The sequence below is a fragment of the Heterodontus francisci genome, chromosome 1 (assembly GCF_036365525.1).
Source record: "Heterodontus francisci isolate sHetFra1 chromosome 1, sHetFra1.hap1, whole genome shotgun sequence".
Taxonomy (NCBI): domain Eukaryota; kingdom Metazoa; phylum Chordata; class Chondrichthyes; order Heterodontiformes; family Heterodontidae; genus Heterodontus; species Heterodontus francisci.
The window spans coordinates 19,477,582-19,549,670 of record NC_090371.1 but is presented as its reverse complement, the minus strand read 5'-3'; positions in this window follow the sequence as shown (position 1 = coordinate 19,549,670).

Below are 72,089 nucleotides of genomic sequence, written 5' to 3'. Positions count from 1 at the left end.
ACCTCCGTCTTTCTAATGAAAATAATCCTAATCTACTCAACCTCTCTTCATAGCTAGCGCCCGCCATACCAGGCAACATCCTGGTGAACCTCCTCTGCACCCTCTCCAAAGCATCCACATCCTTTTGGTAATGTGGCAACCAGAACTGCACGCAGTATTCCAAATGTGTCCAAACCAAAGTCTTATACAACTGTAACATGACCTGCCAACCCTTGTACTCAATACCCCGTCCGATGAAGGAAAGCATGCCGTATGCCTTCTTGACCACTCTATTTACCTGCGTTGCCACCTTTAGGGAACAATGGACCTGAACACCCAAATCTCTCTGGACATCAATTTTCCCCAGGACTTTTCCATTTACTGTATAGTTCACTCTTGAATTGGATCTTCCAAAATGCATCACCTCGCATTTTCCCTGATTGAACTCCATCTGCCATTTCTCTGCCGAACTCTCCAGTCTATCTATATTCTGCTGTATTCTCTGACAGTCCCCTTCACTATCTGCTACTCCTCCAATCTTAGTGTCGTCTGCAAACTTGCTAATCAGTCCACCTATACTTTCCTCCAAATCATTAATGTATATCACAAACAACAGTGGTCCCAGCACGGATCCCTGTGGAACACCACTGGTCACACGTCTCCATTTTGAGAAACTCCCTTCTACTGCTACTCTCTGTCTCCTGTTGCCCAGCCAGTTCTTTATCCATCTAGCTAGTATACCTTGGACCCCATGCGCCTTCATTTTCTCCAGCAGCCTGCCATGGGGAACCTTATCAAACGCCTTACTGAAGTCCATGTATATGACATCTACAGCCCTTCCCTCATCAATCAACTTTGTCACTTCCTCAAAGAATTCTATTAAGTTGGTAAGACATGACCTTCCCTGCACAAAACCATGTTGCCTATCACGGATAAGCCCATTTTCTTCCAAATGGGAATAGATCCTATCCCTCAGTATCTTCTCCAGCAGCTTCCCTACCACTGACGTCAGGCTCACCGGTCTATAATTACCTGGATTATCCCTGCTACCCTTCTTAAACAACATTAGCAATTTTCCAGTCCTCCGGGACCTCACCCGTGTTTAAGGATGCTGCAAAGATATCTGTTAAGGCCCCAGCTATTTCCTCTCTCGCTTCCCACAGTAACCTGGGATAGATCCCATCCGGACCTGGGGACTTGTCCAACTTAATGCCCTTTAGAATACCCAACACTTCCTCCCTCCTTATGCCGACTTGACCTAGAGTAATCAAACATCTGTTCCTAACCTCAACATCCGTCATGTCCCTCTCCTCGGTGAATACCGATGCAAAGTACTCGTTTAGAATCTCACCCATTTTCTCTGACTCCAAGCATAACATTCCTCCTTTGTCCTTTAGTGGGCCAATCCTTTCTCTAGTTACCCTCTTTCTCCTTATATATGAATAAAAGGCTTTGGGATTTTCTTTAACCCTGTTTGCTAACGATATTTCATGACCCCTTTTAGCCCTCTTAATTCCTCGTTTCAGATTGGTCCTACATTCCCGATATTCTTTCAAAGCTTCGTCTTTCTTCAGCCGCCTAGACCTTATGTATGCTTCCTTTTTCCTCTTAGCTCGTCTCACAATTTCACCTGTCATCCATGGTTCCCTAATCTTGCCATTTCGATCCCTCATTTTCACAGGAACATGTCTCTCCTGCACGCTAATCAACCTCTCTTTAAAAGCCTCCCACATATCACATGTGGATTTACCTTCAAACAGCTGCTCCCAATCTACATTCCCCAGCTCCTGCCGAATTTTGGTATAGTTGGCCTTCCCCCAATTTAGCACTCTTCCTTTAGGACCACTCTCGTCTTTGTCCATGAGTATTTTAAAGCTTACGGAATTGTGATCACTATTCCCAAAGTAGTCCCCTACTGAAACTTCAACCACCTGGCCGGGCTCATTCCCCAACACCAGGTCCAGTATGGCCCCTTCCCGAGTTGGACTATTTACATACTGCTCTAGAAAACCCTCCTGGATGCTCCTTACAAATTCTGCTCCATCTAGACCTCTAACACTAAGTGAATCCCAGTCAATGTTGGGAAAATTAAAATCTCCTATCACCACCACCCTGTTGCTCCTACATCTTTCCATAATCTGTTTACATATTTGTACCTCTATCTCACGCTCGCTGTTGGGAGGCCTGTAGTACAGCCCCAACATTGTTACCGCACCCTTCCTATTTCTGAGTTCTGTCCATATTGCCTCACTGCTCGAGTCCTCCATAGTGCCCTCCTTCAGCACAGCTGTGATATCCTCTTTGACCAGTAATGCAACTCCTCCACCCCTTTTACCTCCCTCTCTATCCCGCCTGAAGCATCGATATCCTGGGATATTTAGTTGCCAATCATGCCCTTCCCTCAACCAAGTCTCAGTAATAGCAATAACATCATACTCCCAGGTACTAATCCAAGCCCTAAGTTCATCTGCCTTACCTACTACACTTCTTGCATTAAAACAAATGCACCTCAGACCACCAGTCCCTTTACATTCATCATCTGCTCCCTGCCTGCTCTTCCCCTTAGTCACACTGATTTCATTATCTAGTTCCTTACAGGCTTTTGTTACTACCTCCTTACTGTCAACTGACCTCCTCAATTGGTTCCCATCCCCCTGCCACATTAGTTTAAACCCTCCCCAACAGCGTTAGCAAAAGCACCCCCAAGTCCGTCCCTGGTGTAGACCGTCCAATTTGTAATAGTCCTACCTCCCCCAGAACCGGTCCCAATGTCCCAAAACTCTGAACCCCTCCTTCCTGCACCATCTCTCAAGCCATGCATTCATCCTGACTATTCTTTCATTTTTACTCTGACTATCACGTGGCACTGGTAGCAATCCTGAGATTACTACCTCTGAGGTCCTACTTTTTCACTTGGCTCCTAACTCCCTAAATTCTGCTTGTAGGACCTCATCCCGTTTTTTACCTATATCATTGGTGTCTATGTGCACAACGACAACTGGCTGTTCACCCTCCCCCTTTAGAATGTTCTGCAGCAGATCTGAGACATCCCTGACCCGTGCACCTGGGAGGCAACATACCATTCGGGAGCCTCGTTTTCGACCACAGAACCGCCTATCTACTCCCCTTACAATCGAATCCCCTACGACTATAGCCCTTCCACTCTTTTTCCCGCCCTTCTGAACAGCAGAGCCAGCCACGGTGCCATGAACCTGGCTGCTGCTGCCTTCCCCTGGTGAGCCATCTCCCTCAACAGTATCCAAAACGGTATACTTGTTTTGGAGGGAGATGACCACAGGGGACTCCTGCGCTGCCTTCCTGCTCTTTCTCTGCCTTTTGGTCACCCATTCCCTTTCTCCCTCAGCAATCCTAATATGCGGTGTGACCAATTCACTAAACGTGCTATCCACGACCTCCTCAGCATCGCGCATGCTCCAAAGTGAGTCCATCCGCAGCTCGAGAGCCGTCATGCGGTCTAACAAGAGCTGCAGTTGGACACACTTCCTGCACGTGAAGGAGTCAGGGACATCAGGGTGGTTTTGCTATGGCCAGGCTTATGGACTCTGAATATTGTAAATGGCAAACGACTATTGACTTTTGATTTAGGATAAATTCAACAGGTATTCCTAGGTCTGTAGGCTGTAAGGAAGAAAGAAAAGCATGAAGAAACCAGGAGAAGCTGCACAGCCTCAGATGAGAGAGAGAAAACAATTGCTCTGAGGGCACCTGATACAGCAAAAAGCTGCTAAGATTTGAACCTGGGTTGAAGGTTTGAGGTTTGCAGAGGAGAAAAGACCAAAGTCACCAGAGATTACCTTATTAACAGACCGGTCAAGTATGCTCGGAAGAAGTGATCGAAGAGGACATTGGGTTTGTTAAGCACACTGGGAGATCCAACCTCTTGCAAGTGGGAGGAGTTTGTAACTTTTAACTGCAAGGATACCTTTTTACTGAGAACACTGTGTAATGCATAAATGTGGTGTGGGGTTTTCGAGTGTGTTAATAAATTAATGGGAAATACCTTTCTCTGTAATTAAGTGTATTAGCTCCCTACTAAGTACTGTTTAGTTAATGTTGATTTTTAGTTGTAAAAGTCTTAAAACGTGAAATCTTGTCATGTAATTCTTTAATTGGTCTGGGGAGTTCATATCTCTTGTTTTAAAATTAACGGTCTCAACAGAAGTTGTAACAATACCCTTTCATAATCACGAAGACCTCTCTCAGATCACCCCCCACACCCCCCAGACTTTTCAAGAGAAAGTGTCCAACATGTTCAATCTTTCCTGATGGATATAACTTCCCTGTTCTGGTATCTTTTTAGTAAAACTTCTTTGTACTTTCTCTAGTGCCTCTATATTCCTTTCATAATAAGGAGACCAGAACTCTACACAGTACACTAATTGTGACCTGCTAAGGGTCATAAAGTCATAGAGTCATTAATGGCATGGTAGGTGACCATTCGGCACATTGAGTCCATGCCAGCTCTTTGTAGAACAATACAATCAATCCCATTCTCCTGTTCTATCCCCGTAGCCTTATAAGTTTATTTTCCTCAAGTGCCCATCCAATTTCTTTTTGAAATCATTCATCGACTCTGCTTTCACCACCCTCATAGGAAGCGAGTTCCTTATCACTCACTGCTTAAAAAAATTCTTCCTCATATTCCCTCTGGATCCCTTAACCAAAACCTTAAATCTGCATCCTCTAGCTAATAGGAACAGCTTTTCTTTGTCTACCTTACATCAGCCTGTCATAATCTTGCCCTCAATCTCCTTTGCTCCAAGGAGAACAACCCCAGCTTCTCAAAACTAATCTTGTAACTAAAATCGCCCATCTCTGGAACAATTCTGGTAAATCACCTCTGCACCCTCTCAAGGACCCTCACATCCTTCATAAAGTGTGGTGACCAGAACTAGATGCAATATTCTGGTTGTGGCCTAACCAGAACTTTATAAAGGTTCAGCATAACTTCCCTGTTTTTGTACTGAATGCCTCTATTTATGAAGCTCAAGATCCCATATGCTTTGCCAACTACTCTCACAGTATGTCCCACAACCTACAAAGATCTATGCACATGAACCCCCAGCTCCTCTGTCCCTGTCCACACTTTAGAACTGTGCCATTAAGTCTATATTGCTTCTCCATATCCCTTCTGCCAAAATGTATCATCTCACACTTCTCTGTATTAAATTCCATCTGCCACTTATCTGCCCATTCTGCTATCTATGTCCTGTTGTAGTCGATTGGTATCATCCTCACTGACTGTCACACCTTCAAGTTTGTACCATCGGCAAATTTTGAAATTTTACTCTGTATTCCAAGATCCAAGTCATTTATATATATCAAAGAAGCAGTGGTCCTAGATCTGACTCTTGGGGAACACCACTGTCTACCATTCTCCAGTCCGAAACACATCCATTTAGCACGACTCACTGTTTTCTGTCCTTGAGCCAATTTTTTATCCATGCTGACACTGACCCTCCTTTTCCATGAGCCTCAATTTTGTTAACCAGTCTTTTATATGATACTTTGTCAAATGCTTTCTTGAAATCCATATAGACAACATCCATGACTTTCCCTTTACCAACCTACTTTGTTACTTCATCAAGAAACTCAATTCTATTAGTCAAGCATGATCTGCCTTTTACAAATCGCGCTGCCTCTCCTTAATTAACTCAAAGTTCTCCAAGTGCCTGTTGAGTTTTTCCTGATTATTGTTTCTAAAACTTTACCCACTACTGATGTTAAACTGACCAGCCTGTAGTTACTAGGAATGTCCTAACACCCTTTCTTAAATAAGGGTGTCACACTTGTCACTCTGCAGTACACTGGCACCTCCCCCATATCAAGGGAAGATTGGAAGATTATGGCAAGCCCTTCCACTATCTCCACTCACACTTCCTGTAGCAACCTGGGATGCAAACCGTTCGGACAAGGCGACTTCACAGGATCACAGAATTGTTACAGCTCAGAAGGAGGCCATTCGGCCCTTCGTGTCTGCACCAGCTCTCCGAAAGAGCAATTCACTGAATTCCATTCCCCTACCTTCTCCCCATAACCCTGCACATTCATTCTTCACATATAACAGTTTAATTCCCCTTTGAATGCTTCAGTTGAACCTGCCTCCACCACACTCTCAGGCAGCACATTCCACACCTTACTCACTCACTGCGTGAAAAATATTTTCCTCATGTCGCTTTTGCTACTCTTGCCCATTACTTTAAATCTGTGTCCATTCGTTCTCAACCCTTTCATGAGTGGGAACAGTTTTTCTCTATCTACTCTGTCCAGACCCCTCATGATTTTGAATACCTCTATCAAATAACCTCTTAGCTTGTTCTTCTCCAAAGAAAACAGTCTTAACTTCTCCTATCTATCTTCATAACTGAAGTTCCTCATACCTGGAACCATTCTTGTGAATCTTTTCTTTACTCTTTCCAATGCCCTCACATTTTTCCTCAAGTGCGGGGCCCAGAACTGGACGCAATACTCCAGCTGAGGCCGAACTAGTGTCTTATACAATTTCAACATAACTTCCTTGCTCTTGTACTCTATGCCTCGATTAATAAAGCCCAGGATACTGTATGCTTTATTAACCACGCACATATACACCCAGGTCCCTCTGCTCCTGCACCTCCTTTAGAATTGTGCCCTTTATTTTAAAATTTCTTTCCATGTTCTTCCTACCAAAATAAATTACTTCACATTTCCCTGCATTGAATTTCATTTGCCACCTCTCCGCCGATTCCACCAACTTGTCTATGTCCTTTTGCAGTTCTATACTATCCTCCTCACAGTTCACAATGCTTCCAAGTTTTATACCATCAACAAACTTTGATATTGTGCCCTGTACACCAAGGTTTAGGTCATTAATATATACCAGGAAAAGCAAGTGTCCCAACACTGACCCCTGGGGAACTCCACTACAAACCTTCCTCCAGCCCGAAAAACATCCATTAACCACTACTCTTTGTTTTCCATCACTCAGCCAATTTCGTATCCATGTTGCTACCATCCCTTTTATTCCATGAGCTATAACTTTGCTCACAAGTCTGTTGTGTGGCACTGTATCAAACATCTTTTAAAAGTCCAATTATCCACTCAAAACATAGCCAGCCTTTCCAGTACATCCTTCCTATCAATTTTCACTTTATCCATCATCTCAGCCTTCTTCGCTTTTACTGATATTTTATTAGCATCCTCTTCTTTAGTAAACATCGATACAAAAGTACACATTAAGTATTCTAGCCTTGCCCTGCACCTCGAAGCACATATCACCCTCTTTGTCCCTAATAGGTTTCACCACACTTATTAATACACGCTTGCTATTTACATGCCAGTAGAAGATTTTCCCTTTTATGTTAACTGCCATTCTATTGTCATATTCTCTCTTTTCCAGTCTTATGTGCTCTTCACTTTGTCAACTTATTGTAATTGGCCCGGTTCTCGTTTGAAGAATTCACCTGACATGCATCAACACCTTTTTTTGTTTCATCATAAGAATATACGAACATAAGAAATAGGAGCAGGAGTAGGCTATTCGGCCCATCTGCCCCAGACCTCAACACCTCTTTTGTCCCAGCTCCTTATAGACCTCAACTTCCCGATATTTCAAAAATCTAACTACCTCCTCTTTAAGTACTTTCAGTTATCTAGCCTCCACAACTCTCTGAGTTAGAGAATTCCAGACATTCACGACTCTCTGACAGAAGAAATTCCTTCGCATCTCAGTTTTAAATGAGTGCCCCCTTATTCTGTAACTATGTCCCCTAGTTTGAGATTCCCACACTAGTGGAAACATCTTCTCAACATCTACCCTGTCAAGCCCACTCAGAATCTTGTACGTTTCAATAAGATCACCACTCATTCTTCTAAACTCTAATGAATAAAGACCTAACCTGTTTAGCCGTTCTTGATAAGTCAACCCCTTCATCCCAAAATCAGCCTAGTGAACCTCTTTTGAACTGCCTCCAATGCCAGTATATCCTTTCTTAAAAAGGGAACCAAAATTGTACACAGTACTCCAGGTGCAGCCTCACCAACACCCTGTACAGTTGTAACAAGACTTCCCTATTTTTAACCTCCAAGCCCCTAGCAATAAAGGCCAAAATTCCATTTGCTTTCTTAATTATTTCCTGCATCTGCATGCTAACTTTTTTGTGTTTCGTGCACAAGGACACCCAGATCCCTCTGTACTGCACTTTTTTGGAGTCTCTCTCCATTTAAATAATAGTCTGCCTTTTGATTCTTCCTACCAAAATGCCTGACCTCACACTTTCCTACATTAAACTCCATCTGCCAAGTTTTTGCCCACTTACTCAACCTATCTATATCCCCTTGCAGATTCCTTATGTCCTCATCACAACATGCCCTCCCAACTATTTTTGTATCATCAGCAAATTTGGATATATTACACTCTGCACCCTCCTTCAAGTCATTAATGTAGATAGTAAATATTTGAGGCCCGAGGATTGATCCTTGTGGCAGTCCACGAGTTGGGTCTTTCCAACCTGAAAAAGACCCATTTTTCCCGACTCTCTGTCTTCTGTGAGTTAACCAATCGTCAATCTGTGCTAATACATTACCCCCAATATTTCCCTTGTCTTCTAAGGAGCCCTAACTTTGGCTCGCGTAACTTCCAGTCTTGTTAGAATATACCTAGCCTGTACCTGAAGCATGCTCTCCTTAAAGATCACCCATTGTCCTGTTACAGTTTTTCCTGTCAATCTTCAGTTCCATTTTACCTTGGCTAGATCCCCTCTCATCCCATTGAAGTTAGCCCTCTTCCAGTTTAGAAGTCTACTTTAGATTGTTCATTGCTCTTCTCCATAACTGATCTAAACCTTATGATACAATGATCACTGTTACTCAAGTATTCCCCTACAGATTGGCCCACCTCATTCTCCAACACCAGATCCAGGAATGGCTCCTTCCTAGTTAGGCTGAGAACATACTTGTCAAGGAAGTTCTCCTGCAGACATTTTATAAATTCCTCCCCCTCCTTACCCTTTACTCTAAAATTATACCAACCCGATGATGTAGAGGGGGTGAACGTTCCATCCCCAGCAATGGCATCCTGTGCCATGTTAATGAGCACCGCACAAAATATTGCAGTGGCTCCGCGATGCACATCTCACGCGTGTGCTGCCGTGTTCTTGAATCAGCCCGAAGTCTTGCTTGAAAACAAACTTTACTGGAAATCATCTGCCTTAGGCTCAATAAACAAGAGAAATCTTGGTGACCTGGGGTAGGTGTGTACACAGACGTGGCATGTCAAGATTTATGAGGGTCAGGAGGTTCTGACTTGCTGCTTGGTTTCATTCTGAGATTTATTTTGGCCCAGTTGCGGTGTGGACTCTGTTTGAATAGCAGTTGAAGATCAACTTGTCAAAGAAGAAACCCCAGCTCATCTTTCCTGCACCTCTCGAAGAGAGACCCTGAGAGGTCAAGTGTGTCAAGTAGAAATTGCTGATGATTGCGAGCTTGTTTACAAGCCCAAACCCGTTGTCCGTCACCCCCACAAATGGGACAGCTGGGAATGCCCCGGGATCTCTTCCTCAGGCCAGAAAGAAAGATGCTGAGGTTGAAAGTGAAGTCCGAATGCCTAAATGTTACCTTTGCCACAAGGTGGGACACCTTTGTGCAGAATGCTGGTAATTGTGGGGAAAACCCATGGGACTTATTGGGGTACACAAGTTCAATGCAGAGAAAGGGGCCATGACCGAGAGTATGACAGATCAGGCTTTAGCTCTGACTGCAGCTGTAAGCCCAAGTACAAAAACCACTGTGAGTGAGGGGTAGGTGAACAAGATACCTGAGAGTTATAGGGAATTCTTGTCAAAAGGAAAAGTAACCCCTTATCCCTCAATTGAGGCAGGTAAACCTATAGTTACACTTAGGGATGCAGGAGCCACCCAAACTCTTTTGCTGGGGAAAGGCATAACTTTTCCAACAGAGAGCGCACTGAATGCCAAGATTTAAGTGAATGGTATCGGCGGGTAGTATGTACCCATACTTTTGTGACCTAATGTCTGGATGTAGATGGATTTGCAAAGGTAGTAGCTTCTCCAGTAGTCATGGAAAAACCAAGTGAAATGAAAGAAACAGAACAGTTGCAGGAAAAGGTTCCAAGAATTTTTCCTACATGTGTAGTAACCCAAGCAATGAGTAAACAAGCTTTATTGTTGGAGGTAAAATTGGCACCACAGGCAGATAGCTGAATATTTGAAACTTTCATTGGGGAATTGGATAATCTGAAGGAAATGTTCAATAAATCTTCTTTGATCAAGGCTCAGCAAGCTGATCCAGAGTTAAATAAAGTGGCACAATCAGCTCTAAGTGAAGCTGAGGCAAAGGGAGTTCCAGAAGGATACTATATTAAAAATGGGTTTCTGATGAGGAAGTGGAGACCTCCTCACAGACCTGCAGATGAAGAATGGACAGTTGTTCACCAGATAGTGGTACCGCCCAAGTATCACAAGGAAATATTATGGATATGAAATTCCTATAGCAGGACATATGGGGATCCGGAAGACCCAATCAGTATAGGTCATTTTTACTGGCCAGATCTTTCTAAGAATGTGGTGCAGTTTTGTAAAAGATGCCATACATGCCAAATTGTAGGAAAAGCACAACCTGACATAAAACCAGCACCACTAATTCCCATACCAATTTTTGGTGAACCATTTAGTAGGGTGTTGGTAGGCTGTGTAGGACCTTTACCAAAAACAAAAGCGGGAGACCAGTATATACTCACTATATACCCGTGAGGCTCGGGGCCTTCACTTACCTTCAGGAGCGGAGAGCAGTTGGACCTGTGTGGAAACAACCAGAACTGGAAGCAGATATCCAGCGCGAGGCTCGGGGCCTTCATTTACCTTCAGGAGCGGAGAGCAGTCGGACCAGTGTGGAAACAACCAGAACCGGGAGCAGATACATTCAGCACGAGGCTCGGGGCCTTCACTTACCTTCAGGAGCGGAGAGCAGTCGGACCAGTGTGGAAACAACCAGAACTGGGAGCAGATAAATCCAACGCGAGGCTTGGGGCCTTCATTTACCTTCAGGAGCGGAGAGCAGTCGGACCTCTTCCAGCGCGCCGGAGTTTTGAAAAAAGAAGAAAAAAAAAGCCAACAGTGATGTCACAGGAAAGCTGATTGCTTGGTAAGTCACTGTTGTTAGGGAATAGCTCTAAATAGTTGGGTAAATATATAAGGTAAGAAAGGTTTACAGTTTTTATTCATATATGGTAAGTAGTGTTTTTTTTAGGGAGTTCTGTAGCAACGCAGACCGGGGAAGAAGGGCCCTAGAGTAAATGTAACCCCACTATTTAAAAAGGGAAGTAGAGAGAAAGCAGGGAATTATAGACCAGTCAGCCTGACGTTGGTAGTGGGGAAAATTCTAGAGTCCATTATCAAAGATTATATAGCAGAGCACTCAAAGAACAGTGCTAGAATCGGGCAGAGTCAGCATGGATTTACGAAAGGGAAATCGTGCTTGACAAATCTACTAGAATTCTTTGAGGATGTAACTAGTAGAGTTGATGAGGGGGAGCCAGTGGATGCGGTGTATTTGGATTTTCAGCGTGTAAAATTAAAGCGCATGGGATTGGGGGTAGTGTATTGTGATGGATAGAAAATTGGTTAGCAGACAGGAAACAAAGAGTAGGGATCAATAGGCCTTTTTCCGAATGGCAGGCAGTGACTAGTGGGGTACCGCAGGTGCTAGGACCCCAGCTATTCACAATATATATTAATGATTTAGATGAGGGAACTAAATGTAATATCTCCAAATTTGCAGATGACACAAAACTAGGTGGGAGGGTGAGTTGTGAGGAGGATGCAGAGAGGCTTCAGGGTGATTTGGACAAGTTGAGTGAATGGGATAATGCATGGCAGATGCAGTATAATGTGGATAAATGTGAGGTTATCCACTTTGGTACCAAAAACAGGAAGGCAGATTATTATCTGAACGGCTATAAACTGAGAGAGGGGAATATGCAGCGAGACCTGAGTGTTGTTGTGCACCAGTTGCTGAAAGAAAGCATGCAGGCGCAACAGGTGGTAAAACAGGCAAATGGTATGTTGGCCTTCATAGTGAGAGGATTCGAGTACAGGAGCAGGGATGTCTTGTTGCAATTATACAGGTTACACCTGGAATATTGTGTGCAGTATTGGTCTCCTTATCTGAGGAAGGATGTGCTTGTTATCGAGGGAGTGCAGCGAATGTTTACCAGACGGATTCCTGGGATGGTGGGACCGACGTATGAGAAGAGATTGAGTCGGTTAGGATTATATTCGCTGGAGTTCAGAAGAGTGAGGGGGATCTCATAGAAACCTATAAAATTCTAACAGGACTTGACAGGGTAGATGCAGGAAGGATGTTCCCAATGGTGGGGGAGTCCGGAACCAGGGGTCATAGTCTAAGGATATGGGGTAAACCTTTCAGGACTGAGATGAGGAGAAATGTCTTCACCCAGAGACTGGTAACCCTGTGGAATTCGCTACCACAAAAAGCAGTTGAGGCCAAAACATTGTATGCTTTCAAGAAGGAGTTAGATATAGCTCTTGTGTCTAAAGGGATCAAAAGGTATGGGGCAAAAGTGGGAACAGAGTTGGATGATCAGCCATGATCATAATGAATGGCGAAGCAGGCTCGAAGGGCTGAATGGTCTACTCCTGCTCCTATTTTCTATGTTTCTATCATGGATATGATTACTCAGTTTCCAGAAGCCATTCCCTTGAGAACAATTTCTGTTAAGGTAGTGGTCGAGAAGTTAACCCAGTTCTTCACTAGATATGAATTACTGATTGAGATTCAGTCAGATTGAGGTTCCAATTTTATTTCTAAAATTTTTCAGGAAGTTTGGGGTGGCACAGTGGTGCCGTGGTTAGCACTGCAGCCTCACAGCTCCAGCGGCCTGGGTTTAGTTCTGGGTACTGCCTGTGCGGAGTTTGCAAGTTCTCCCTGTGACCGCGTGGGTTTCTGCCGGGTGCTCTGGTTTCCTCCCGCAGCCAAAGACTTGCAGGTTGATAGGTAAATTGGCCATTGTAAATTGCCCCTAGTGTAGGTAGGTGGTAGGAGAATGGTGGGGATGTGGTAGGGAATATGGGATTAATGTAGGATTAATATAAATGGGTGGTTGTTGGTCGGCACAAACTTGGTGAGCTGAAGGGCCTGTTTCAGTGCTGTACATCTAAATAAATAAAAAATAAAGTTATGAATAATTTGGGTAGAACGCATTTAAAGTCTTCAGCATATCACCCATAGCCACAAGAGGTTTTAGAAAGGTACCATTAGGTCCTCAAAAGGCTTGATCGGGGTATACTGTCATGAACATTCCCATTTTTGGCATAAAGGACTAGAATTTCTTTTGTTCTGATGAAAGGTCACTGACCTGAAACGTTAGCTCTGCTTCTCTCTCCACAAATACCACCTGACCTACTGAGTATTTCCAGCACTTTCTGTTTTTATTTGGCAAAGTGAATTATTTGATTGACACTCCAGACTGCCGGATAAAAAATCGGCTGTTTCATATCAATATGTTGAAACAATATCATTGCTGGGAGGAGGATAAGCAAGCACAGGTATGTCAGGTAGTGGGGACAGTGAAGGATGAAAGGCATAGTGAGGATGAGGCAGAAAGAGGCCTAGACAATTCTCAAATTGAACCTCCGACTATCCGGTTAGCTAACACTGAAGTGTTAGGAAGATTGGACACTATACTTTCCTATTTAGATGCAGAACAACGTGAAGACCAAACAGGCTACTCACAGCATTTAAAAGAGTCTGTAGGGATAAGCCAAGATGTACAACCTTAGCCACACATGATGTGGATGTAGGGGAATCCTTTCCTATAAAACAGCATCCTTATCACTTAAGTCCAGAGAAACAGGCCCAGGTAAAGGCAGAAATCCAATTCATGCTGGAAAACCACCTAGTTGAACCCAGTCAAAGCAGCTCGAGTTCCCCAGTGGTATTAGCGCCTAAACCTGATGGTTCAACTAGATTCTGCATAGACTACAGAAAGGTTAATGCAGGAAAAAGGCAGACTGCTGCCCAATTCCTCACGTGGAAAACTATATTGACAGAATGGGCAGTGCCATGTTTCTTACAAAAATATATTTGTTATAGGAATATTGGTGGGTTCCTTTAACACTCCGAGCTAAAGAAATATCAGCCTTTGTCACACCAGACAGTCTTTTCCAATGCTGAGTGATGCCGTTTGGGCTAAAAAATGTCACTGCAACCTTTCAGAGACTAATGGACCAAGTTGTCGCCAGTGTTTCGAACTGTGTGGTTGACCTTGATGATGTGCTGGTCTACAGTGACACTTGGAAAGACCACTTGGAACAACTAGAAGCTCTGTTTAGAAAATTACCATCAGTTAGTTTGGTAATAAACCTTGCCAAAAGTGAATTTGCAAAAGCAAGGGTAACCTACCTTGGGCATTTAGTCGGGCAAGGACAAGTGTTGCCAAGAGCAATGAAAGTACAAGCATTGGTGGAGTTCCCTACCCCTAAGACTAAACGAGGTTTTGGGGGATATGTGGTTTCTATTGCAAGTTTGTACCAAATTTTAGTACTATAGATGTTCCACTGATAGATTTGCTTCAAAAAAAGAAAACCAAGGTAGTGTGGTCAGGGGAGTGTCAAGCATCCTTTGAGAGGTTGAAAGCCATTTTGAGTAATGAACCAGTGTTGGCTGCTTCAAATTTCACTAAGCCCTTCAGGTAGCAATTGATGCTAGTAACCTGGGGGTCAGTGTAGTCCTGTCACAAAATGATGAATTAGGCATAGAAAAGCCAGTGGGATACTTTTCCAAAAATCTAAATTTACACCAAAAATATATTCAACCATGGAAAAAGAAACCCTGGGCTTATTACTAGCTCATGCAGACCCCCACCTGCCAAGAATGAGGCATATTAATTTTATCATATGAACATTGATTTTAAACTGTTGCTGGAGTGAGGAAATGACTTGTTAAACAGATCAGCCGTGGCTGGAAAAAAAATTACATACTAAAAGACAGTGCTTGTGGAGACAAAGGACCATTCCCTGACACATTCAACCCACAATGGATTTTGATCACCAGACATTGAAGGTGAGGAAGCTCACATTCCAGGATGACTGCTAAGATGGCCAAATCCACAAACAGACGTGGTCAAACCAGCTGGTCACATGACTAATCTGCTGGGCAACCTGTGTTTTTTTGAATTGTACAGACAGTTTGAGAAGAGAGAGACTGTTTACTCCTGGACTGTAAAGACCTCTCCTGGCTGGCTCGCCACAGCCTCTCCTGTCTGCTCCCATCTCTTTCTCATGGAACTCCAAATCCATTGAAGACGTGAACCTCAAGAGAGAAAAGTATCCTACATCGAACAAGGTTTAAGAAGAATACTGGGCCCCAAAGAAAAACAAAACCTACCTACAATCAAGGACTCAACAGCAAGCTTGAAGAACAATAACCAAAACTATCTTCAGATATTGCCTCAAACTTTTCCACTTTATTTCTTCTGCTCTTTCTGTCTCTATCTGCATGTGCGTTTATCACGTGTGCATGCTAGCATGGGCACATCATGTATTCATAGGCATTAACCGAATTACAGTTTAAGTTTAATAAAGTTCAACCTTTCCTCTTTAAACCTAAGAAAATTTGTTTGGCTTGTTTCTTTGCCTTATAATTGGAAAGTAGTGGACAAGGATTCACGAAGGGGGAGCTTAAAAAGCTGGGTGTTTTAAATAAAACCCTGTCACAATAAGACCTGGTAAAGGCTGAGAGGGAACCCTAGACCCCTTTCTCACCTAGTTGTAACAGTATTTTGAGGTCTAAGTCTGCCATGACTACAGAGGGACACTGGTATATACTGATCATATAGCCTTTGTGGAAAAATTCAAAAACAAGAATTCCAGACTATTCCAATAGAGTTGCAACCTAATGAATTAAAGATTCTCCACATTGCATGAAAAAAATGTAATTGCACATGCTTTGTCTAGGATTTAACTTTGCTTTGAGTTATCAGAGTGAAAAGATGTTACAAAGTAGAACTGTATTAGCTACAGGTAAAGAATGAATGAAAATGAGTGTGTAAATGCATTTAAATATTTTTTCATCTTTTTTTTTCACGCTTTGTAATGAAATGCATTTAAAAATGGCATTTCATTCCTCCAAGGATGGAAGTGTTATGAAGGTGCTTCTATATTTTTTGAGGACTCATATTTAAATTGTGGAGATGGATTCATTGGAGAACTGAAGTAATTCCACAGATGTTGGACTTTGTTTTTTAAAAGAGGTCACCGAAAGGACACTTGAGGTCTTGTTTGAAAACAATCTTTACTGAAAATCACCTGCCTTAGGCTCAATAAACAACAGAACCCTTGGTGACCTGGGGAAGATATTTACAGAGAAGTGGCATGTCAAACTTTATGAGGGACAGGAGGATCTGACTTGCTGTTTGTGGTTTCGCTTCTGAGATATTGGGCTGAATTTTACCGGCCCCTCAACGCCACGGGCCATGGCGCAGGGGCCAGTAAAATTCTATGGGGAGAGGTCCGCCTTGACCCACGACATTGAGACGGGCCCACCGCAAATTTCTGTCAGTGGGGGGACCCCGGTACGGCCCCTCCGCCGCTCAGCAGCGACACCCCAATTACCATATGTAAAACAATACTTACCTCTGCAGATTATGCAGCCTGCTGCCTCTCCATGCATACTTCCGGATATTTCGTTGAACGGACGGCTGTCACGTGCTGTTCCGTTCAGGAACAGAAAAGCCGGCGGATCATTAGAGGCAGAAGGTTCCACTATGGAAGGTAGGTTCTGATATTCAGGGGTCTCACTCTGCATACTGGAAGGGAGGAGAGAGGGGGTAGATATTCAGGGGTCTCACTCATAGTGACAGTGGCTCCCATTTACGCCTCTGCATCATTTCAGGGATCCACTGTGTGGGGTCATACAGTCATCAGTGCAACGCTACATCAGGGAGTTCACATAGGCCCTGTTATAGAGGGCTGGTGACTATATCCACTTCACGACGGACCCTGAAAGCCAAGCCCAGAGGGCCACTGGTTTTGGCTCCATCGCAGGATTCCCACGGGTGGAAGGTGTTATAGGTTGCACCCATGTAACTATCAAGGCTCCAGCCAGGCAACCAGCTAAATACCTAAACTGTAAGGGCTTCCACTCAATCAATGTGCAGCTCGTATGTGATCACCAGAAACGATACATGCAAATCTGTGTCCACTTTCCAGGCAGCTACCTTCATTCTGCGCAAGTCCCAGCTGTTGTTGCTGTTCATTGAAATGGCTCAGATGGAGGGGTGGCTTCTTGGAGACAAGGGCTACCCCTTGCAGACATGGCTGCTGACACCAATGAGACACCCCAGCACTGCTGTAGAAGAGCGATACAAGGCCCAGCCATGGAGCTACAAGAGCTACCATTGAGCAGGCATGCTGAAAATGTGCTTCCGCTGCCTAGATAGATCGGGTGGTATGAGCCGGAAAGGGCAGCTTGCATCAATGTTGTCTGCTGTGCTCTGCACAACTATTATTGGTGTAATATTTCTAGTTGACAATGCAACGAGAATATGAACATATTTTCCTGTTTTCTTACAAAAATCATTTAATTGCAGTTACATGTCTTTTCACATAACAGTTAGCAGAGAAATGAATACAGATTCCAAATGCATATTAGCCTGTGGCTTTTCACAGTCAGATGATGAGAAGCCCATAGTATGTAGATATGCTTCAATTATGGTTTATTTCTGTTGTGTATTTGCCTTTTATGGTACATTTAAGTATCATGTCCTGGAATGTCCGAAATTAAGATTATTCACCCAGTGCGACACGCCTACAAGAAGGAATGTTACACTTGAATGGAAGAAGTGCATTGCAACTTCACAGGACACTGGGACATAGCAGGGTAAGTATGTGGCAGCAAAGCAGAAAGTGCTGGGGAAACTCAGCAGGTCTGGCAGCATCTGTGGAGGGAGAAGCAGAGTTAACTTTCAGATCTGTGAACTTGGTTAACTCTGCTTCTCTCTCCACAGATGCTGCATGACCTGCTGAGTTTCTCCAGCACTTTCTGCTTTGCTGCCAGATTGACAGCAGCCCCACTCTTCAACAGAGAGGTTAAGTATTTCTTTGACAGCTGTCAGGAAGCAGGTGCTGGGGCATTTAAAATAAGGCCCCAGCACCTGCTACACAGCTGAAAAAAGGTCCCTCACTGAGCCGTATGTCCCACCTCTCCCCATGTAATATGGGGGTGGGGGGGGAGCAGCTCGGCACAGTGATGCTAATGAATCCCCACGCGTAATATTGCGCTGAATGCCTGCATGCCACTGAGTTGAAAGGGCACCACGCAGAACCCAATGTTGGAACGCTGACCAGACTATTTCTTGACATCTCCAGAACGAGCTGCTTCTGAAAGGATCCCAGTCACCTATCACTGTATACACAGAAGCCAGACCAAAATGGACAACTGATATCCTTCCATATCTTCCCTTTTTTCTTCAAAAATTAGCAAATATTTGGCCAAAGTGGTTTTTTGACCTTTTTTTTTGTAACAGAGCTCTGCAGAGAGAATTTCTTTATATTTGTCAGTGTGTGTGAGTTTGTTTGTGGGGAATTTAAAAGGGAACTTTCATATTTCAATCTGTGTGTTAATGCTTTGCTTCATTACTGTATAAATCTTGTTTTGTAATAAATGGTTGGTGTATTTTATTCTGGGATAAAGAGTAGAGTCTATGATTGGCCACATCGGTAACTGGGTAAACATTTAAATAGATGTTGTGACCTGTGGAGAAGTGGAACTAGAAAAAACAGCGCACTTCTCCAACCTCGGTCATAACACATCACTTCCCACCTTTTGCCAATCCGAACGATTAGCTTTAACCACGATCCTCTGTTTTCTGTTTTTTTAGTCAGCTTGCTATCGATTCTGCTACTTCTCCCCAGACTCCACATGTTCTGATCACTCTTTGGTCTCCTTATCTCGAGAGACAATGGGTAAGCGCCTGGAGGTGGTCAGTGGTGTGTGGAGCAGCGCCTGGAGTGGCTATAAAGGCCAATTCTAGAGTGACAGACTCTTCCACAGGTGCTGCAGAAAAATTTGTTTGTCGGGGCTGTTACACAGTTGGCTCTCCCCTTGCGCCTCTGTCTTTTTTTCTGCCAACTGCGAAGTCTCTTCGACTCGCCACAATTTAGCCCCGCCTTTATGGCTGCCCGCCAGTTCTGGCGAACGCTGGCAACTGACTCCCACGACTTGTGATCAATGTCACAGGACTTCATGTCGCGTTTGCAGACGTCTTTAAAGTGGAGACATGGACGGCCGGTGGGTCTGATACCAGTGGCGAGCTCGCTGTACAATGTGTCTTTGGGGATCCTGCCATCTTCCATGCGGCTCACATGGCCAAGCCATCTCAAGCGCCGCTGACTCAGTAGTGTGTATAAGCTGGGGATGTTGGCCGCCTCGAGGACTTCTGTGTTGGAGATACGGTCCTGCCACCTGATGCCAAGTATTCTCCGGAGGCAACGAAGATGGAATGAATTGAGACGTTGCTCTTGGCTGACATACGTTGTCCAGGCCTTGCTGCCATAGAGCAAGGTACTGAGGACACAGGCTTGATACACTCGGACTTTTGTGTTCCGTGTCAGTGCGCCATTTTCCCACACTCTCTTGGCCAGTCTGGACATAGCAGTGGAAGCCTTATCCATGCGCTTGTTGATTTCTGCATCTCGAGACAGGTTACTGGTGATAGTTGAGCCTAGGTAGGTGAACTCTTGAACCACTTCCAGAGCGTGGTCGCCAATATTGATGGATGGAGCATTTCTGACGTCCTGCCCCATGATGTTCGTTTTCTTGAGGCTGATGGTTAGGCCAAATTCATTGCAGGCAGCCGCAAACCTGTCGATGAGACTCTGCAGGCACTCTTCAGTGTGAGATGTTAAAGCAGCATCGTCAGCAAAGAGGAGTTCCCTGATGAGGACTTTCCGTACTTTGGACTTCGCTCTTAGACGGGCAAGGTTGAACAACCTGCCCCCTGATCTTGTGTGCAGGAAAATTCCTTCTTCAGAGGACTTGAACGCATGTGAAAGCAGCAGGGAGAAGAAAATCCCAAAACGTGTGGGTGCGAGAACACAGCCCTGTTTCACGCCACTCAGGATAGGAAAGGGGTCTGATGAGGAGCCACCATGTTGAATTGTGCCTTTCATAATGTCATGGAATGAGGTGATGATACTTAGTAGCTTTGGTGGACATCCAATCTTTTCTAGTAGTCTGAAGAGACCACGTCTGCTGACGAGGTCAAAGGCTTTGGTGAGATCAATGAAAGCAATGTAGAGGGGCATCTGTTGTTCGCAGCATTTCTCCTGTATCTGACGAAGGGAGAACAGCATGTCAATGGTCGATTTCTCTGCAAGAAAGCCACACTGTGCCTCTGGGGAGACGCGCTCGGCCAGCTTCTGGAGCCTGTTTAGAGCGACTCTATATTCTGATCATAGCCGTGAATTTACTATGCAATAACTTACCAAAGACATTTTGGAAATCCAAGTTTATTCGATAAATAAAGAGGAACTGTTTCAATGACTTTAGGATCAATAATCAGAGGGCACAGATTTAAAATGATTGTCAAAAGTGCCAGAGGTGACATGAGGAAAAACTTCCTTATGCAATAAGTGGATAGGATTTGGATATAGATCCAATAGTATCCTTCAAAAGAAAATTGGATAAATAGTTGAAGGAGAAATAAATTGGAGGAACATAGGAAATAGGAGCAGGAGTAGGCCATTTGGTCCCTCGAGCCTGCTCCACCATTCAACTAATTCATGGCTGATCTTCTGCCTCAACGTCATTTTCCCGCTCTATCCCCATATCCCTTGATATCTTTAATGTCTAGAAATCTATCAATCACATTGTTGAATAAACTCAATGAGCCAGCACAGCCCTCTGGAGTAGAGAATTCCAAAGATTCACCATCCTCTGAGTGAAGAAGTTCCTCCTCAGCTCAGTCCTAAATGGCCTACCCTTATTGACCTCCCGCCCAGCCAGGGAAAATATCCTTCCTATGGGATATGGGAAAAGAGCTGGAGAGTGAGACTAACTGGATTGCCCTTTGAAAGAGCTGACACAGAGCCAATGGGCCGAATGCTCTCTTTGTGTGCTGTACTATTCTATGATTCCATTCAGTTGCTTGTGCCTGATTTGCCATTTCAGCAGATCATGGTTGTTCTATAGCTCAACTCCATTTACCTATCTGTACCCCATATGCTTCATACTCTTACCCAGCAATGAATCTTATTATCTACTTTTGTCGAGCATTTTAGTATTTTTGAATTTTAATGTAGTAATAAAACTGACAACACAAACGTTGGGCTCAATTTTACGAGCACACCACTGATCGCAGCAACGCGCTTTGAAGATGGTGGTCTGCTGCGCGGATCGCCCGTCGCTGAGCCCCCGCCATATTACATGGCGGGAGGCGGAACATTCGGTGGTGTGATGGATGTTGGCTCAGCTGTGTAGTAGCGCTGCGGCCCTATGACAGCTGCCAAATAAGTACTTAACCTCACTGTTGAAGAGTGGGGCTGCTGTCAATCTGGCAGCAAAGTAGAAAGTGCTGGAGAAACTCAGCAGGTCTGGCAGCACCTGGGTAGAGAGAAGCAGAGTTTTGTTCATATATGAGAAGGAAGAACGTGCAGGGTTACGGGGAGAAGGTGGGGGAATGGCACTAAGTGAATTGCTCCTTCGGAGAGCCGGTGTGGACACGATGGGCCAAATGGCCTCCTTCTGCACTGTAACAATTCTGTGATTCTGTGAGTTAACCTTCAGGTATGTCACCTTGGTCATACTTACCCTGCTGTGTCCCAGTGTCATGTGCAGTTGCGATCCTCTTCTTCCACTAAAGGGTAACATTCCTTTTTGTAGGCGACCCGCACCTGAGTGAATAATCTTAATTTTGCACAGAGCATAACGTGAGACTGAATGGTATCATAAAAGGCAAATATGCTATCAGAAATAAAAGCATAATTTAAGAATATCTACATACTATGGGCTTTTAATTACCTCAATGTGAAAATCCGCAGACTAATATGCATTTGGAAGCTGTATTCATTTCTCTGCTAACTGTTATGTGAAAAGACAGGTAACTGGAATTAAAAGTACTTCTTAAAGAACCAGAAAAATTTGTTTATATTCTAGCTGCATTGCAAACCAGAAATTACATCAATAATTATGATCAGCTTTTGCAGAAGCAAGGTGCACATGAACATGTGTCGATGTGTCATAGATGAAAAACCTGGACAACAGCACAAATTTCCTCACTCGTCCTGCATTAGTTTTCAAACATGTGCAAGAAAAACCTTGCAGCCAGCAGTTAGAGCAGTTACACTGTGGAGTCACCTTTGCATTTAAAGGACCAGAGCAAAAACCGAAGATGGCAGCAGGGCACTCTAGGGTGGCCCCGCAGTTCAGCAATGTCTCCCTGCTCACTCTGCTCCATGCTGTGCGGGCAAGGCGGGTGGACTTTTTGCCCAGTGGTAGTAAGAAGAGGCCCTCCTGCCTGACCAAGGCAGCCTGGCAGGAGGTGGCAGAGGAGTCATGGGGCCATCCAGCGTCAAAGGGTCCAATGCCTCAAGAGGATGAACGATCACTTCCCCAGCCAGCCGGGGCCCTCCAGGCCTCGTGTGCATAGAGTACGACTGTCAAAGTCATCCACAGCCAAAGGGCAATCTGATCAGCAGCCTTCCATCAGTCAGGCTGCTAGCGCAGAAGTGGCACCGTGAAGGAGTGCCCGCAAGCGTATCCAAAAACCACCGTGACATAAATGGATCTGCACGGGTGACACAATACTGTGAAAAGTTCAATCTCTAAATCTTCTTCACTAACATGTGCGTTCCTTTTACTGTGTGAACAAAGTGTTTCAGCATGTACTGATCGTGTCTCCTCCCATTATGTCATTGGCCTTTCAGAACTGCCAATATATGGAATAACATCATTGCCATGCCAGTATTACTGATGTGTGTCTCCATGGAAGCAGTAACATGGACAATGACTCAGTATGCTACTGCCAGTAATGGTTGAGACAAAGATGTTGCAGATGTGGACTGCTGCACAACAGGTGATCAAGGGTGCTGTGTGGCTTGCAGAGTCCATTGTGGTTCCTATGGTGTGGAGAACCGTTGATCAATAAGGCATTGCCATGCATTCCTAGCTTACTGTTCGCACTGCATGTGGTGCCTGGATGCTCTCTGTCCTCCCGTGCACCTTTCCTGCTGTAACTTCTCAGAGTCCTCATCATCTGAGGAGGAGTCCTGCTTATGTCTGTCCTCATCCTGCAAGGCCTCCCCTCTATTGAGTGCGTAGTTGTGTAGAGCACAGCAATCAGCAACGATACGAGCTACTGCAGGGCACCACCTGATCTATGCAGGCAGCGGAAGCGCATTTTCAGCATTCTGATTGCCTGTTCAATGATGGCTCCTGTAGCACCGTAGCTGGTGTTGTATCTCTCCTCTGCAGCAGTGGTGGGGTGTCTCACTGGTGTCAGGAGCCATGTCTGCAAGGGCTAGCCCTAGTCTCCAAGAAGCCACCCCTCCATCTGAGGCAGTTCAGTGTGCAGTAGCACCAGCTATGACTGGCGCAGGATGAAAGCGTCATGGCAGCTGCCTGGAAAGTGGGCACACATTTGCATAAAGCGGTTACGGTGATCACATACTAACTGTACGTCAAGTGAGTGGAGGCCCTTACAGTTTACTTATGCAGCTGGTCACCCAGCAGGAACCTTGACGGCTGCATGGTATAGATAGATTCTTGATAAGCAAGGGGGTAGAAGGTTATCGTGGGTAGGTGGAAATGTGGAGTAATCAGTTCAGCCATGAACTTACTGAACGGCAGAGCAGGCTTGAAGGTCTGATTGGCCTACTCCTGTTCCTAATTCGTATGTTCTTATGGTGCAGTCTCTGACCCTTTGCACCTGTGGGAATCCCGTGATGGAGCTGAAACCGATGGCCCTCTGGGCCTGGCTCCCAGGGTCCGTTGTGAAGCCCATGAAATGATGCAGAGGCATAAAAGTTAAGAGCCACTGTCACTATGAGGGCCACAGACATAGGATGTCCACTGAAGCCCATCGGCTACAGGTCATCGTTGAGCAGGGCGCAGATATGTGTCACTGCCTCTCTCGACATCCGCAGTCGCCTCTGACACTGGCGCTCAGACATCTGCAAGTACGTCATGAAGAACCTGTAGATGCACGGCGATTTGTAGTGGCGAGCCCTCCTTGGGGGCTGCTGCTGCTCATGACCAGGGGCCTCTACATGGGCTGCTGGTTTTGCCTGCAGCACATATGGATCCTCACTAGAAGTGGCTCAGCCAACATAGGTTGAACCATACCCATCTCCACATGACAAATAAAGTTGTATCCCTCACTTCTTCGGAGGTCTCTAACATGGCAGGCATTGCTGTTGACTGTTACATCAGGTGCTTTTGTGCATCAACTATGTGGCATGGCATGGCATTGCCCATCTTAGCTCACTCTAGGAGTGGCACAGCATGACCACATTAAGATTGTCACAGCTGCATTGATTGCCCCCACTAGCGAGGTAACCTTTACACACCTACCGTTTCTGACACCCTCCCCACTCACACAGTGACTGGAGCGCCATTGCTCCCTCACTCACACAAACAAACACCGCAGAGTGGCCTCCCTTTATGGAGTCCCTCCCTTCATGCCTGCAGAGCTGTGCCCCCAGTTATCCCATCCTCCCCTCACACCTCCCTTCAATAATGCCGAGTTGAAACCCCGGTTTAGAGACTTTCCTGCACTGTCTGCGCTTGCTCCTTCTTCTGCTGTCCCGCCGGCTTCTCTCATTCGTGAACGAGGCGGCATGTGACAGCCACCCGTTCAGCGAAAAATATGGAACTGAGGAGTGATGAGCAGCGGGATGCATAATCAGGCAAGGTAAGTAGCGCTTAGCATATTTAAATTGGGGGGCGCCGCAGCCAAGCGTCGGGGGGTGGGGGGTGGGCCGCACTGAGGTCTCACCACTGCCGGTAAAATGGGGCGGGCCTCCACCGCTAGAATATTCCGGGCCTCCCCGCCACAAACCCCGACGCCGGAGGGCTGGTAAAATTCAGCCCGTTATCTTTAATGGGAAAAGGAAATGTGAGTGTGATGTTACAGAAATAATAATCCAGAGAATGTAAATTCAAATCCACCATGGCAGTTTAAAGATTCAAATTCAGTTAATTATTGGCAAAAGTGGTCGTGAAATTATTGGAAACACTCAACTGATTCACTAATGTCCTTTTGGGAAGGAAACCTGCCACGTTTCCTTGTCTGACCTATATGTGAATCTTGTCCCACACCAACATGGTTGACTCTTAACTGATCTCTGACCTCTAGTGGGCTAGCCCTTGTGAGTGACACCAACATCCCAGGAAAGTCCACTATTTGGATAAGTGCACAGAATACTCCACGTCATCTGGACAACAGCTCATTTATCTCATTGGTGTTTGTTGGAACCTGGGCTGTGCATAAATTGACTGCTGTGTTTCCCTCCGTTAGAGCAGTGAAAACACTTTAAACTAATTCATGGCACAGTGGTGCAGTGGTTAGCACTGCAGCCTCACAGCTCCAGTGACCTGGGTTCGGTTCTGGGTACTACCTATGCAGTGTTTACAAGCTCTCCCTGTGACTGTGTGGGTTTCTGCCAGGTGCTCTGGTTTCCTCCCACAGCTAAAGGCTTGCAGGTTGATAGGTAAATTGGCCATTGTAAATTGCCCCGAGCATAGGTATGGGATTAATGTAGGACTAGTATAAATGGGTGGGTGCTGGTGGGCCGAAGGGACTGTTTCAGTGCTGTATGACGCTAATATCCTGAAATTATGAATGAAGTTACATGAAGGCAAGTTCTTTTAATGAGCTCCACTCCTCTCGCTCTTTTAGCTAAGGAACAGGAAGTTTTCTTCTTTACTGTAATAAGAACTGAGCCTTGATGTTCCATGTCAGCTTTGGCTCAGTGGGTAGCACACTTACCTCTGAATTAAAATATGGTGGTTTCAAATCTCACTCCAGAGAGATGAATATATAATCTAGGCTGACACTCCAGTGCAGTACTGAGTGCTACACTGTCAGAGATTCTGTCTTTCAACTGGGACATGAAACCATCTGTTCGGTTGATGTAAAAGGTCCCATGACAATATTTTGAATAAGAGAGGGGAGTTCTCCCCAGTGTCCTGGTCAATATTTATCATCACTGAAACAGATTATCTGGTCATTATCACATTGCTGCTTGTGGGATCTTGCTGTGTGCAAATTGGGTCCTGCGTTTCCTACATTATAGCAGTGACGACAGTTCAAAACATTTCATTGGCTCTAAAGTTCCTAGAGATCGCCTGAGGTCATCAAAGATACAAGTCCTTTCTTTCTTTATTAAAATAAAATAATTTGGAGTAGATTTTCCATTAGTTATGATAGCTTTATCAGTGCAATCTGGGTGAAATCAGCCAAACCAGAGAAAAATATCAGAGAATTTTAAATGTAAGTTACGTTAAGCATCAGCCGCACCCACAAAACTGGCCATGTCCACAGAGCGAAATAATCAGCACGCAGGTTGTTGCCAATTGTGCTTCTTTGCAGTCTATTGAGAAGGCTCGTCATGTTGAGGCTGCTTTCTCAAGCACACAAGCATTAGGAGGCACCTTTTTAAAAGTTTTTATATAAGACATCGGAGCCATTAAAGGCTATTCAGCCCCTCAAGCCTGCTCACCATTCATGATTGATCTACTTCAACTCTTCTTTCCAGCCCTAATCTCATAACCTTTGCTTCTCTTAGAGTCTAAAAGTCTATTGATCTCAGTCTTGAATATACTCAACAACTGGGCATCTGCAGCCCTCTGGGGTACAACATTCCAAAGATAAATACTATAGTTTCAAGAACATTTAATTTAATAGTGAACAGACTAGTGTACACCAATGAAACTAGTAAATGCTTCTGTACACCTCTTATGAAAGTAATTTTCAATGATTTAAAATCAGACGGGGGACTGGACACACATTAAAAATGCTTTTGTGTGAGAAGCCCATTTGCAGCTGTATTAATAAAACTGTGCCAGGTTACCACCCTTAAATACAGCAAGGAATATTTATTCAAGACAAAGCAAAAAAGAAAACCAATATGTTTAATTACGCTGCTCGATTGCGTTGATTCACAGAGGATTTTACAATTGTAGTGATGCACATGCATTTTAGCGAAACCTTGAACTTTAATCTAACTACCCAATGTCAAGCACAATTCCTGCCCAATTTTTCAATTGTGCTCATTAGCAGAAACTTAGCCCAAATAATTCAAGTCTATTTGTGAGCTAATAATAAATATGCAACTATTTTCCTAGTGTTTCTGTAACAGTGCTTTGAATTTTCAATTTTTAAAAAGAAGTTTCAATCCCTCTCCCCAGCTTAATATTTATTATATATCAACCTGAAAAGTTTGACCTCATGTGATCTACATGGTTTCGAATTTCAGCTAAACTGCATGGATCATTACACTGAGACTGCATTCCATTCAGAAGGAGCACATTTGATGGTTTCATACTCAACATCTGTAAATATTCAGTCACCTTGTTCCCAACACTGACTGATTTCCGTGTGTAGCTTTAGCTAGTGCCTCTCTTTCACATGCGAACTCTATTAACATGCATATCCACAGTGAGACCTGGCACCACCATCAGTGATTGTAACAGAGCTTCCACAAATGAACCAGAAGATCCATTTAGAATCTTAGGGCTGGACTTTATGCAGAGGCAGGCTCCCAGCATCAGGCTGAAAAGTCAGGGGAAACCCCGCCTCTGCATTTTTTCTGACCCCCGGAGCGATCCTGCAGTCTTCTGGGGTCAAAGTTTAAGGAAGTGGGATCCCCTTCAAACACTTAATAGGGATATGGATACCACCCCCAGAAGCTGCCGACCAATCACAGGGCTGGTGCCCAGCAGTATAGACACTCGGACCCAGACCCAGAGCTGGAACCCCAGAGAAAAGGTAGGTGAAGTGGGGACACCGGGGCCAGTCCTGAAGGCCCTGGTGAGGGGGGAGGGGGAGTGGGCATTCGGTCCAGTGGGAGGAGGGTCCTGGGGTACATTTGTTCCCAGTGAGGTTCATTCGTGGGCCACAAATTGCCCACGAAAGAGGGACACCACCAAGCCCGCAAGGAGGGTGCTTCATATGCCAAGACATCCATCCTGCGCAGCTGAGGCCCCCCATCCCTGCAGCTGGTAAGATCCTAGTGGCAGCAGGAAGAGGCCCTTATTTGGCCTCTGGGTGGGAAGACTGTTGTCGGCCTATCTCGTCCTTGGGAGAATTGGAACTGACAATGCCGGCGTCAGATCCATGGTGGGCGATTCTTCCCCGATTCTCTGGCGCCCCCCTCCGTCACGAAACCTGCCAACACGACGAACACAAAATCCGGCCAATAGTATGATACACCACAGAGGAGGTCACTCGGCCTGTCGTGCCGGTGTCAGCTCTTTAAAGGAGCTGAATAATTAATCCCATTCCCCTGCTCTTTCCCCGTAGCCCTGCAAATCTTTCTCCCTTGTTTCTTTACTTCAATTTATATGTCAGCCAAGAGCGACGTCTCAATTCATTCCATCTTCGCTGCCTCCGGAGAATACCTGGCATCAGGTGGCAGGACCGTATCTCCAACACAGAAGTCCTCGAGGCGGCCAACATCCCCAGCTTGTACACACTACTGAGTCAGCGGCGCTTGAGATGGCTTGGCCATGTGAGCCGCATGGAAGATGGCAGGATCCCCAAAGACACGTTGTACAGCGAGCTCGCCACTGGTATCAGACCCACCGGCCGTCCATGTCTCCGCTTTAAAGACGTCTGCAAACGCGACATGAAATCTTGTGACATTGATCACAAGTCGTGGGAGTCAGTTGCCAGCGTTCGCCAGAGCTGGCAGGCAGCCATAAAGACAGGGTTAAAATGTGGCGAGTCGAAGAGACTTAGTAGTTGGCAGGAAAAAAGACAGAGGCGCAAGGGGAGAGCCAACTGTGCAACAGCCCCGACAAACAAATTTCTCTGCAGCACCTGTGGAAGAGCCTGTCACTCTAGAATTGGCCTTTATAGCCACTCTAGGCGCTGCTTCACAAACCACTGACCACCTCCAGGCGCGTATCCATTGTCTCTTGAGATAAGGAGGCCAAAGAAGATACTCCATTTTTCCTTGAATTTTCTTTTTGACCATCTTTTCTTTACACATGCTCAATGTCGCTATTTTTTTTACTCTTTCATGGGAAGACAGGTGGAAGATGAAGTTAAATGCAGAGAAATTTGAAGTGATTGATTTTGGTAGGAAGAACATGGAGAGACAATATAAAATAAAGAGCACAATTCTAAAAGGGGGTACAGGAGCAGAGGGACCTGGGGGTATACATATAAAGGTTCATCATATCTTGCTTTTGTACTCTATGCCTCTATTTATGAAAGCCCAGGATCCTGTATGCCTTTTTAACCACTTTCTCAACCTATCCAGCCACCTTCAACGATTTGTGCACGCACCCTCCTCCCCTCCATAAGGGCATAAGTCATTGAAGGTGGCAGGACAGGTTGATAAAGCATACAATATCCTGTGCTTTACCAATAGGGGCATAGAGTACAAGAGCAAGGAAGTTATATTGAACTTATATAAGACACTAGTTCGGCCACAGCTGGAGTATTGCATTCAGTTCTGGGCGCCGCACCTCAGGAAAGACGTGGGGGCATTGGAGAGAGTACGGAAAAGATTCATGAGAATGGTTCCAGGGATGAAGAATTTCAGTTATGAAGATAGATTGGAGAAGAGAAGGCGGAGAGGTGGTTTGATAAAGGTTTTCAAAATCTTATGACGATCACAAGAATCTTAATACTTTAGAAAGCCTAGAGGAGTATAGAAAGTGCAGGGGTGAAGTAAAAATGGAAATTATAATAGGAAAGAGAGGACATGAAACTGACCAGAAACTGAACTGGAATAGCCATATAAATACCGTGGCTACAAGAGCAGGTCAGAGGCGAGGAATCCTCAGGTGAGTAACTCACCTCCTGACTCCCCAAAGCCTGTCCACCATCTACAAGGCACAAGTCAGGAATGTGATGGAATACTCTCCACTTGCCTGGATGGGTGCAGCTCCAACAACACTCAAGAAGCTCGACACCACCCAGGACAAAGTAGCCCGCTTGATTGACACCCCAACTACAAGCATTCACTCCCTGCACCACCAACGCACAGTGGCAGCAGTGTGTACCATCTACAAGATGCACTGCAGCAATGCACCAAGGCTCCTTAGACAGCACCTTCCAAACCCACTACCTCTACCAACTAGAAGGACAAGGGCAGCAAATACATGGGAACACCACCACCTGCAAGTTCCCCTCCAAGTCACACACCATCCTGACTTGGAACTATATCGCCGTTCCTTCACTGTCGCTAGGTCAAAATCCTGGAACTCCCTTCCTAACAGCACTGTGGGTGTACCTACCCCACATGGACTGCAGCGCTTCAAGAAGGCAGCTCACCACCACCTTCTCAAGGGCAATTAGGGATGGACAATAAATGCTGGCCAGGCCAGTGACACCTCCATCCCATGAATGAATAAAAAAAATGAAAAATTATTGTCAGATAAAATCAAGGAAAACCGGAAGATGTTTTATCAGTTCATTCAGAGCAAGAGGATAACTAAGGAAAGGCTAGGGCCCATCAGAGATGTACAAGGAAATTTAAGCTTGGATCCAGAAGATATGGGCAGGATTCTAAATGAGTTTTTTGTCTGCCTTTACAAAGGAGAGGGTTGATGCAGACTTTGTAGTTAAAGAGGAGGAGTGTGAAATATTAGATACGATAAGCATAATAAGAGAGGAAATACTTAAAGGGTCTGGCATCCTTGAAAGTGGATAAACCGCCAGGGCCAGATGGATTGCATCCCAGATTGTTAAAGGAAGCCAGGGAGGAAATAGCAGATGCGCTGAAGATCATCTTCAAATCCTCAATGGATAAGGGCAAGGTACCAGACTATTGGAAGTTTGCAAATGTTGTACCATTGTTTAAAAAGGGGGCGAGGGATAGGCCTAAAAATTATAGTTCACCAATCTGACCTTGGTGATGGGTAAATTATTGGAATCAATTCTGAGGGACAGGATAAACTGCCACTTAGAAAGGCACGGATTAATCAAGGATAGTCAACATGGATTTGTTAGGGGAAGGTCATTTCTTACTAACTTAATTGAATTTTTTGAGGAAGTAACAAGAAGGATTGATGAGGGTAGTTCAGTAGATGTGGTCTACATGCATTTTAGCAAGGCATTTGACAAGGTCCCGCATGGCAGTTTGGTCAGTAAAATGAAAGCCCATGGGATACAAGGGAATGTGGTTGTTTGGATCCAGAATTGGCTCAGGGACAGGAAACAAAGGGTAGTAGTTGACGGATGTTTTTGCAAATGGAAAGCTGTTTCCAGTGGCATTTCACAGGGCTCAGTGTTGGGTCCCTTGCTGTTTGTGGTATATATTAATGATTTGGGGATGTGGGAGGCATGATTGGGAAATTTGCAGATAACACGAAAATTGGCCGTGTAGTAGATAGTGAAGAGGATAGCCGTAGACTCCAGAATGATATCAATAGTTTGGTTGAGTGAGCAGAAAAGTGGCAAATGGAATTCAATTCAGAGAAGTGTGAGGTAATGCATTTAGGGAGGGCAAATAAAGCGAGGGAATACATAATAAATGGGAGGACATTGAGAGGGGTAGAAGTGAGAGACCTTGGAGTGCATGTCCACAGGTCCCAGAAGGTGGCAGGACAGGTAGACAGAGTGGTGAAGAAGGCATATGGAATGCTTTCCTTTATTGGCTGAGGTATAGAATACAAAAGCAGGGATGTAATGCTGGAACTGTCCACTTGCCTGGATGGGTGCAGCTCCAACAACACTCAAGAAGCTCAACACCACCCAGGACAAAGCATGCCACTTGAATGGCACCCCGTCAACAAACATTCACTCCTTCCACCACTGATGCACTGTGGCAGCAGTGTGTACCATCTACGAGATACACTGCAGCAACGCACCAAGACTCCTTAAACAGCACCTTCCAAACTGCGACCTCTACCAACTAGAAGGACAAGGGTAGCAAATGCATGGGAACACCACCACCTGCAAGCTCCCCTCCAAGTCACACAGCATCTTGACTTGGAACTATATCGCCGTTCCTTCACTGTCGCTGGGTCAAAATCCTGGAGCTCTCTTCCGAACACTGTGGGTGTATCTACGCCACATGGACTGCAGCGGTTTAAGAAGGCAGCTCACCATCAACTTCTCAAGGGCAATTAGGGATGGGCAACAAATGATGTCCTAGCCAGCGATACCCACATCCCATGAATGAATTTTAAAAAGCTGTATAAAAAGCTAGTTAGGCCACAGCTGGAGTATTGCACACAGTTCTGGTCACCACATTACAGAAAGGACATAAATGCTCTGGAGAAAGTACAGAGGAGATTTACAAGAATGTTGCCAGGGCTTGAAAGTTGCAGCCATGAGGAAAGATCGGATAGGCTAGGGTTGTTTTCCTTAGAACAGAGGAGGCTGAGGGGTGACTTAATTGAGGAGTACAAAATTATGAGGGGCCTGGATAGAGTAGACAGGAAGGACCTGTTTCTCCTTGTGGAGAGGTCAATTACCAGGGGGGGTGGGCACAGATTTCAGGTGATTGGAAGGAGGATTAGAGGGGACATGAGGAAAATCTTTTTCACCCAGAGGGTGGTGGGTGTCAGGAATTCACTGCCAGGAATGGCGATGGAGGCAGAAACCTCAATTCTTTTAAAAAACACCTGGACATGCAGCGGAAGTGCTGTAACCTGCAAGGCTGTGGACCATAGAGTCATAGAGTCATGGAGTTATACAGCACAGAAACAGGCCCTTCAGCCCACCATGTCTACACCGGCCATCAAGCCTATCTATTCTAATCCCATTTTCCAGCACTTGGCCTGTAACCTTGTATGCTATGGCGTTTCAAGTGCTCATCTAAATATCAGAAAGTGGGATTAGATTGGGCAGCTAGTTTTTTTTCTTCAGCTGGCACAGACATGACAGGCTGAATGGCCTCCGTCTGTTCCATAATTTTTCTATGGTTGAGGGGTCTGGACAGAGTAGATAGAGAGGAACTGTTTCCACTCATGAAAGGATCGAGAACAAGAGAGCACAGATTTAAAGTATTTGGTAAGAGAAGAAAAAGTGACGTGAGGAAACACTTTTTCACGCAGCCAGTGGTTAAGGTCTGGAATGGGCTGCCTGAGAGTGTGGAGGAGGCAGGTTCAATTGAAGTATTCAAAGGGGAAGTAGACAGTTATGTGAGAAGGAAGAATGTGCAGGGTTACAGGGAGAAGGCAGGGGAATGGAACTGAGAGAATTGCTCTTTCAGAGAGCCGGTGTAGACACAATGGGACGAATGGCCTCCTTCTGCATGGTAACGAATCTGTGATTCTGGATGTGAGCATCACTGGCAAGACCAGCATTTGTTACCCATTCCTAATTGCTCTTGAGGATTATGTTACTGGAAATGTAAGACTGTATTTATAAAGTGCTTTTCACAGCCTCAAGACATGACAAAGCAATTTACAGCCAATGAAGTACTTTCGAAGTGTAGTCACTGTTGTAATGTAGAAAATGCAGCAGCCGATTTGTCGCAGCAAGATCCCCCACACATCAATGTGATAATCTGTTTTAGTATTGGCTAGGTCTCCTGTTGTTCAAAATAATGCCATTATATCTTTTATATCCACCTAAGAGGGCAGACGGGGCCTCAATTTAATGTCTTTCTCATCGAAAAATGACACCTCCAACAGTGCTGCGCTCCCTCAGTATTGCACTGGGAGTGTCAGCCTTAGTTTTTGTGCTGAAGTCTCTGGATTGGAATGAACCCACAATGTTCTACAATAGGCAAGCGTAAGACTGACACTGAAGAAGGGGCTAGGTGAGGGGACGTTAGGTGAGGGAGATGGGATCTGATAGGAGGGGTGAAGTTCGATAAAAGTATGTGGAAGGATGTGAGAGACTTGAGAAGTGTAGTAGGAGAGAGGGAACATAAGTGATGGTAGATGAGTGTGAGGGGCTTGGGAAAGAGATAAATTTCATTTATATAATGTCCTTCACAACTCAATGATGTCTCATAGCCAATGAAGTCTAGTCATCATTGTAATGTAAGAAATGCAGGAGAGAATTTGTACACAGCAACATCTCACAAACAGCAATATGATAATAACCAGATCAGCTATTTTTTCAGTGATGTTAGTTGAGGGATAAATATTGGGGAGAACTCCCCAGCTATAGCTTTGAACAGTGCTGTAGGATCTTTTACATTTACATGAGACAGGGCTGACAAGGCATCAGTTTAACTTCGCATCTGAATGATGGTACCTCTGACAAAGCAGCACTCCCTTAGTGCTGCACTGAAGTGTCAGCCTAGATTAGGTGCTCAGGTCTCTAGACTGGGGCTTAAACTTTCTGACTCAAAGATAAGAAGCTGACCATTGAGCCATGGCAGAGAGTGCGGTGATCCAAAAGCCTGTACCATTATTTCAAAGATCAAGGGAAGAATTTAATGGGCCCCCGGAAGAGGGGCAGGGAGGCAGGGGGTCTACAGAATCATGATAGAAGGTGTGGAGGGGGGGTGGCGGAGTGCCCATTTCTTTCTTGTCACACTGCAATTAAATCGGGGGGTGGGACAGGCCAGGGATGGCCTTCCGGCCCAGAGGCCAATTGAAACCCTTAAGTAGCCAACCAATAGCCACTTAAGGGCCTCTTCATGCTGCCACTGAAATTAAACCAGTGGTGGGGGGGCGGGGGGGGGTGGCCTCTGCCATGCGGCGAGATTGCCCAGTGAAACAAGGCGGCCTCCCTGTGGGCTTGGGGTGGGAAATCTGTAGTCCATGCAGGGGCCTCAGCACCAAAGGCTGCCCTTCTGTTAACACCACCAACCTCAAAAACCATCCCCCCCCCCCCTCCCGTCGTGGGGCCTGCTGGACTGGCCACGGCAACCCCACCTCACTTGCCTGAGGTCTGGGTTTCCAGCGCTGAGCCGAGTCTCAGGCCTCCTGTAGTACTGGCAGTGGCCACTGCTCTTGGTGGCACTGCCAATATTACTGAACTACCGGCCCTTTGATTGGCCAGCAGCTCTGGGAGTTGGGATCCCTGTCCTTAAAGTGATGGGAACCCCCGCGCCAGGCAGTTAAATGCCCGAGTGCTGTTGAATTGTACTGAGGGTGGGTCTCCGAAGGGCCGAGGTGGGGCTTCCTTCACCTTTTCGGCCTTTCGTTGCGACCCCAGCCATTTCGACTAAATTCAGCCCCAAGCATGCAAATCAATAGTTTGAGAATTTTAATTCAATTTAGAGAAGTCTAAAAATAAAAAGTTGATGTCAGTAAAAGTGACCATGAAGCTGTCAAATTGCCTGGAAAACCCAAATGGTTCACTAATATCCTTTTGGGCAGGAACCTGCCGTCCTTACCCGGTCTGGGCCTTGATGTGACTCCAGTCCCCATATCAGTGTGGTTGACCCCTAATCAGCCTCTGAAGTGATCTAGCAAGCCACCACCTTCTAGGATAACTAAGGATGGACAATAAATGGTGGCCTTCCCAGTCGTGCCCAGATCACAAAATGGAATTTTTAAAAATGCTTGTCATGGCCCCTTTCTGTGCCTTTTCACCATGACCTATTATTTACAACGTTTGCTCTTTCTGAATGTCTGCTTTATCTCCTTGATAGACTGTTATATCATTTATCAAACAATATGTGGATCATTTAATTCATGAACTCTCTCTGAGTGGAGTACCCGGTGATTCTCTTTACCACTTTCTCATTAATACATTGCTGTTTGTGGGAGATTGCTGTGTGCAGATTTGGCTGCAGCGTTTCCTGCGTTACAATGGTGACTATGCTTCAAAAGTACTTAATTGGTTGTAAAATGTTTTGGGACGTCCTGAGCTCGTGAAATGTTTTATGTAAATGCAAGCCTTTCTTTCTTTCTGACTTGCATCAGCCATCTGTGGGGTTAAACATTATCATTTTGAATGCTTCGCAATGCAGGATGCCTAACATGGCAAAGCAAGAGATGTCCATTTTACTTCCATGCCCAATATTCTTACTGGAGGACTTCTCACTCTGCACATAGCGTGGATAAATTAGATGGACTGGTATTTGGTTATAGCCTGTTTTTGGCTGCATGAACAATGACATGTGGAGAGTGCATGCTCGAACTGGTAGGCCTGAAACTTGCCCTCTAAATGGTTCCCCGTATTTGGGCTTCACTATCTAGGCAGGATAGATTCTTGTCAAGATGTCTGTAGGACACCTCAGGACACTTAGAAGAGAAGAGACAAATTGAAAAGGGGCTGGAAATGCTCCGAAGGCATGAGGATTCAGTTAATGGATATAGGGCTTAGACTCAGCCTGAGTCTAACAAAAATGGCGTGGTCATTGGCCACAGGAGTGAAAGAGCTGCCCAGCTGGTGGGCAGGAGCAGGAACTCAGGTGGCAAGAGGCCATCGATGGGGAGATGTAGGAACAGTGTCTCCGCACCCGATGATGAGGAGGAATTGGGGCAGGACTGCAATCGGGGAAGGGGTGGAAACATGGGGCAAGAGAGGGCCAATGTTTCCTTGTGGTGCCCAGAGGAGCACATCTGCTCCACAAGGGAACTTTTTAAAAAAGTGATATACTTCTTTACTGGGCCTCAATCCAGTTCTGGGCAGGTTTGGCCATGAAAGGAGTGTGTAAGCCCCTCGCACAATAATTGCCCCCCGCCACCCCTCCACCCCTCCCCCGTCCTGGTTTCAATCTAATGAAAGGTCACAGGCCTGAAACGTTAATTCTGCTTCTCTCTTCACAGATGCTGCCAGACCTGCTGAGTATTTACAACATTTTCCATTTTAATTCCATCTGCTCATGTTAGGTTAAAATCATGGCCAATCTTTCACTATTTATCCACTCCAACCTTTCTATAATCTGAAACGTTAATTCTGCTTCTCTCTGCACTCTCCCTACCTCTTCACTGGAAGAGCTACAGTTAAGAGCCAGGAAGATCAACAGAACTATTATTTCACAGCTTTCCACTCAGTGTTCAACTCTAGCAGCACTGTCAGTCTAAAAGATGGCTCTTGGTGCAAAGAGTACTTTTTAACTAAAGCTAAAAAAATTGACAGATGAAAACGTCAGCTTTGTTCTCTCTGGAGATCTCTTCTCATTTACGTTCTAGCTTGGTACTCAGCCCAGGCAACAAGGAGAAGATGCTGCTCTCCTCAACGGGGTTCTGAAGAATTGAGTGAATTGAGTTCAGAATGTATTAATTCAGTTCCGAACAGAGAGCAAGCATGAGCTTTCACTAAAACCTTCAACTCTCAATGTCCAGATGAACCCGTAAAAATGGCCTTGCCTAACAATTCCAGTTGACCATTTTGACCCAAAAAGGAACAAAGATCTAAGGTCCAAGATAAAATAAATGGCTAGTTTTTGATAATTTCCCCAGACTGATAAGAAATGGGTCTTTGAAATATGATCATAGAGACATTACAGTCAGGGAGGAGGAGTGTGAAATATTAGATGACGTTACCATAGTGAGAGAGGAAGTCTTAAGGGGTTTGACATCTTTAAAAGTAGATAAATCCACAGGCCTGGATGAAAGGTATCCTAGATTATTAAGGGAAGCAAGAGAAGAAATAACAAAGGCTCTGGCCATCATGTGTTACAATCATCTGGTTCATGGCTTATGTTAATTTTCTAGAGGTAACTTTTAATTTGGAAATTGATCTTTTTTAATGCAAGACAAATGAAAACGTCTGGTTTAAGAAGCTGGCAAATAAACCTAGGGTGGTTACAAATCAAAGGGTGGCCCATGTTTACTTAGTAAGGCCATAATGAGAAGTGTAGAGACCATGAACAATGGGAACCTCTCTGAACTTCTTATTGGAGATGATGTGTTTGCAGCTGCTTCAATCAGGGGTTTAAATCATTCATATGATTTCCCAGAACAAAGAGGAGATTTGGAGTTGGAAATAATTTGTTTAAATTGCTGGGACATTCCATATATACCACTTTGCTATGGAGATAGATGTTTCCAGGGAGATGCCTTTTAGTCAGGTTTTTTTTGAATGCTTGCTAGCACAGTCAGTTGACTTTCAGACAGGGAGTTGGATAATAAAAGGCTGGCCTTTGGAAAACTGTTGGCTTTGTAGCAGCTGCACTCAGGAGCAAAGAGGCCATCGGGAACCAGGAGTATTTCTGTTTTGAGACAGGCTTGTGCTCAAGTTGGAAAGTCCAGATTCGGGAGATGATCTCATACCTCAGATGACAGCTGAGAAATTAAGGAAATCAAAGCGAATTCCCAAAAACTGTGGTACACTTTGGATTGGCCCCAGGAGAGGTGAACAAACCACCAAGATCGTGTAAAGTATAGGAGACTCTTGAGGGGGAAGTAAAAGTCAAATGGGAGTGTACAGTAAGATTTTAATTTTAATGTATAAATGTGTCAAATTGTAATGTTAAGTTAGTAGTGTTTTGCTTTGTTTAACTCTTGACAGTAAAGCTTTTGTTTAAAACGCAAAATCTTGTGGCATAGTTCTTTCAGTAACATTCATACATTTCAAGTTACATTCGCACAACATAAGTGCCAGGCATTGACAATCTCCAACAAGAGAGAATTGAACCATTTCCCCTTGATATTCAATGGCATTACCATCATTAAATCTCCCACTATCAACATTCTGGGGGTTGCCATTGATGAGAAACTGAACTGGAGCAGTCATATAAATACTGTGGCTACAAGAGCAGGTCAGAGGCTAGGAATCCTGTGGTGAGTAACTCACCTCCTGTCTCCCAAAGCCTGTCCACCATCTACAAGGCAGAAGTCAGGAGTGTGATGGAATACTGTCCACTTACCTGGATGAGTGCAGCTCCAACAACACTCAGGAAACTCAACACCATCCAGGACAAAGCATCCCAATTGATTGGCATCACATCCACCATCTTCAACATTCACACCCTCCACCACTGATGCACAGTGGCAGCAGTGTGTACCATCTACAAGATGCACTGCAGCAACTCGCCAAGCCTCCTTCAACAGCACCTTCCAAACCCACAACCTCTTCCATCTAGACGGACAAGGGCAGCAGATGCATGGGACCACCACCATGTGCAAGTTCTCCTCCAAGCCACACACATTCCTGACTTGGAACTATCTCGCTATTCCTTCACTGTCACTGGATCAAAATCCTGGAACTCCCTCCCTAACAGTACATTGGGTCCCCACACCAGACAGACTGCAGCGGTTCAAGAATGTAGCTCATCACCACCTTCTCAAGGGCAATTAGGGATGGGAACAAATGCTAGCCTTGCCAGCGACACCCACATCCCATGAAATGAATAAAAAAAAGTAATAACTGGGATTTCGACTTTCTCTTTGACAAAGTTAACTGTGCCTAACGGGATCGTAACACATTTTCCAAACCTCTCTGGCTACAGGCACAGTGCCAGAGGACTGGAGGGCAGCTAACGTTGCACCAGTGTTTAAAAAGGGAGAAAGGGAGAGACTGAGTAATTCGAGGCCAGTCAGCCTAACCTCGGTGGTGGGAAAATTACTGGAAAAATGCTGAGGGACAGGATAAATCTTCATTTAGAAAGACATGAATTAATCAAGGACAGTCAGCACAGATTTGTTAAGGGAAGGTCGCGTTTGACTAATATGATTGAATTTTTTACAGAGGTAACGAGGAGGGTTGATGATGGTAGTGCATGTTATGTTGTCTAAATAGATTTCAGCAAGGCTTTTGATAAGGTCCCACATGGCAGACTGGTCACGAAAATAAAAGTCCATGGGATTCAAGGCAAAGTGGCAAATTGGATCTAAAATTGGCTCAGAGGTGGGAAGCCAGTGGTGGGGTTCTGGAACTTGCTGCCTGAAAGGGTGTTAGAGGCAGAAAACCTCATAACATTTAAAAAGTACTGGGTATGAATTTGACATACTGTAACCTACAAGGCCACAAACCAAGAACTGGAAAGTAGGATTAGGCTGGATGGCTTCTTGTTAGCCATTGCAGATCCGATGGGCCAAATGGCCTCCTTCTGTACTGTAAATTTCTATGATTCTATGATTTATGTAAATTTTTGTGATAAAGAAATATTAGGACAGGGGAACAAAATCTTGGTCAGAGATAGGCTTCAGGGAGCACATTCTCATAACTGAGGTCCCTCCCTCACTCCTGGGTAAAATACTGGCAAACTTCCTCTGTACTCTTTCTAATGTCATTACATGGGAGAACTTGCAAACTCCACACAGGCAGTACCCAGAATTGAACCCGGGTCGCTGGAGTTGTGAGGCTGGGTTTCCTCCGGGTGCTCCGGTTTCCTCCCACATGCCAAAGACTTGCAGGTTGATAGATTAGTTGGCCATTATAAATTGCCCCTAGTATAGGTAGGTGGTAGGGACAGGTGGGGATGTGGTAGGGATATGGGATTAATATAGGATTAGTATAAGTGGGTGGTTAATGGTCGGCACAGACTCGGTGGGCCGAAGGGCCTGTTTCAGTGCTGTATAACTAAACTAAACATATTTCCTAAAGTGTGGTGCCCAGAATTGCCCACAATAAGCTAGCTGAGGCCTATAGTCCATTCCTTTACTTATACACCTAAGTGGATTGTGAAGCAGTGCCTGGAGTGGCTATAAAGGCCAATTCTAGAGTGACAGAGTCTTCCACAGGCGCTGCAGATAAAATTGGTTGTCGAGGCTGTTACACAGTTGGCTCTCCCCTTGCTCTTCTGTCTTTTTTCCTGCCAACTGCTAAGTCTCTTCGACTCGCCACACTTTAGCCCCGCCTTTATGGCTGCCCGCCAGCTCTGGCGATCGCTGGCAACTGACTCCCATGGCTTGTGATCAATGTCACAGGACTTCATGTCGCGTTTGCAGACGTCTTTAAAACAGAGAGATGGACGGCCGGTGGGTCTGATACCAGTGACAAGCTCGCTGCACAATGTGTCCTTGGGGATCCTGCCATCTTCCATGCAGCATACAATCCACTGACCACCTCCAGGTGTATACCCATTGTCTCGCGAGACAAAGAAAGAAAGATGTACCTAAGTAATCCATATACTGTGTTAGCTTATGAACTTGCCCTGCCATCTTTAAGGATTTGTGTATATGGACACCAAGGTCTCTCTGCTCATCTGCACTTTTCAAAATAGTGCCATTCTAGATGCCACCTCTCTGGCTGAGATGAGCTAACTCAGCACCGAGTGAGGATTGAACCAGAGATCTGCGATTCTCCATGGCTCATCAGCGTTATAGACAAGGAGACTAAAAGTACAGTAAAAAAGAACCGCTTGCATCCCAACATGACTCAATGAATGCACTGGAAAACACAGGATACATCTCTTCATTTATTACTACATAGAATTACATTGAATTTTGTTTTATAGATACAGCACTGAAACAGACCCTTCGGCCCACCGAGTCTGTGCCGACCAACAACCACCCATTTATACTAATCCTACATTAATCCCATATTCCCTCCCACATCCCCACCTTCCCTCAATTCTCCCACCCCCTACCTCCACGAGGGCCAATTTACAATGGCCAATTTACCTATCAACCTGCAAGCCTTTGGCTGTGGGAGGAAACTGGAGCACCCGATGGAAACCCACGCGGTCACAGGGAGAACTTGCAAATTCTGCACAGGTAGTACCCAGAATTGAACCCAGATCGCTGGAGCTGTGAGGCTGCGGTGCTAACCACTGCGCCACTGTGCACAGAAGCAGGCCATTCAGCCCATCTGGTTCATGCTGGTATTTTTGCTCCGCACAGGCCTTCATCTCACTGGATCAACATATCCTCCTCTTCTTTTCTCCCTTATGTATTTACTAGCTTCCCTTTAAATGCATCTATGCTATTTGCCTCAACCATTCCATGTTTTAGCGAGTTCCACATTCTCACTATCTGGGTAAATAAATTTATCCCGAATACTCAATTAGATTTATTAGTGAATATCTTTTATTTATGACCCCCTAATTTTGGATTCTGTCACAACCAGAAGTATTTTCTCTACATCCACCTTCTCATACCGCATCGTAATTTAAAGACCTCTATTAGGTCGCTCCTTCGGCCTTCCCTTTTCTACTTTAAAGAGCCTCAGCCTGTCCTTGTGGTGCTTACTTTCAGGATCCTGCGTGCAGTGGGGTGAGCAGGGAGACAGGGGGTTGGTAAAAGGAGGGGCTTGAATGTCAGGAGTGTTACCTGGGATCCCTCGATGGTGCTTCAACCAGGTGCTGCCTGCAACAAGCAATTAGTCAAGGAGCAGGCCACATTGTCAATCACCAGGCCTGGTAGATTAGCTCTCTAGTGTAATTAGTGGGCAAGCTGTGCCTCAGCCCAGAGGATAACCTTTTGCCAATAACAGACCCAAGAGTATCAATTACTGAAGGTCGAAGCTTCAGAAAAGGGCAGGATTTCAACAGCGAACACATATAATGATTGTTTAGATTTTTTTTCTTAAATAATACCAGCGTGACAGTCACACTGTTCCCCCAGAGCAGCTGCAAAAAGCGGGATGTGAAGTAATTAGCTTGAAAAGGAAGGCCAGCTTCAAAATGTTCTGTTACGATTTTTCGTGAAAGCACAAGCACCTTCAATAAATCGGCCTTTTCTCCTCCTGGAAAGAGCAATGTATTTCTGATAGATGAAAGGTTTGCCCATCCAATCACAGTTACTGTGAAAGGAAACTGAGAGGGTTTTTGGGGGATGCACTCACTCAGTTTGACAAAGTACTACTATTGTTATACCGGGAGGCCTTGTTACATGTAATTGACTCAAAGCACTTCACACGATTAATTAGAGACTGCTGATGTGTAGGTAGGGGTATAGCAGCATAGTGGGTACATTACTGGACTAGTAATCCAGAGATCTCAACTAATGATCCAGAGATATGAGCTCAAATCCCATGATGGCAGCTGAGGAGTTTAAATTCAGACAACGGATTAAATAAATCTGGAATAGAAAGATCGTACCAGTAATGGTAAAACTACCAAATTATCGTAAATACCCATCTGGTTCACTAATGCGTGTTAGGAAAGAAAATTTGCTGTCCCTAACCACTCTGGCCTACATGTGACTCCAGGCCCACAGTAATGTGGCCGATTCCTTAACTGCACTCTGAAATGGCGTAGCAAGCCACTCAGTTGTATCAAACCACTACAGAAAAGTCAAGTAAGAATAAAATCAGACAGACTACCCGGTATCGACCTAGGCATCAAAATGACAAAGGCACAACCTGCCCAGTTGACCCTGCAAAGTCTGCCTCGTTAAAATATGAGGACTTGTGCCAAAATTGGGAGAGCTGTCCCACAGACTAGTCAAGTAACATCCTGACATAGTCATATTGATGGGAACATACATTACAGCCAGTGTCCCAGACATCACATCACCATCCCCAGTTATGTCCTGTCCCACCTTCAGGACAGACCCACCAGAGGTGGCAGCACAATGGTATACAGTCAGGAGGGAGTTGCCCTGGGAGTCCTCAACATTGACTCCAGACCCAATAAATCTCATGGCATCAGGTCAAACATGGGCAAGGAAACCTCCTGCTGATGACTATCTGCTGTCCACCCTCAGCTGATGAATCAGTTCTTCTCCATGTTGGAGACCACTTGTAAGAATCACTGATGGTCGCAAGGACATAGAATGTACTCTGGGTGGGGTCTTCAATGTCCATCACCAAGAATGCCTCGGCAGCATCATTACTGAGACCTGAAGGACATAGCTGCCTGACTAGGTCTGCGGCAGGTGGTGAGGGAACTAACAAAGAGAGAAAAATCTACTTGATCTTGTCCTCACCAATCTGCCTGATGCAGATGCATATTTATTTATTTCGAGATACAGCACTGAAACAGGCCCTTCAGCCCACCGAGTCTGTGTCGACCATCAGCCACCCATTTATACTAATCCTACACTAATCCCAAATTCCTACCACATCCCCACCTGTCCCTATATTCCCCTACCACCTACCTATACTAGGGGCAATTTATAATGGCCAATTTACCTATCAACCTGCAAGTCTTTGGCTGTGGGAGGAAACCGGAGCACCCGGTGAAAACCCACGCAGACACAGGGAGAACTTGCAAACTCCACACAGGCAGTACCCAGAATTGAACCTGGGTCGCTGGAGCTGTGAGGCTGCGGTGCTAACCACTGCGCCACTCTGCCGCCCATGACAGTATTGGCAGGAGTGACCACCGCAGTCACAGCAAAGACGAAGTTCCGTCTTCACACTGAGGAGATGCTTCATTGTGTTGTGTAGTACTGCCTCTGTGCTAAATTGCATAGATTCAGAACAGATTTAGCAGCTCAAAACTGGGCATCGACACGGCGCTGTGGGTCATCTCCAGCAGCAGAATTGCATTCAACCACAATCTGTAACCTCATGGTCCTGCATATTCCTCAATCTATGGTCACCATCAAACCAGGGGACCAACCCCCTAGTTTAATAAGGAGCGTAGAACAGCATGCCAAGAGCAGCACCAGATACCAACCTGATGAAACTACAACACAGGACTACATGTATGCTAAACAGTGGAAGCAGCATGCTATAAGCAGAGCTTAGCGATCCCACAACCAATGGATCAGATCAAAGCTCTGCAGTCCTGGTACATCCAGACATGAATGGTGGTGGGTAATAACCAGAGGAAGAAGCTTCATGAACATTCCCATCCTCAATGATGGTGGGAGCCCAGCACATCAGTGCAAAAGACAAGGCTGTAGCATTTGCAGCTATCTTCAGCCAGAAGTGCCGAGTGGATGATCTGTTTTGGCCTCCTCCTGTAGTCCCCAGCATCACAGATGTCAGTCTTCAGCTAATTCGATTTACACACTATCAGCGAATCACAGAATTGCTGCAGCACAGAAGGAGGCCATTCAGCCGATTGCATCTGCACCGGCTCTCTGAACAAACAATTCACTTTGTGCCACTCCCCCACCTTCTCTCCATAACCCTGTACATTCTTCCTTTTCAGTAACTATCTAATTTCCTTTTGAATGTCTTGATTGAACCTGCCTCCACCTCATTCCCTGATAGTGCATTCCAAATCCTAACCACTTGCTATGTGAAAAAGTTTTCCTCAGGTCGCCATTGCTTCTTTTGCCAATTATCTTAAGTCTATGCCCTTTCATTCTTGATCCTTTCATGAGTGGGAATAGTTTTTTCCAATTGTTACGAGGGTTTCCATTTTTTTCTTAAAACTTGAGAATCTATATATTAAAACCTGAAAAGGATTCCATGGATGATAGAATCTTGAAGAAGCTGGACTTTGAGTGTTTTTCTTAAAAGAAGTTACCAGAAGGTTTGAACTGAATGTAAATATGTTTTACTGGAAAGCACCTGTTTGCAAAGAACCCAGCAGGGGATTGTGTTTTGACCTGAAGAGCTATTTACAAGGCAGATCAAGATTTATGGTCGTCACAAGGCTTGTTTTTGGAAAATGTTGGTTTCATTTTGAACTGTTAAAAACAGGCAGTTGGAGTTTGCTTATTGACCTGCGAGGGGAACAGAAGATCCAGCCAGCCCATCTTTTCTTAAAAAGCAAATCCTGTGTCAAGTGCGTATACTGTTGTCTACTGTATTTGAAGAAATCCTGCATGTTGGTAGAAACCTTGCATCTTTGAAGGAACTTTACATCAAATGAGTAAGGATTGAAACCTTTGTTGCTGCACACCTGATGTAAGACCTATGTGAAGCCTTCTGTAACTGCATTTCTTTGAAAGCCTACACAGGCTAATCTTCAACATCGCCTGGAAGGGACTGTTCTGGGAAGATCCTAGTGGCAGCCACCTATTCGTCTTTGGGAGATCTCACCAAAACAAAGGACTTCCATACCTTCTTTTCAGTCTAAGTTTTTTTTTTATTCCTTCTATTTCTTTGTAACAGCTGTAAACAAACATCATTTTTTCCCTCCCGCTTAACCTGTGTGTATGTTTGTGTGTGCGTGAAGACTAGGATAAATAAGAAGCTTTAATATTTCAATTCACGTATATGTTTACTTCATTATTGGTTAAGACTTGGTTAATAATAAACTGATAGTTTTGTTGCTTATTAAAGAAACCTGGATGGTGTGCGTTATTCTGGGGGGAAAATAGAGTATCCGATTGACGGTTTCGGGAAGTGAGAAAATTTAAATATATGTTGTGACCTGTGGAGAAGTGGGACTGAATTAACAGTGCACTTCTCCTGCCTCGGTCGTAACACTATCTACTGTATCCAGAGTCCCCATGATTTTGAATACCTCAATCATATCTCTTCTGCAGGGAAAACAGTCCCAACTTCTCCAATCCATCTGAATAAATGGAGTTCCTCATCCCCAGAACCATTCTCGTGAATGTTTTCTGAATTCTCTCCAATACCTTCATATCTTTCCTAAAGTGCAAGGAACTGGATGGAATATTCCAGTCGAGGCCAAACCAGTTGTTTATACATGTTCAGCATAACCTCCTTGCTCTTGTACTCTACGCCTCCATTAATAAAGCCTAACATACTGTATGCTTTATTAACCACGCTCTCAACCTGTCCTGTCACCTTCAATGACTTATGCACATATACACCCAGGTCCCTCTGCTCCTGCATCCCCTTTAGAGATGTACCCATTATTTTATATTGTCTCTGCGTATTCTTCCTACCAAAATGAATCACTTCACATTTCTCCACATTGAACTTCATCTGCCACTTGTCTGCCCATTCCACCAACTTGTCGATGTCCTTTTGAAGTTCTACACTATCCTCCTCATAGCTCACAATGCTTCCAAGTTTCATGTCATCCGCAAATTTTGAAATTATGCTCTGTACACCAAGGTCTAGATCATTAATATATATCAGGAAGAACAAGGATCCCTACACTGAATGCTGGGAAATTCCTATACAAACCTTCCTCCAGTCCAAAAAATATCCATTATCCACTACTCGCTGTTTCCTGTTACTCAGGCAGTAGCTACTGTCCCTTTTATTCCATGAGCTATAACTTTGCTCACAAGTCTGTTGTGAGGCACTGTATCAAATGCCTTTTGGAAGTCCTTGTACACCACATCAACAGCATTGCCCTCATCATCCCTCTCTGTTACCCTTTCAAAAAACTCCATAAAATTTGATAAACACAATTTTCCCTTAACAAATCCATGCTGGCTTTCCTTAATTAACCCACATTTGTCCAAGCAACAATTTTGTACCAAATTATTACTTCTCGAAGTTTCCTCACCACCAAAGTTAAACTGACTGGCCTGTAGTTGCTGGGCTTATCTTTATACCCTTTTTTGAAATTGGGTGTAGCATTTGCAATTCTCCAGTCCTCTGGCACCACCCCTGAGTCTAAGGAAGACTGGAAAATGATGGCCAGTGCCTCCAGAATTTCCATTCTTATTTCCCTCAGTATCCTTGGATGCGTCTCATCCGGCCCTAGTATTTAATCCACTTTAAGTATAGACAGCCTATCCAATACCTCCTCCTTACTGAATGTAAATCCTCCTGGTATATTAATTACTTCCTCTTTCACCGTGGCCTGGGTAGCATCTTCTTTCTTGGTAAAGACAGATGCAAAGTATTCATTTAATACCTCAGCTATGCCTCCTTCCTCCATGCGCAAATCCCCTTTTTGATCCCTAATCGGCCCCACTCTTTCCTTTACCATTCTTTTACTATTTATATGCCTAAAGAAGACTTTGGGATGCCCTCTTATGTTAGCTGCCAGTTCCTTTTCATTCTCTCATTGCTTCTCTTATTTGCTTTTTCACTTCCCCTCTGAATCTTCTATATCCAGCCTGGGTTTCCCTTCTATTACCCACCTGACATCTGTCATAAGCCTTCTTTACATTAATCTCGATCTCTTTCATCATCCAGGGAGCTCTGGATTTGTTTTCCCTATTTTTCCTTTTCATGGGTATATACTTGACTGTGCTGGAACTATCTCTTCTTTGAATTTTTGAATTCTTTTTTCATTGTTCAGGTACTATTTTTCCTGCCACTCTTTAATTCCAATTTATCCAGCCCAGATCCGTCTTACCCCACTAAAGTTAGCTTTCTCCCAGTTAATTATTCTTACTCTGTATTGTTCTATGAAATTTTCCATAGCCAACCTAAACCTCATGATACTATGATCACTGTCCCCTAAATCTTCCCCTACTGACACTCCACGTGATGTCAAGAAACAGCTAGACGCACTGGATACAGCAAAGACTATGGGCCCTGACAGCATCCCGGCTGTAGTGCTAAAGACTTGTGTTCCAGAACTAGCCGCGTCCCTATCCGAGCTGTTTAGTGCAGCTACAACACAAGCATTTAACTGACAATGTGGAAAATTGTCCAGCTAGGTCCTCTCCACAAAAAGCAGATAAATCCTCTCCAACCAACAACCACTTTTGATCATCAGCAAAGTGAAGGAAGGTGCCATTGAGAGTGCTGTCAAGCGACACTTAATCAGCAATAACTGCTCACTGATGTTCAGTTTGGGTTCCGTCAGGGCTACTTGGCTCCAGACCTCATTACAGCCTTGGTCCAAACACGGACAAAAGAGCTGAATTCCAGAGGTGAGGTGAGACTGACCCCCCTTGACATCAAAGCAACATTTAACTGAGTGTGGCATCAAGGAGTCCTAGCAAAATTGAAGTCAAAGGGAATCAGGGGGAAAACTCTCCACTGGCTGGAGTAATACCTAGCACAAAGGAAGATGGTTGTGAAGTCACTAGAATCATAGAAAGTTTAAGGCATAGAAAGAGGCCACTTGGCCCATCGTGTCTGTGCTGGCCAAAAAACGATTCACCCTTTCTAATCCCACCTTCCAGCATTTGGTCCGTAGCCCTTCCGATTACAGCACTTGAGGTGCACATCCAGATTCCTTTTGAACGAGTCGAGGGTTTCTGCCTCAACTACCCTTTCAGGCAGTGAGTTCCAGATCCCCACCAGCCTCTGGGTGAAAACGTTTTTCCTCATCTCCCCTCTAATTTTTCTTGCAATCACCTTAAATCGATGCCCCCTGGCCACGGACCTGTCTGCTAAGGTGAATAGACCCTTCCCCTCCGCTCTATCCAGGCCCCTCAAAATTTTGTACATTTCAATCAGATCTCCCCTCAGCCTTCTCTGTTCCCTTGTGTTTGTTGTAGGCCAATCATCCCAGCCTGGGACATTGCTACAGGAATTCCTCAGGGCTGTGTTTTAGGCCCATCCATCTTCAGCTGCTTCATTATTGACCTTCACTCCTCTCCGTGCCAGAGCAGTGGGAGAGAGATAGGTCAGAAAGAGATAGTGAGGGTTCAGTGCAAATATGTTCCCTTCAAGAAAAAGGTGGGATGAACAAATCCAGAGCCCCCTGGATGTCAAGAGGCTTAAAGAAGAGCATCAAAAAAAGGGAAGGGAAGTCATGAAAGATACTGAGGGCTCAATACTGCAGAAAACCTGGAGGAGTACAAGAAATGTAGGGATGAAATTAAAAAGGAAATTTGGAAAACAAAGAAAGGGTATGAAAAACTATTGGCAAGTAAAATTGAGGAAAACCCAAAGATTTTTTATCAATACATAAAGAGCAAGGGGATAACTAAAGGATGAATGGAGCCCATTAGCGGCCATAAGGATAACCTGTGTGTGGAGTCTGCCCTCTAACCTGGACTTTAAAGATCCCCTGGTACTATTTTGTAAAAGTGCAGGGGAGTTCTTCCCAGTGTCCTAGTCAATATTTAACTCTCAACAGCTATCACTAAAAGAGATGATCTCAGTAATTTTGTTGCTGTTTGTTGGGGGATGAGGAATTTGAGTTACGTGGATAGATTGGAGAAGCTAGAGTTGTTTTCCTTGGTGAAGAGAAGATTAAGAGGAGATTTGATAGAGGTTTTCAAAATCATGAGGGGTCTGGAAGGGGTAGATAGAGAGAAACTGTTCCCATTGGCAGAAGAATAGAGAACCAGGAGACATCGATTTAAGGTGATTGGCAAAAGAAGCAATGGCGTCATGAGGAAAAACTTTTTTTATGCAGTGAGTGGTTAGGATCTGGAATGCACTGCCTGAGACTGTGGTGAAGGCAGGTTCAACCAAGGCCTTGAAAAGAGAATTGGATAATTATCTGAACAGAAAAAAATTGCAGGGCTACAGGGAATAGATGGGAGAGTGGGACTAGGTGAATTGCTCTTGCAGAGAGCCAGTACGGACACGATGAGCTGAATGGCCTCCTTCTGTGCTGTAACCATTCTACGATTCTATTCTAATTCTATGATTCCTGCACTTCAACAGTGACTATACTTCATAAGTACTGCATTCGCAATAAAGAGTTTTGGAGCATCCTGAGGTTGTGAAAGTCACTATAGAAATGCAAGCGGGATAGGAGGTGAGTGGAGAGGAGAGAATATTGACAAAAGAAACATTTGCTGCTAGTATCAACATTATAATTCTTCCTCTGCATCACTTATTATTTTGGGTTATTTTACAGGATTATGTTACATCGGGGCCGGACATTCATGTTTGCCTAGAGTGATTCGTGGGATGAGAAGATTTCCTTTGAGGAGAGATTGAGTGGAATAGGCCAATGGTCTCTGGAGATTAAAAGAATGAGAGGTGACTTCTGACAGGGCTTGAGAAGGTGTAGGTTGAGAAACTGTTTCCCCTGGCTGGAGAATCTAGATCTAGGCGACATAGTCTCAGGATAAGGGTTCAGCCATTTAGGACTGAGGTGAGGAGAAATTTCTTCACTCAGAGGGTTTTGAATCTTTGGCATTCTCTACCCCAGAGGACTGCGGATGATCCATCGTTGAGTATATTTAAGGCTGAGATGGACAGATTTTTGGCCTGTCAAGGAATCAAGGGATATAGGGAGCGGACGGGAAAGTGGAGTTGAGGCAGAAGATCGGCCATGATCGTATTGAATAGCGGTACAGGCTCGAGGGGCCGAATGATCTACTCCTGCTATTTCTTATGTGTTTATGTTACATCATGATCCTTGAGAACCAAGTAACATATGGGTTTGGAAGGTGATCTGAATGCTGAGATTACTTTACAACCTTACAACACTTGATATGCAATTGATTTTATTTTTTGGGGGAGTGATTCTGTTTGAATCTGCCTTACTTCCAAATGCTTTGCAAATGGTCACTTTCTGTCAGGGTTGAGGCAGAGATGGGGGGGGTGGGGGGCGCGGCAGGGAGGGGTGTTGAAACTGACATCCTATGGCCTAAATGATACAGGGACAATTCGGAGAATCTTTGTGGGCCAAGACAATGGGATACAAGGAGAAACCTGACAGAGATCAGGGTAAATTCCAAATGCACTCAAAGGGAAACTAGGTCAGTACTTGAGGAGTAGCAGCATATAACAACAACAACTTGTGTTTCTATAGCACCTTTAAAGTAATAAAACGTCGCAAGGCCCTTCACAGCAGCTTTCTAAAGCAAAATTTGACGCCCAGCCATGTAAGGAGATATTAGGAAGAGAGAAAGAAGAGAGGAACTTGGTGAAATTACAATCACCAGGGAAGTGGTACTGAGCAAACTGATGCAGCTGCGGGCTAACAAGTCCTCGGGTCCTGATGGGCTTCATCCTAAGATCTTAAAAGAGGTGGTTATTGAGGTAGTAGATGTGTTGGTGCTAATTTTTCAAGATTCGCTAGATTCCGGAAAGGTTCCATCAGACTGAAAAGTAGCAAATATAACCCCTATATTCAAGAAGTGGGGGAGGCAGAAAACGGGTAACTATAGGCCAGTTAGCTTGATGTCTGTCATGGGGAAGGTGTTAGAATCGATCATTAAGGAGGCTATAGATGGGCAGTAAGAAAAAAATCAAGGTAATCGGGAATAGTCAGCATGGCTTTGTGAAAGGGAAATCATGTTTAACTAATTTATTGGAGTTCTTTGAAGGAGTAACATGTGCTGTGAATAAAGGGGAGCCCATTGACATACTTCACTTGGATTTCCAGAAGGCATTTAAAAAGGTGCCACATAAAAGGTTATTGCGCAAAGTAGGAGCTCATGGTGCATTGGGTAACACATTAGCATGGATAGAAGTTTGGCTGGCTGGCATAAAACAGAGAGTGTGCACAAATGGCTCCTTTTCTGATTGGCAGGATGTGATGAATGGAGTCCCACAGGAGCCGCAAATTTTTACAATTTATATCAATGCCTTAGATAAGGAAGCAATGGCATGGTAACTAAATTTGCAGATGACACAAAGCTAGGTAGGGAAGTATGTTGTGAAGAGGACATTAGGAGCTTGCAGTCCAATATAGATAGGTTGAGCAAGTGGGCAAAAATTTGGAGTATAATGTGGAAAAATGTGAAGTTGTTCACTTTAGCAGGAAGAATAAAAAAGCAGAGTATTACTTAAATGGAGAACAACTGCAGAACTCAGAGGTGCAGAGGGATCTAGATTTCTAGTGAAGGAGTCACAAAAAGTTAGTATACAGGTACAGCAAGTCATAAAGAAGGCTAATGGAATGCTATCCCTTATTTTAAGAGGAATTGAAAATAAAAGTAAGGATGTTATGCTTCAGTTATACACAGCATTGGTGAGACCACATCTCGAATACTGTGCGCAGTTTTGGTCTCCTTATTTAAGGAAGGATGTAAATGCGTTGGAGGCAGTTCAGAGGAGGTTTATTAGATTGATACCTGGAATGAGCGGGTTGTCTTATTAGGAAAAGTTGGACTGACTGGCTTATTTTCACTGGAGTTTAGAAGAGTGAGGGGAGACTTGATTAAAGTATATAAGATCCTGAACGGTCTTGACAAGGTGGATATGGAAAGGATGTTTCCTCTTGTGGGGGAGTCCAGAACTAGGGGTCACTGTTTTAAAATTAGGGGTCGCCATTTTAGCACAGAGATGAGGAGAAATTTTTTCTCTCTGCGGGTTGTGCGATTTTGGAACTCTGCCTCAGAGGTGGTGGAGGCGGGGTCATTGAATAATTTTAAGGCGGAGGTTGACAGATTCTTGTTAGGCAAGGGAATCAAAGGTTATCGGGGGTAGATGGAAGTGTGGAATTCGAGACACAAAACAGATCAGCCGTGATCTTATTGAATGGCGGAGTAGGCTAGAGGGGCCGAATGGCATACTTCTACACCTAATTCATATGTTCCTATGGTCTCCACTGTTTGATCACTTGGCTGTAGATATGGAGAAGGAGATGCAGTGGGAAGCAGCTTGAAAGGAGAGAATAGTTAAGAACCTTACTCAGGTTACAGGACCACACAGTATTAATCAAGTGGACACAAACAAATATTTACTGTTCCAGTAAGTGACCTTTTAGCTCTCATCCTTCTCTCTGGGATAATTTAAATGTACGTTGATGTTGGTGAGATAATTATTTGTTTTAACAGGGATAATATTAGAACACTTTTTTGTTGGCAGTACTGGAGAGATTCGTGCCCTGTTTCCATGCTTGGTTCAACAATCCATACTTTCTTGGAACGATTAAGAAATATATTAACCTGAATTCCATTTCTGTTCCCTCCCAGAATTCACAAAGGAAACAAAATGGAAGTCTGTTCAGCCCATCTCATTGAATCACAGAATCATTTACAGCACAGAAGGAGGCCATTCAGCCCATCGAGTCCATGACGGCTCTTCACGGAGCATTTTCATCACTCCCATTCCCCCGCTCGATCTCCATAGCCCTGAAAGTGTATTTCCTTGAAGTGCCCATCCAATTTCTTATTGAAATCATTGTCTCCACTTCCATCAAACTTGTGGGCAGCAAATTCCAGGTCATTACTGCTCAGTGCACAAAAAAGTTCTTCCTCATATTCCCCCTGCCCAAAACCTTCAATCTGTGTCCCCTAGTTCTTGTATCATAAGTTAATGGGAAGTTTTTCCTTGTCTAACTTATCCTGTCATAATCTTGTACAACTCTATCAAATTTCCCCTCAATCTCCTTTGTTCTAAGGAGAACAAACCCAGCTTTTCTAACCTAACCTTGTAACTAAAATCCTCCATCCCTGGAATCATTCTGGTAAATCACCTCTTCACTCTCTCAAGGCCCCTCACTTCCTTTCTAAAATGCGGTGACTAGAACTGGACGGAATACCCCTGTTGGGGTCCAACCAGAGCTTTATAAAGGTTCAGCATAACCTCCCTGCTTTTGGAATCAATGCCTCTATTTATGAAGCCCAAGATCCCGTATTATTTATTAACCACTCTCTTGATATGTCCTGCCACCTTCAAAGATCGATGCACATGAGCCCCCAGTTCCTGCATACTCTTTCGAACTGTGCCATTAAGTATATATTTCCTCACCCTATTCCTTCTCCCAAAAATGTATCACCTCACAGTCGTCAGTATTAAATTCCATCTGCCACCTGTCTGCCCATTCTGTTAGCCTGTCTAAATCTTTCTTTCCATTGAAACCTGTCTCAGTCACACACCATCCTGACATGGAACTATATCATTGTTCCTCCACTGTCGCTGGGTCAAAATTCTGGAAATCCCTTCCTAACAGCACTATACCTTCACCACATGGACTGCAGCGGCTCAAGAAGACAGCTCTCCACCACCTCCTCAAAGTCAATTAGCGATGGACAATAAATGCTGGTCTAGCCAGCGACGCCCACATCCCGTTGACGAATAAATAAATAAAAAATTCTCACCTCCGAGTCAACAGGTTGTGCGATCAAAGTCCAGAGAATTGAGCACATGATCAAGACTGATAACCCCCGGATGGTACTGAGGGAGTGCTGCACTGTTGTTCAGCAGGGAGAGTCAAAGTGCAGAAGAGCAATAGTTATAGGGGACTCTATAGTCAGGGGCACAGATAGGCGCTTCTGTGGATGTGAAAGAGATTCCAGGAAGGTATGTTGCCTCCCTGGTGCCAGGGTCAAGGATGTCTCTGAACGGATAGAGGGCATTCTGAAGGGGGAGGGTGAACAGCCAGAGGTTGTGGTACACATCGGAACCAATGACATAGGCAGGAAGAGTGATGAGGTCCTGCAGGGGGAGTTTAGGGTGTTAGATAGTAAGTTAAAAAACAGGACCTCAAGGGTTGTAATCTCTGGATTACTCCCTGTGTCACGTGCCAGTGAGGCTAGAAATAGGAAGATAGTGCAGCTAAACACGTGGCTGAGCAGCTGGTGTAGAAGGGAGGGTTTCAGATATCTGGACCATTGGGATCTCTTCAGGGACAGATGGGACCTGTACAAGAAGGATGGGTTGCATCTAAACTGGAAGGGCACTAATATCCTGGCTGCAAGGTTTCCTAGCGTCACTCGGGAGGGTTTAAACTAGTGTGGCCGGGGGCTGGGAACCAGAGCAGTAGGACAGCTAGTGAAGTAAATGAGGAGGACATAGTAAATAAGGCCAGTAGGACTAAGAGGAAGAGCAGGCAGGGAGACGTTGCTGAGCACAGCGGGACTGATGGTCTGAAGTGCATTTGTTTCAATGCGAGAAGTATAACAGGTAGGGCAGATGAACTTAGAGCTTGGATTAATACTTGGAAATATGATGTTGCTGCTATTACAGAGACTTGGTTGAGGGAAGGGCAGGATTGGCAGCTAAATGTTCCAGGCTTTAGAAGCTTCAGGCGGGATAGAGGGGGATGTAAAAGGGGTGGGGGAGTTGCATTACTGGTTAAGGAGAATATCACAGCTGTACTGCGGGAGGACACCTCAGAGGGATCATGTAGCGAGGCAATATGGGTGGAGCTCAGGAATAGGAAGGGTGCAGTCACGATGTTGGGGGTTTACTACAGGCCTCCCAACAGTCAGCGGGAGATAGAGGAGCAGATATGTAGACAGATTTTGGAAAGATGTAAAGGTAACAGGGTTGTAGTGGTGGGTGATTTTAACTTCCCCAATATTGACTGGGACCCACTTAGTGCTCGGGGCTTGGATGGGGCAGAATTTGTGAGGAGCATCCAGGAGGGCTTCTTGAAACAGTATGTAGATAGTCCAACAAAGGATGGGGCCATTCTGGACCTGGTATCGAGGAATGAGCCCGGCCAGGTGGTCGAAGTTTCAGTGGGGGAGCATTTCGGGAGCAGTGACCATAATTCCATAAGTTTTAAGGTACTTGTGGATAAGGATAAGAGTAGTCCTCGGGTGAAGGTGCTAAATTGGGGTAAGGCTAATTATAACAATATTAGGCAGGAACTGAAGAATTTAGATTGGGGGCGGCTGTTTGAGGGTAAATCAATATTGGACATGTGGGAGTCTTTCAAACGTCAGCTGATTAGAATCCAGGACCAGCATGTTCCTGTGAGGAAGAAAGACAAGTTTCGCAAGTTTCGGGAAGCTTGGATAACACGGGATATTGTGAGCCTAGCCAAAAATAAAAAGGAAGCATTTGTAAGGGCTGGAAGGCTAGGAACAGATGAAGCACTTGAGGAATAGAATTAGAATTAGAATTAGAACATTACAGCGCAGTACAGGCCCTTCGGCCCTCGATGTTGCGCCGACCTGTGAAACCATCTGACCTACACTATTCCATTTAATATAAAGACAGTAGGAAGGAACTTAAGCAAGGAGTTAGGAGGGCTAAAAGAGGTCATGAAAAGTCATTGGCAAACAGGATTAAGGAAAATCCCAAGGCTTTTTATACATATATAAAGAGCAAGAGGGTAACCAGGGAAAGGGTTGGCCCACTCAAGGACAGAGATGGGAATCTATGCGTGGAGCCAGAGGAAATGGGCGAGGTGCTAAATGAGTACTTTGCATCAGTATTCACCAAGGAGAAGGACTTGGTGGATGATGAGCCTAGGGAAGGGAGTGCAGATAGTCTCAGTCATCTCATTATCAAAAAGGAGGAGGTGTTGGGCGTCTTGCAAATCATTAAGGTAGATAAGTCCCCAGGGCCTGATGGGATCTACCTTAGAATACTGAGGGAGGCAAGGGAAGAAATTGCTGGGACCTTGACAGAAATCTTTGCATCTTCATTGGCTACAGGTGAGGTCCCAGAGGACTGGAGAATAGCCAATGTTGTTCCTCTGTTTAAGAAGGGTGGCAAGGATAATCCAGGAAATTATAGGCCGGTGAGCCTTACGTCAGTGGTAGGGAAACTATTAGAGAGGATTCTTCGGGACAGGATTTACTCCCATTTGGAAACAAACGAACGTATTAGTGAGAGACAGCATGGTTTTGTGAAGGGGAGGTCGTGTCTTACTAATTTGATTGAGTTTTTTGAGGAAGAGATGAAGATGATGGATGAGGGAAGGGCGGTGGATGTTGTCTATATGGACTTTAGTAAAGCCTTTGACAAGGTCCCGCATGGCAGACTGGTACAAAAGGTGAAGTCACACGGGATCAGAGAGGAGCTGGCAAGATGGATACAGAACTGGCTCGGTCACAGAAGACAGAGGGTAACAGTGGATGGGTGTTTTTCTGAATGGAGGGATGTGACTACTGATGTTCCACAGGGATCAGTGCTGGGACCTTTGCTGTTTGTAGTATATATAAATGATTTGGAGGAAAATGTAGCTGGTCTGATTAGTAAGTTTGCGGACGACACAAAGGTTGGTGGAGTTGCGGATAATGATGAGGATTGTCAGAGGATACAGCAGGATAATAATCGGTTGGAGACTTGGACGGAGAAATAGCAGATGGAGTTTAATCCGGACAAATGTGAGGTAATACATTTTGGAAGGTCTAATGCAGGTGGGAAGTATACAGTAAATGGCAGAACCCTTAGGAGTATTGACAGGCAGAGAGATCTGGGCGTACAGGTCCACAGGTCACTGAAAGTGGCAACGCAGGTGGATAAGGTAGTCAAGAAGGCATTCGGCATGCTTGCCTTCATCGGTCGGGGCATTGAGTATAAAAATTGGCAAGTCATGTTGCAGCTGTACAGAACCTTAGTTAGACCACACTTAGAATATTGCGTGCAATTCTGGTCGCCACACTACCAGAAGGACATGAAGGCTTTGGAGAGGGTACAGAGGAGTTTTACCAGGATGTTGCTTGGTCTGGAGGGCATTAGCTATGAGGAGAGGTTAGAAAAACTCGGATTGTTTTCATTGGAACGACGGAGGTGGAGGGGCGACATGATAGAGGTTTACAAAGTTATGAGCGGCATGGACAGAGTGGATAGTCAGAAGCTTTTTCCCAGGATGGAAGAGTCAGTTACTAGGGGACATAGGTTTAAGGTGCGAGGGGCAAAGTTTAGAGGGGAAGTGCGAGGCAAGTTTTTTACACAGAGGGTGGTGAGTGCCTGGAACTTGCTGCCAGGGGAGGTGGTGGAAGCAGATACTATAGTGACGTTTAAGAGACATCTTGACAAATATATGAATAGGAAGGGAATAGAGGGATATGGGCCCCGGAAGTGCAGAAGGTGTTAGTTTCGGCAGGCATCAAGATCGGCGCAGGCTTGGAGCACCGAATGGCCTGTTCCTGTGTTGTACTGTTCTTTGTTAGAGATATCCTCTTTTGGATGAGATGTTAAGCCGAGGCACTGTCTGCCCCCTCATGAAATGTAAAAGATTCCATGGCACTTTTCAAAGAAGAGCAGAAGAGTTCTTCCCGGTGTCTTGGGACCAATATTTATCCCTCAGCCAGCATCACTATGGAAGAAATTATCTCAACATGTATCACATTGCTTTTTTGTGAGAGCTTGCTGTGCGCAAATTGGCTGCTGTGTTTCCTATGTTGCAACAGTGACTACATTTCAAAAGTACTTTGTTGGCTGTAAAGTTGGCTTTTAAATATCCTGAGATTGTGAAAGGCGCTATATAAATGCAAGCTTTTCTTTCTCTTGAATAGTCCCAGGAATAGATGACACTGTGAAGATGTGCTCCCTGAAATTGTCTTTTATTTGTTTGTGCCTATATCTCCTTCACCTATAGAAATTGTTTAACTTAAAAAAATGCTGTCATTATAACTTTCTCTTACCCCACTAACATTTTCCACATCGCCACACATCTCCTCTCACTTGCCTCATTTCTAGCTAAAATTTTCAACACATTTTGTCAGAACTGAGTTCTACCAGTGGCGGGGGTTAATATTAACTTAATTTGTGGGGCTGGAATCTCACAGGATTGAGAGGAACGCTAGTTTTACCACCTACCAGTATTGACCCCTGGAGAGCAACATTAGGCAGGGTGTGAAATCAGCGTTGCACCTAGTCTTGCCAGTTTCCCGATGGGTGGGTTAGGTTGAAATTGTACCCGAAAGTTGAATGAATGTGACCAGTGATCAACTAATCACAACGTTCAATGTTCAGTCTGACTGGTTGGCAGCAGAATTACACCATGTGGCAATACCGTTCAGCATTCTGTTTGCTTTGTCATTGCTACTCTGCTACGATTGGAGTTACCTATTAATCCCAAGATCCTTTTAAGCCTCTATGCTGCCATCAGGGGTAGTTTATCATTACAATACATAGCACCTTATCTGCCAGAAGTTCATTTGCCATAGTTCTGGCTACTTGGACCTTTTGCCTAGGTCCATCTGTTCTGAATCCTAATGATTTTGGGAGACCACAAATAGTGCGAAGGAGATGGAGGAGATAATCTTTCAAGCAAATTCCAGAAAGATGTAATAACAATAGAGTAGTGATAATGAGAGACTTAAATTATCTTAATTTGGACTGGGGTGGTGGATGGGCAGACAATGTAAAGGGAAAAGAGGAGGAGGAATTCCTGAAATGTGTGCAGGAGAACTTTCTTGATCATTGTGCTTCCAGCTCAGTGTGGACGGAAGCAGTGTTGGATCTAGTTCTCGAGAAGGGTTGGGGCAAGTGGAGTATTTTTCAGTGGGTGAGAATTTGGGAAACAGTGATCATAATATCATCAGGTTTACAATAGTTATGGAAAAGGGCAACTAAAAAATTGAATTTGAAAATACTCAACTGGAGGAGGGATAATTTCAATGTGTTAGAAAGGGAGCTGACCCAAGTGCATTGGAAACAAAGATTGTCAGGTAAAGCAGTAAAGAACAATGGGAGACCTTCAAGGAAGAGACAGTTTGTCTGCAAAATGGGCACATTCCTGAGATAGGGATAGGAAGGCCATTCAAAGCTAGAGCTCCCTGGATAATTTAATGAATAGATTAAAATGAAACAGAAAAGGAGGCTTACAATAAATATCAGATTCATAATTCATTAGAAAACCAAGCTGAATACAGCAAGCATAAAGGAAATCTTGAAAAATAAATAAGAGTGGTGAAGATAAGAAAAGGTTAGTGGATAACAAGGTGAAGCAGGCTTGAGGGGCTGAATGGCCGAATGCTCCTAATTCATATGTTTGTACGTATGTAGAATGCAAAACTCTTTTATAAATACTTAAATGGGAAAAGGGTAGAGTAAAGAAGAGTGGGGCCATTAGGAATCAAAAAAGAAACCTCGTGGAGACAGAGGGCACGGCTGAGGGATTGAATGAATACTTTGTATTTGGCTTCACTCCCAGGAATCTGCTGCTTCTACCCCCACTAGGGAGCTGAGATACTCACTCCTCGAGCCGACAGTAGCATTTCAGTGGAAGGGGTTTGAGGCTTGGGCTATCCGAACATGGGCACTGCCAGGAATTCACCCAATACCAGTGGCAGCAAGCTGGCTGTTACCTACTGCTGGAGGGAGAGGGTCTGGTAATGGGCACCTCTCCCTCTTCTCAGGCCCTTTACTGTTGCTAGTTGGCCATCTCTCTCTTAAATGTCATCGGACTTGAATTTATATAGCGTCTTTCACAACCTCCAGATGTCCCAAAGTTCTTCACAGCTAATACAGTAGTTTTTGAAGTGTATTCCTTGTTGCAATGTTGGAAATGTGGCAGCCAAGCTATGCAGAGCAAGGTGCCACAAATGTATCAAGGATAATGACCAAATAATCTGTTTCAGGTGTTGGTTATGGGAAAACTATTGGCGAGAGCATCGAGGAGAACTCCCTTGCTCCTCTTTGAATAGTGCCGTGGGATCTTTTAGGTTCCCCTGAGATGGCAGACAGGGCCTTGGTTTAACGTCTCACCTCTGACAATGCAACACTCCTTCAGTATTACCCTGGAGTGTTAGTCTAGATTTTTGTGCTCAACTTTTTAAAGTGGGGCTTGAACTCGTGATCTTCTGGCTCAGAAGTGGGGAAAAGCCCAGAAAGTGGGTGCCCAGTTGGTGGAGGTTTGGAGTATTAGGTAACCTGAGATCACATGTTGATAGGCCAAGCATCTCAACTGAAAACAGACCATAGTAATTATCTTGGCAGTGGGCTTAAAGACAGTTGGAACTCTTATTTATGAGCTTGTAAAAATACTTTGAAACTAATGTTACGTGGGTCACATAAGCCAGAAGTATCCCTTTCTCTGGGCCTACTAAACAGCTGGAGTTGTGGGATAGGTCATGGCTACACATTCTCCCCATGTCACTCATCACTTATATTGCCTGAAGAAAGACATCCTTTATTGTCTGTGCTACAATATTGGGTTCAGAGTCTCTCTGGGACTTTAGCTATTTTTGCTTTTCCATCTTTCAAACAGCTATCGTGAAATTACCTCCCTACGTGTGGGTGTTTTAATTTGACTTGATTTCAAATAAAATTTCTGGAAGGCTTAGACATTCAAAAGAAAAGAACTTGAATTTCTATATAGCACCTTTCACAACCTCAGACTCCCCAAAGTGTTTCACAGCCAGTGCAGGAAAGGCAGCAGCCAATTTGCGCACCAGCAAGCTCCCACAAATAGCAATGGAATCCTTGTTGTCTTTGTCTTCTTCTTCTTCTTTGGCCTCCTTGGGAGACAATGGGTAAGCGCCTGGAGGTGGTCAGTGGTTTGTGGAGCAGCACCTGGAGTGGCTATAAAGGTCAATTCTAGAGTGACAGGCTCTTCCACAGGGGCTGCAGAAAAAATTGGTTGTCGGGGCTGTTACACTGTTGGCTCTCCCCTTGCGCTTCTGTCTTTTTTCCTGCCAACTGCTAAATCTCTTCGACTCGCCACACTTTAGCCCCGCCTTTATGGCTGCCCGCCAGCTCTGGCGACCGCTGGCAACTGACTCCTACGACTTGTGATCAACGTCACAGGACTTCATGTCACGTTTGCAGACGTCTTTAAAGCGGAGACATGGACGGCCGGTAGGTCTGATACCAGTGGCGAGCTCGGTGTACAATGTGTCCTTGGGTATCCTGCCATCTTCCATGCGGCTCACATGGCCAAGCCATCTCAAGCGCCGCTGACTCGGTAGTGTGTACAAGCTGGGGATGTTGGCCGCCTCGAGGACTTCTGTGTTGGAGATACGGTCCTGCCACCTGATGCCAAGTATTCTCCGGAGGCAGCGAAGATGGAATGAATTGAGACGTCGCTCTTGGCTGATATACGTTGTCCAGGCCTCGCTGCCGTAGAGCAAGGTACTGAGGACACTATTGTACTGTTGGCTTTGTAAGCCAGCAGAATAACATGAGATTACACCTTTAGTGAGCTTAAAATGCCAAGCAAATTTATCAAACAGTAACATAAAAATAACATTGATTTTTTTTAACACTATTTGCAAGCTCTTCAGGTAATGTAAAATAAATTCCAACTCACATCTGAAATGATGCTATAATTAAGTGACATGTTAATGACACTTCATTTTCAATTTTCTCACCAGCTATGACGTCAATGAAAATAAAAATGGAAAGAGATGTAAAAATGGGTTGTTAACTTTTTACACTCGCACAAAGTCAAGACCTACGCCACTCTCTGTCAATCTCTCTGGCTCTCTCTCGTGTTAGTCTCAATCTACAACAATTTGCATTTATATAGCACCTTTAGTGTAGTAAAACCTCCCAAGGCAATTCACAGGAGCATTAGCAAAGGAGATTTGACACTTGGCCTCTTACATATTAGGGCAGATCAGATGACCAAAGGCTTGGTCAAAGAGATAGGTTTTAAGGAGTATCTTAAAGGAGGAAAGCAAGGTAGAGAGGCAGAGAAGTTGAGCGATGGAATTCCAGAGCTTATGCTCCAGACAGCTGAAAGCACAGCCACCAATTGTAGAGAAATTAAAATCAGGGATATGAAAGAGGCCAGAATTAGAGGAAATCAGAGATCTTAGAGGGTTGTGGACTACAGGAGATTACAGAAAGAGGGAGGGGCAAGTTAGGCTATGGGCCAGCAGAGTTTTGGATGACCTCAAGTTTATGGAAGGTGGAAGATAGGAGAGGGATCAGGAGTCTAGAGGTAACAAAGGCATGGATGAGGGTATCAGCAGTAGAAGACCTGAGAAAGTGGCAGAGTCGGGTATTTTTACAGAAATGGAAATAGGCAGTCTCAGTGAAGGAGCAAATATGTGGTCAGAAGCTCAGTTCAGGGTCAAGTATGACACCAAGGTTGCAAAGAGTCTGGTTCAGCCTCAGACAGTGACCGGGGAGAGGGATGGAGTCAGTGGCTAGGGAACAGAGCTGGTGGCAGGGACGAAATACAATGGTTTCGGTCATCCTAATATTGAGTTGGAGGAAATTTCTGCTTATCCAACGCTGGATATCGGTCAAGCAGTGTGAAAAATCAGAAACCAGTGGAGGGGTGGAGAGAGTTAGTGGTGAGGTAGAGCTCAGTGTTCTCAGCACACATGTGGAACCTGACTTTGCATTTTCAAAGAATGACCACTCGGGTGAGGTCACTGAAAGGTCACTGGTTCAGGTGGAACTCATAACCCAGCATGAGGCACCACCTGAATGAAAGGAATAATAAAGAGGGATTTTTAAAAATCAGCTGGAAAGAAAATAAAAATTGTGAGTCATTTTATTTATTCAATCTTGAAATGCAGACTATATTGGTCAGATCATCAATATCAGTGACTGCTTCAAGCAGGTTCTGGTTTAACTCTCCATGAAGAAATTGTGGTAAAATCTCTGAGACATAAAATTAACATACTAATCCCAGCAGGCTTCAAGGCCTACTTCCAGACATCTTCACTGTAATCTGCAGGTTGACTGATTGGAAATGACATATTAAAATGTAAGAGATCAAGGATAATTGATTAGAATTGCTCTGCAGGTAGGCCTTGTCTATAATGTACCACGGCATCATTATACCACCTGATGTAAATATTCATGACTGGCTTTTTTCTCTCTAACTGTCTTCTCCCCTCCCAGTGGGCACATAACTAATAAGGAGATTGACAGTGGGAAAAGATTTGGGTTGGGAACCATCCAGTTTCACAGGTCACCACACACTACAATGGTTGCAAGATATTCTTGTATGGCATCAATACCCTTCCCTCTCATATCAATTACACCCCCTCCTCGCCCCCAAGTGCCCCACCTGTCCCTTGGAACGCTCAGTCATTTTTTGAGAAGTATTCTAAAAAAATGATTCTACAAGGCTGGGTTCAAGACATGTAAATTACTTCAACTGACAGAAGCACAATTCAGGCAGGAATCATATGCACGGATCACTGTGCCCAAATTCCAGCAAAAAGCTCCAGCCCGGGGAAGTCATAGGCTGGGAGTACCACCTCAAAATATTTATTTGAGCATGCTTAGCAGAATAATTAATAAGGCTGCAACCATTGGTAAAATGTTCTGAACAAGCTATGTTAGGAGGGTCTTTTTAATAGTGTGTGGTATCAGAGGGTCCTTTAACAAAACCTGTGGTATCAGAGGCTCCTTTGACAAAGTCTGTGATATCAGAGGTTTCATTCACATAGTGGGCTGGATTTTGTGAGGAACCCCTGAGGTGGGGTCAGAGGCAGGGGTGCACATAGTATCGTGATGGGTACTGGGGGTGGGGGGGGGTGGAGGTGGTTGCAATGTGGAGGGCTCGTTGTCTTCCCGTCACCCAGCGATCTTCCAAGGGGTGGGATAGGCCGACATCGGCCTTCCCACCCCAAGGCCAATTGAGGCCCTGAAGTGGCCTATTATCGGCCAATTAAGGGCCTCTTTCTGCCGTCTCCGGGATTGTAAAAAGAGGCGCCCTCCCTGTGGGCTTGTGCGTTGGGGGGTGGGGGGGGTTCCCTCCTTCATGGGCAACTTGTGGCCCACGGAGAACTATCACCAGGGGGCCCGGGGGCCCCTCTCCCTGGACTGAAATACCACAGCCCTACACCCCCTTGCCGGGGCCTTCCGGACTGGACCCGGCAAACCCGCCTCACCTACCTCTGTTCTGAGGTTCCAGCGCTGGGCCTGGGTCCGAGGCCTCTGCAGTACCAGCTGTGGCCACCGCTCCCAGTGGCACTGCCGATACTGCTAAGTTGGCGGCAGCTCTTGAAGGCGGGATCTCATCCCTTTAAAGACTTTAAAGGATGGGGATCCCGCCTCCTGAAACTTCAATTTAAAAAGACCGGAGGCGTTTTGGCCTGGCGTTGGAAGCCCCACCTCCAGCACAACATCCGCCAGTGTGTGGTATCAGAGACTCTTTTAACCCAGTGTGTGGCATCAGAGGTTCCTTTAACATAGTTTGTGGTCTCAGAGGCTCCTTTAACATAGTGTGTGGTATCAGAAGTGTTCCACATGGTGCATTAAATGGCTGAAGCCAAATGCCTTTGTTTACATATCATGACATCAGTGGTCATATGTGTACAGAAGCCAAAGTGTACAATGGTATTTATCCAAATATCTCCCTTTTCACAAGCAAAAATGTTCTTTCTTGTCCTTTCAAATTTGTCTGTCCCAACACACATGTTTCACACATAGTTCATTTTATAGTATGTGTGCGAGCTGTTATTGGCTGTTCATCTGGTGTCTGCTGGTTCATTGGGTGATATTTCTGGTGTTTCTTCTCTGGGGAATGTGTTGCTATGGTGAGTTTTGCTGCTGCAGTCATTGATGCTGCTCGTCTGTAGCACTGGTTGGAATACGGTTGACCTCTAGGACTGGGTCATTTGGATCTAGTAGATTTTTACTGATCCTTTTGGAACTTTCAGTGCTGCCTCAGCCTTTCCATTTGACGGGATCATGTGGAGATAATGTGCAGTGCTGAATTTCCCATTTCATTAATGAAGCATCTGAATTCTTCACTCATGAACTGAGGGCCACTGTCGCTCATCACAATGAAGGGAATGCCATGACGACTGAAGTGTGATTTAAGGCGTTCTACAATCTCACTGGCACATGTTGGCGTCAGCTGGTCTAACTCCCAGTAGTCCGAATAGTAGTCGACTGTGTAACGATCGGGTGAGGAGGAGTCTAAAGGTTCCCATCTTGTCCCTCTCCTTGTTTGACCGCAGCATGTTTATATCTTTTAAACAATGAATGTGCTTACCAATTCAGTGAGTGTTTAACCCTTTTTGGTGCTATGATCATAAAAGAACCAATCGTATAGGTTTCTTGAGTTTAAACTAGGAAGAGGTTAGTTCATTGTACTTAAAATCAAAACCCGATCTAAGTAAAATAATAAACTATGTTCCAACTTTCACACACACGAGAATCTCACACACACTCACAAATAGGTTACAGAGCGAAGAAGGATAGATTGGTTGGATTAGAGCGCAGAACAAATAAAATAATATACAGTCTGTGGTGTCTGGTAATTCTGTTGTCTTCCGGATGAACTTGTTTTCATGAAGTTTCTGGCTGGGAGAGGTGGCCAACTGGTTCAGGGTTTCCTTGGAGTCAGTGATGTAGATGGCTTTCTCCCCAGAGTCTCTGTCTGCAGCAATGATAGACTAGGATGCTTTTCAGTCTGCAGGCAGGGTATGAAACTAACAGTGTTACCTGGACAGAGAGAGAGAGAGACAGGGGGAGAGAGACAACCCCTCTGGGGTCCTACACTGGTTAGCTCAAATTCTTGTCTGATGCTTCCAACAGAAGCTCCAAATTTTCACACAGATGGGGAGACTGCCACATGATTATCCCAGTGTATTCTGTTTTTCACTTCAATGAGATCCAAGTCTAAGAATTCCAATCTCTCTCAGGTCTTATTATTTCAATGTTTACCTCTTGAAGTTGATTTCCACTGGTGTTAATGTTCCAAGGTGGTTTTGAATGTCTTGCTAACGAAGGTGATACCAGGTAGCTCATTCAACTGCTAAAGCTATTGTTCTAGATGAGGGCTATTCATCTCTACCTCGATACCTTGGAATGTGAGGTATTTCATTGAAAATTGAGGTGGCCATCTTAGCTGCTTTCTTTTTAAACATTTTAATTTAGGTTTGCAGCTTTCTTTTTAAAAGTTTAGTTTAGGTTTCCAACCGATGAATTAAAAATCATCATTCAGCATAGCACATTTTCATGACAACTGTGACAAGATAATCAGTTTCAGTGAGAGTGAAGAGGTCTACTGCAAGCTTCATCTGCAGTCTTTTTGGGATATCATGAATCATGAGGGGCTCTTTAGCTTGCTCAGCTTGATGATCATTGCAAGCACTGCACTGGCTGATGTGGTCCTTAATCCCATTGCTCATGTTTGACCTGTAGGCCACTTCCCTTACCTTCCTCAGACTAGACTCGATTACTTGATGGCTTGCCTGAACACGCTTCAGCATCTATTTTCTCATCTCTTTAGGGATAATGACCCTAGTCCTTGTACAAGATGCCCATCTGGGACAGTAACTTCATCTCTGTATACGCAATACTCTCTTACAGCCAACTGGCATGTCCTTGATGGTTTCAGGCCATCCTTTCAATACAACTTCCTATAACACATGAAGTGTTGCGTCACTTTGCGTAGATTGCTTGATCTGAGTGATGCACTTGTATGTCAGATTCAATGGGCTTGATTTTCAATTGCTGTTTGCATAGGGAGCGGGTGTGGGCGAAAATTGAAAATCGCATTCCCGGAGGGCAGCACTGGAGCCTGCAGCCTCCAGAATTCAACACGAGTTTCATAGGGAGGGTGGGGTTTGGAGGGGGCAACCTGCTCACCTCCAATTATCTGCTTGTTAACTTGTTGGTGAGCAGTTTCAAATTTTCAATTGGGAGGCACGGGGGACACAGCGTCTGAGACACATCAGGGTGCAGCTGTTGTGAACACAGTAGGGAGCTAATGAGGGCTAATGGATGCATTGGTTAACAAAGGTCAGAAGCAGCAAATGATGCTCAGCTGGTCAAGCAGTAGAACACAGTGGCCATTGCTGGTACTGCGAGGCTTGCATTTTTCAGCAATGCATCACAGAATTCCTGAGAGAGATGCAAGGCTGCTGGCATCACTTGGGCAGTAGAGGCTGGCAGAGGAAGCCCTCATGAATGAACGAACGCCAGCTGAGGAAGATGACATTGGAGCAGGCTACTCTGACATTGGACAGAGTAATGGGGAGGAGCTTCAGCAGATGCATCCTCCTGGACAGGAGGAGGAAAGCGCAGCACAGTGAGGGGCTGCAAGGGGAACAAGGTGCTACTCAAGACATTGGGTCTGCTACCCAAGAGTCAGCTAGGTGCAAATGACAGAGCGCCAGTGCCACAGGAGGCAGTGCCCATCCAGGCAGATGATCTCAGACATTTGTGGCTGATCCCCAATGACCTGAGACCCAGAAGCCCACGTGACAGTCCTTTATCTGCAGACAGCAAGGCCACTGTCACCATGAATTTTTATGCTTCTGGGTCATTCCAAGGACCTGATGGCATCTCGCAGTCAGCAGCTGCTCCCACTTCAGGCAGATTATGGATGCACTATTCCAGAGGGCAGGAGACTTTATCCACTTTGACACAGACGGGCCAGTGCAGGCGCAGAGGGCTTTGGGCTTTTCTGCCATCGATGGATTCCCTCAGGTCCAGAGGTTCATTGATTACACTCATGTAGCCATCAAGACACCGACAGACCAGCCGTCAGATTCTGAAACAGAAATGTCTACCACTCATCGAATGCCCACCTGGTCTGTAACCACAGGGAGTGAGTCCTGCAGGTCTGCTCCTGGTTCCCGGGCAGCTGTCAAAACTCCATTATCCTGTGAGAGTCCCAGGTGCTGCACCTCTTCAGGCCCACATCCAGACTCCATGAGTGGCTGTTGGGGGATGAGAGTTATCCCCTAAAGAGATGACTCCTGACGCTCGTCTGAAAACCAGACACAGATGGAGAGAGGCGCTACAACCAGAGCCATCTCCCAACACAACCCTGCATTGAACATGCATTTGGCCTCTTGAAGATGTGCTTCCATTGTCTAGACCACTCGATGGTGCCCTCCTGTATGAGTCAGCCAGAGTGTCTTGTATTGTGGTTGTCTGCAGTGTGCTGCACAACATGAACTGCAAAGAGGCCTGGAACTGAGGATAGGGAGGAGGAAGAAGAGGATGAAGTGGGTGCTATGGAGGAGCCCGGCGCCCAGGCATTGGAGGAAGACAGCCAAGGCCATCCCAGGCCTGATGGCAATTGCCAGCGTGGCCTGGCCGCAAGGGTCACGCTGACTCAGCAATGGTTCACTTGAGTGCCTCTCAGTCCTTATGAGAGATGACTCATTAACTCAACTTCCATCAGAGGGAGAGATTATCAAGCAAGCACACACATCTTAGGAATCCCATTGCCACCCAGAACGTTTGTGAATGGGGTCTCCAACGCAAACATTATCTCACATCACAAACCAGAGAGATGTCCCAGAACCAGCTGCCTCCCCCCACACCCGCTCCCAACCAGCAGTTCACTTTGACATCAAACATGACTAAGACACAAGTCTATTCGAGATCATAGACAAATATTATTATTAAAAGGATAAATAAATGGCCAAACAAATTCAGAGAACTTCATCCAGGTGACCCAAAAGATGCAACATTGGCATGGCGCCTTGGTCCCTCTGTGGCTGAGGATGAGGTGGAGGCGGCCTGCTCCATCGTATCTGCAGGTAGCTGCGATGCCCGTGGCTTCTGTCCTCATTGTGGAGGTGCCCTTAGTACCTCAGAACTGTCATGTCATCACTAGTTGTTTGATGTGAGTGAAAGCTGCTTCTTGTTTTGTGTCCCAATACCATCCTTTGCAGTGAGCTTGCGTAGAGGTTCACACTCTCATGACAGATTGGGTAAGAACTTGGCTGTGCAGTTCACAAATCCAACAAATCGCTGAACTGCCTTCACGTTTGCTGGTTGCTGCATCTCTGCTACAGCTCGTACCTTATCAGGATCAGCTGTAGTGAGGTTCTTTGGGTCTAAACACACTCTCAACTTTCCAGATTTTTTCACTGCTACCATGCTGCTAATCTAGTCTGTAAGAGTTGTCACTTTCTTGATTATTCCCATCTTTTAGAATCATAGAATGGTTACAGTGCAGAAGGAGGCCATTCAGCCCATTGTGTCTGTGCCGACTCTCTGCAAGAGCAACTCACCTAGTCCCACTCCCCGGCCTTTTCTCCGTAACCCTGCAATTTGTTTTTGCTGAGATAATTATTTAATCCCTCTTTTGAAGGCCTCGATTGAACCTGCCTCCTTCACACTCTCAGGCAGTGCATTCCAGATCCTAACCACTCACTGCGTAAAAAAGTTTTTCCTCATGTTGCCATTGTTTCTTTTGCCAATCACCTTAAATCAGTGCCCTCTGGTTCATAGGTACATAGGAGCAAGAGCAGGCCATTCAGCCCATCGAGCCTGCCTCACCATTCAATATGATCATGGTTGATCATCCACTTCAATGTCTTTTTCCCACACTATCCTCATATCCCCTTATTTCATATGCATTTAGAAATCTGTCTATCTCTGCTTTAAACATACTCAATGACTGAGCTTCCACAGCCCTCTGCGGTAGAGAATTCCAAAGATTCACAACCCTCTGAGTAAAGAAATTTCTCCTCACCTCTGATCTAAGTGGTTTCCCCTTATTTTGAAATTCTGTTTCTTGGTTCTCGACTCCCCAACCAGGGGAAACACCTTACCTGCATCTACCCTGTCTATCCCTTTAAGTATTTTGTAGGTTTCAATGAGCTCACCTCTCATTCTTCGAAACTGTAGAGAATACAAGATCAGTTTCCCAATCTCTCATAGGTCAGTCCCGCCATCCCAGGAACAAGTCTGGTGAACCTTTGTTGCACTCCCTCTGTGGTAACAATATCCTTCCTAAGGTAAGGGGACCAAAACTGCACACAGTACTCCAAGTGCGGTCTAACCAAGGTTCTATACATTTGAAGCAAGACTTCACTACTCCTGTACTCAAATCCTCTTGCAATAAAGGCTAACATACCATTAGCCTTATTAATTGCTTGCTGCACCAGCATGTTAGCTTTCAGTGACATATTGACGAGGACACCCAGATCCCTTTGTACATCTACATTTTCTAATCTCTTACCATTTACGAAATACTCTGCACATCTATTCCTCCTACCAAAGTGGATAACCTCACATTTTTCCACATTACGAATATGCAGACATACGAATTAGGAGCAGGAGTAGGCCACTCGGCCCTTCGAGCCTGCTCCGCCATTCAATAAGTTCATGGCTGAACTGAGTACTCCACATTTCCACCTACCCCCGATAACCTTTCACCCCCTTGCTTATCAAGAATCTATCTACCTCTGCCTTAAAAATATTCAAAGACCCTGTTTCTACCGCCTTTTGAGGAAGAGAATTCCAAAGGCTCACAAACCTCAGAAAAAATTTCTCCTCATCTCTGTCTTAAATGGATGACCCCTTAGTTTTAAATAGTGACCCCTAGTTCTAGATTCTCCCACAAGGGGAAATATACTTTCCACCTCCACCCTGTCAAGACCTCTCAGGATCTTATATGTTTCAATCGAGTCGCCTCTTATTCTTCTAAATTCCAGCAGATACAAGCCTAGCCTGTCCAATATTTCCTCATAAGCATCCCGCCCATTCCAGGTCTAGTAAACCTTCTCTGTACTGCTGCCAATGCATTTACATCCTTCCTTAAATAAGGACAGTAGTACTGTACACAGTACTCCAGATGTGGTCTCACATTGCCCCGTATAGCTGAAGCATAACATTCCTAACTTTGTATCAATTCCCCTTGTGATAAACGATAACATTCTATTAGCTTTCCAAATTACCTGCGGTACCTGCATACTAACCTTTTGCAATTCATGCACTAGGACACCCTGATCCCTCAGCATCTCAGAGCTCTGCAATCTCTCATCATTTACAAAGCTTGGCAGTTAACTGTCAGTCACTATAAACTGGTGCATTTGCCATGGCAACACCTCTACCAATCAGAGTTCACTTGCCAACCAATCAGCACTCTCCTCTCCTGCAGTATAAGTTGTTGTTTTCACTTACATTGGTTATTCTTGCGATTGTCCTGATGAGTGCAAGACGAAAAGCTTCAACGACATGTCTGTATTTTCAGTAATACAACAACTTGTTTTTA